General features: G+C 49.4%; 1 protein-coding gene and 1 long non-coding RNA gene across 3 annotated transcripts in view; both read right to left on the bottom strand.

Annotated features, from left to right (window-relative positions):
- Nucleotides 1–27225, bottom strand: part of ACCS (1-aminocyclopropane-1-carboxylate synthase homolog (inactive)) — a 38251-nt gene extending 11026 nt beyond the window's left edge. The window contains exons 1-9 of one of the 2 annotated variants that reach the window (XM_063946315.1): nucleotides 25722–27225; nucleotides 21620–22146; nucleotides 20352–20411; nucleotides 14083–14153; nucleotides 12052–12121; nucleotides 11350–11416; nucleotides 8330–8427; nucleotides 1683–1760; nucleotides 1059–1159 (exon numbers count right to left, since the gene is read on the bottom strand). In XM_063946315.1, the coding sequence (XP_063802385.1) occupies nucleotides 1059–1159; nucleotides 1683–1760; nucleotides 8330–8427; nucleotides 11350–11416; nucleotides 12052–12121; nucleotides 14083–14153; nucleotides 20352–20411; nucleotides 21620–22146; nucleotides 25722–26355 (1706 nt within the window). In that variant the 5' untranslated portion in view covers nucleotides 26356–27225. The remainder of the gene's footprint in view (nucleotides 1–1058; nucleotides 1160–1682; nucleotides 1761–8329; nucleotides 8428–11349; nucleotides 11417–12051; nucleotides 12122–14082; nucleotides 14154–20351; nucleotides 20412–21619; nucleotides 22147–25721) is intronic. The other variant, XM_063946316.1, reaches the window with a different exon arrangement.
- A 17788-nt stretch (nucleotides 27226–45013) lies between these two features.
- On the bottom strand, nucleotides 45014–49922 carry LOC134969861 (uncharacterized). Its single transcript, XR_010189532.1, has 3 exons — nucleotides 49657–49922; nucleotides 49415–49560; nucleotides 45014–45150 (listed from the first exon to the last, which is right to left on the bottom strand). It is a non-coding gene; the product is annotated as an uncharacterized LOC134969861 (long non-coding RNA).
- Between the last annotated feature and the right edge of the window lie 22167 nt (nucleotides 49923–72089).

Raw genomic sequence — 72089 nt, 5'->3', positions numbered from 1 at the left:
GGCACTGACTGATAATGTTTGCAACGGTCACTCACTTTGTTGCCTAAATTTCCCCTTGTATTGTCTGTACCTTCTTATATTGGAATGTCTGTGTGTCACTGTAAGGTCTCCCAGTACACAGCTATGGACAACTAGTGAACCAAATAAATAAGACGGACATGGGATCTTATACGTGTGATGTCGTTTTGAATAAAAGTTGAACAGTTTACATGGCACACATGCATACAACACAAAACATGTTAGTGTGGAACAGGATACAAACGCATCACTAGCACATTTGTAATGGGGCATACATCATTAGAATATGTTAGTGAGGCACACGGTACAAATGCATCACTAGAACATGTTAGTACTAGAACATGTTAGTGGGGCACATGATTGAATCACATCACTAGAACATGTAAGTGTGGTACACGATACAATCACAACACTAGAACATACAAGTGGTGTACACGATACAATCACATCACTAGAACGTGTTAGTGGGGCACACAACACAATCACATCACTAGAACATGTTAGTGTTGTACACAATACAATCACATCGCAAGAACATGTTAATGGGGCACGATCAAGCACATCACTAGAACATGTTAGTGGAGTACATGATACAATCACATCACTAGAACATGTTAGTGGTGTACATGATACAATCACATCACTAGAACATGTTAGTGTTGTACACGATACAGTCACATCACTAGAACATGTTAGTGTTGTACACGATACAAGCACATCACTAGAACATGTTAGTGTTGTACACGATACAATCATATCACTAGAACATGTTAGTGTTGTACACGATACAATCATATCACTAGAACATGTTAGTGTTGTACACGATACAATCATATCACTAGAACATGTTAGTGTTGTACACGATACAGTCACATCACTAGAACATGTTAGTGTTGTACACGATACAAGCACATCACTAGAACATGTTAGTGTTGTACACGATACAATCATATCACTAGAACAGGTTAGTGGGTCACATGATCACTAGAACACACTCCTGACATCTAACTACATATACTGCAAGCAACCTGCACTTATACCGTTTGGCAAACTCCAGGAATTCCACCATTTCAGAAGCGGAGTACACGTCTCCCAGCGGGTTGTGGGGATTAATAAGGATGAGAGCCTTTACATTGGTGCCCTGGAAGAAACAAGACACATGACAGCATGCAGGATGAGTGCAACCAGTAGAGGGCACTGCAGCATGTAATAATGGGAGGTTTATACATACATGAAATACTCTTCTAACTGGGGGACATTGGAATCTTGGTTGTAAGGGCTCAGTAAGGAGTTTGGGCACTTTCATTATTCTACACTAAACCGGACACTTCTCTCCCTCCATATCCCCGGCCTGTCAGTATGCGGGCAGCGGGGCGAGCGCAGAGTCCCCTTGCAGGCTCGCCTCGGTGTGCTCGCCGCAGGTTCTGTTCCCACTCTGACTGGGTGGGTATTAGATTGGCCGATTCACCTGTGTGGTCAGTGCGGTCTCGGTTGCATTGGATCAGCGGGGATAGGAGTGCAGATGGGGAGCAGCCTGAGATTGGGGTATTATAATGTGAAAGTGCCCAAGCTCCTGTACCGCACTCTATAACCCTGTGTTCCCCAACTGGATGGAAGAGAAGTGTAGACTACAGCGGTTACTGGGAACATCCCCCCAGACTCACCTCCTCTCTGGCTGTCTGCAGGGCTGACTCCATCTTGGGTACAGTAAGTTGGAAAGGACGGGTTCCTTGGGGAGATATCTGAGAACCAGAGAGAGGAGACATGTTACGTTTTACCCTCACTATCATCACTGTCCCTCAGAGCAGGGGGAAACCTCTATCTCTTTACCCGGAAATTGATAAAGCCCAAAATTTAACATTTTATCGGGTGTGGTTCGTTTTATCGACAGTATCTAGGTCGACAATGTTTAGGTCGACCACTATAGGTCGACAGTCACTAGGTCGAAATTGATGGAAGGTCGACAGGGTTTCTAGGTCGACATGTGCTAGGTCGACAGGTCTAAAGGTCGACATGAGGATTTTTTTTTTTTTGTGTCTTTTCTTTGTAGAGTGACCGGGATCCCAAATTAGTGCATCGCGTCCCCTCGCATGGCTCGCTTCGCTAGCCATGCTTCGGGCATGGTGCCTTTGCTCCGCTACCGCTTCGCTCGGCACACTTTACCGTTCCAATCGTAGTCCACGTGGATTGTTAAGTATGAAAAAATCCAAAAAAAAAATAAAATAAAAAAATGTGAAAAACTCATGTCGACCTTTAGACCTGTCGACCTAGAAACCCTGTCGACCTTCCATCCATGTCGACCTAGTGACTGTCGACCTATAGTGGTCGACCTAAACATTGTCGACCTAGACACTATCGATCTTCAGACCGGATCCCCATTATATCACCCCAGGGAGGGCCCTGCTCTCCTAGGGAATCCAGCCTTAGGCTTAGCCACCATAAGGCTACATGACATTACTGCAGGACCAAACACCAGTCATTATCATCACGATGATACGGGCTAGATTCTCAGCAGCTGGATTATAACCCTAATAGCATCATCGGCTTTACACAAGTGTTATATACTATGCTGAGTCACACATCTAAAGATGAATGCAACTTAGCACACACATGTAACTGCATTTCTTTGGTGAACTCATAAGTGTGCGTACTTTCTCACAAAGGCATTCAATCGAAACACCAGTGCACAGCAGGTCCCTGCGTCACCTCACCTTACACACCCAGCGTACAGCAGGTCCCTGCGCCACCTCACCTTACACACCCAGCGTACAGCAGGTCCCTGCGCCACCTCACCTTACACACCCAGCGTACAGCAGGTCCCTGCGCCACCTCACCTTACACACCCAGCGTACAGCAGGTCCCTGCGTCACCTCACCTTACACACCCAGCGTACAGCAGGTCCCTGCGTCACCTCACCTTACACAACCAGCGTACAGCAGATCCCTGCGTCACCTCACCTTACACACCCAGCGTACAGCAGGTCCCTGCGTCACCTCACCTTACACACCTAGCGTACAGCAGATCCCTGCATCACCTCACCTTACACACCCAGCGTACAGCAGGTCCCTGCATCACCTCACCTTACACAACCAGCGTACAGCAGATCCCTGCGTCACCTCACCTTACACACCCAGCGTACAGCAGGTCCCTGCGTCACCTCACCTTACACACCCAGCTTACAGCAGGTCCCTGCGCCCTCACCTTACACACCCAGCGTACAGCAGGTCCCTGCGTCACCTCACCTTACACACCCAGCGTACAGCAGGTCCCTGCGTCACCTCACCTTACACAACCAGCGTACAGCAGATCCCTGCGTCACCTCACCTTACACACCCAGCGTACAGCAGGTCCCTGCGTCACCTCACCTTACACACCCAGCGTACAGCAGGTCCCTGCGCCACCTCACCTTACACACCCAGCGTACAGCAGGTCCCTGCGCCACCTCACCTTACACACCCAGCGTACAGCAGGTCCCTGCGTCACCTCACCTTACACACCCAGCGTACAGCAGGTCCCTGCGTCACCTCACCTTACACAACCAGCGTACAGCAGATCCCTGCGTCACCTCACCTTACACACCCAGCGTACAGCAGGTCCCTGCGTCACCTCACCTTACACACCCAGCGTACAGCAGATCCCTGCGTCACCTCACCTTACACATCCAGCGTACAGCAGGTCCCTGCGTCTCCTCACCTTACACAACCAGCGTACAGCAGATCCCTGCGTCACCTCACCTTACACACCCAGCGTACAGCAGGTCCCTGCGTCACCTCACCTTACACACCCAGCGTACAGCAGATCCCTGCGTCACCTCACCTTACAAACCCAGCGTACAGCAGATCCCTGCGTCACCTCACCTTACACACCCAGCGTACAGCAGGTCCCTGCGCCACCTCACCTTACACAACCAGCGTACAGCAGGTCACTGCGCCACCTCACCTTCCACAACCAGCGTACAGCAGGTCCCTGCGTCACCTCACCTTACACACCCAGCGTACAGCAGGTCCCTGCGTCACCTCACCTTACACACCCAGCGTACAGCAGGTCCCTGCATCACCTCACCTTACACACCCAGCGTACAGCAGGTCCCTGCATCACCTCACCTTACACACCCAGCGTACAGCAGGTCCCTGCGTCACCTCACCTTACACAACCAGCGTACAGCAGATCCCTGCGTCACCTCACCTTACACACCCAGCGTACAGCAGGTCCCTGCGTCACCTCACCTTACACACCCAGCGTACAGCAGATCCCTGCATCACCTCACCTTACACACCCAGCGTACAGCAGGTCCCTGCGTCACCTCACCTTACACAACCAGCGTACAGCAGATCCCTGCGTCACCTCACCTTACACACCCAGCGTACAGCAGGTCCCTGCGTCACCTCACCTTACACACCCAGCGTACAGCAGATCCCTGCGTCACCTCACCTTACACACCCAGCGTACAGCAGATCCCTGCGTCACCTCACCTTACACAACCAGCGTACAGCAGGTCACTGCGCCACCTCACCTTCCACAACCAGCGTACAGCAGGTCCCTGCGTCACCTCACCTTACACACCCAGCGTACAGCAGGTCCCTGCATCACCTCACCTTACACACCCAGCGTACACAGCAGGTCATTGCGCCACCTCACCTTACACAACCAGCGAACAGCAGATCCCTGCGCCACCTCACCTTACACACCCAGTGAAGAGCAGGTCACTGCGCCACCTCACCTTACACACCCAGCGTACAGCAGGTCCCTGCGCCACCTCACCTTCCACAACCAGCGTACAGCAGGTCACTGCGCCACCTCACCTTCCACAACCAGCGTACAGCAGGTCACTGCGCCACCTCACCTTACACACCCAGCGTACAGCAGGTCCCTGCGCCACCTCACCTTACACACCCAGCGTACAGCAGGTCCCTGCGCCACCTCACCTTACACACCCAGCGTACAGCAGATCCCTGCGCCACCTCACCTTACACACCCAGCGTACAGCAGGTCCCTGCGCCACCTCACCTTACACACCCAGCGTACAGCAGGTCCCTGCGCCACCTCACCTTACACACCTAGCGTACAGTAGGTCCCTGCGCCACCTCACCTTACACACCCAGCGTACAGCAGGTCCCTGCGCCACCTCACCTTACACACCCAGCGTACAGCAGGTCCCTGCGCCACCTCACCTTACACACCCAGCGTACAGCAGGTCCCTGCGCCACCTCACCTTACACAACCAGCGCACAGCAGGTCCCTGCGCCACCTCACCTTACACAACCAGCGTACAGCAGGTCACTGCGCCACCTCACCTTCCACAACCAGCGTACAGCAGGTCCCTGCGTCACCTCACCTTACACACCCAGCGTACAGCAGGTCCCTGCGTCACCTCACCTTACACACCCAGCGTACAGCAGGTCCCTGCGTCACCTCACCTTACACACCCAGCGTACAGCAGGTCCCTGCATCACCTCACCTTACACACCCAGCGTACAGCAGGTCCCTGCATCACCTCACCTTACACACCCAGCGTACAGCAGGTCCCTGCGTCACCTCACCTTACACACCCAGCGTACAGCAGGTCCCTGCGTCACCTCACCTTACACAACCAGCGTACAGCAGATCCCTGCGTCACCTCACCTAACACACCCAGCGTACAGCAGGTCCCTGCGTCACCTCACCTTACACACCCAGCGTACAGCAGATCCCTGCGTCACCTCACCTTACACACCCAGCGTACAGCAGGTCCCTGCGTCACCTCACCTTACACAACCAGCGTACAGCAGATCCCTGCGTCACCTCACCTTATACACCCAGCGTACAGCAGGTCCCTGCGTCACCTCACCTTACACACCCAGCGTACAGCAGATCCCTGCGTCACCTCACCTTACACACCCAGCGTACAGCAGATCCCTGCGTCACCTCACCTTACACACCCAGCGTACAGCAGGTCCCTGCGCCACCTCACCTTACACACCCAGCGTACAGCAGGTCCCTGCGCCACCTCACCTTACACACCCAGCGTACAGCAGGTCCCTGCGCCACCTCACCTTACACACCCAGCGTACAGCAGATCCCTGCGTCACCTCACCTTACACACCCAGCGTACAGCAGATCCCTGCGTCACCTCACCTTACACACCCAGCGTACAGCAGGTCCCTGCGCCACCTCACCTTACACACCCAGCGTACAGCAGGTCCCTGCGCCACCTCACCTTACACAACCAGCGTACAGCAGGTCACTGCGCCACCTCACCTTCCACATCCAGCGTACAACAGGTCCCTGCGTCACCTCACCTTACACACCCAGCGTACAGCAGGTCCCTGCATCACCTCACCTTACACACCCAGCGTACACAGCAGGTCATTGCGCCACCTCACCTTACACAACCAGCGTACAGCAGATCCCTGCGCCACCTCACCTTACACACCCAGTGAAGAGCAGGTCACTGCGCCACCTCACCTTACACACCCAGCGTACAGCAGGTCCCTGCGCCACCTCACCTTACACACCTAGCGTACAGTAGGTCCCTGCGCCACCTCACCTTACACACCCAGCGTACAGCAGGTCCCTGCGCCACCTCACCTTACACACCCAGCGTACAGCAGGTCCCTGCACCACCTCACCTTACACACCCAGCGTACAGCAGGTCCCTGCGCCACCTCACCTTACACAACCAGCGCACAGCAGGTCCCTGCGCCACCTCACCTTACACACCCAGCGTACAGCAGGTCCCTGCGTCACCTCACCTTACACAACCAGCGTACAGCAGATCCCTGCGTCACCTCACCTAACACACCCAGCGTACAGCAGGTCCCTGCGTCACCTCACCTTACACACCCAGCGTACAGCAGATCCCTGCGTCACCTCACCTTACACACCCAGCGTACAGCAGGTCCCTGCGTCACCTCACCTTACACAACCAGCGTACAGCAGATCCCTGCGTCACCTCACCTTACACACCCAGCGTACAGCAGGTCCCTGCGTCACCTCACCTTACACACCCAGCGTACAGCAGATCCCTGCGTCACCTCACCTTACACACCCAGCGTACAGCAGATCCCTGCGTCACCTCACCTTACACACCCAGCGTACAGCAGGTCCCTGCGCCACCTCACCTTACAGCAGGTCCCTGCGCCACCTCACCTTACACAACCAGCGTACAGCAGGTCACTGCGCCACCTCACCTTCCACAACCAGCGTACAGCAGGTCCCTGCGTCACCTCACCTTACACACCCAGCGTACAGCAGGTCCCTGCATCACCTCACCTTACACACCCAGCGTACACAGCAGGTCATTGCGCCACCTCACCTTACACAACCAGCGTACAGCAGATCCCTGCGCCACCTCACCTTACACACCCAGTGAAGAGCAGGTCACTGCGCCACCTCACCTTACACACCCAGCGTACAGCAGGTCCCTGCGCCACCTCACCTTCCACAACCAGCGTACAGCAGGTCACTGCGCCACCTCACCTTACACACCCAGCGTACAGCAGGTCCCTGCATCACCTCACCTTATACACCCAGCGTACAGCAGGTCCCTGCGTCACCTCACCTTACACACCCAGCGTACAGCAGGTCATTGCGCCACCTCACCTTACACACCCAGCGTACAGCAGGTCCATGCATCACCTCACCTTACACACCCAGCGTACAGCAGGTCCCTGCATCACCTCACCTTACACACCCAGCGTACAGCAGGTCCCTGCGCCACCTCACCTTACACAACCAGTGAAGAGCAGGTCACTGCGCCACCTCACCTTACACAACCAGCGTACAGCAGGTCACTGCGCCACCTCACCTTCCACAACCAGCGTACAGCAGGTCACTGCGCCACCTCACCTTACACACCCAGCGTACAGCAGGTCCCTGCGCCACCTCACCTTACACAACCAGTGAAGAGCAGGTCACTGCGCCACCTCACCTTACACAACCAGCGTACAGCAGGTCACTGCGCCACCTCACCTTCCACAACCAGCGTACAGCAGGTCACTGCGCCACCTCACCTTACACACCCAGCGTACAGCAGGTCCCTGCATCACCTCACCTTACACACCCAGCGTACAGCAGGTCCCTGCATCACCTCACCTTACACACCCAGCGTACAGCAGGTCCCTGCGCCACCTCACCTTACACACCCAGCGTACAGCAGGTCCCTGCATCACCTCACCTTACACACCCAGCGTACAGCAGGTCCCTGCGCCACCTCACCTTACACACTCAGCGTACAGCAGATCACAGCACTGTCCCATCCTTACTCAGCGTACAGCACCCCCCAAGAGTACAGCAGATCACAGCAAAATAATCACACAGCATTACCCCTCACCTTGCTCCCCAAGTGCACATAGACCAACTTTATGCCGCTGTACAGGAATATGCTCTGCGTGATTCCTCCATAGAACGGGGTAGCGATCAGAATGGCATCTGTAATGCAAAAAGTAGCAGCAGGTGGAAGAAATGTAAAACAGCCAGTACACATAACTAGCAAGACCAATTATAATACAGACGACGCTATCATGTCATACAGAGTTCAGAATAGAACCCATGAGATTGGTACATTGCTGGTGTCACCTTTTGGTCAGCTCTGTGCTGATCCTCCCACATAATCAACTACAAACAAATATAAAACCATTATATAATTGTGAAGGCAGTGAGAAATGACATGGTGTAGCCAAGAGGTCATCAAGGAATGGGTAGTCTTGAATGGTCTATGGTATGCCATGTCAGGTCAGCTGCAGGACCCAGTGAAATCAGCTGTCATCACTGCTGCCATCTAAGGTCAGCTGCAGGACCCATTGGGATCAGCTGTCATTGATGCGGTCAACTCAGGTCAGCTGCAGGACCCAGTGGAATCAGCTGTCAGTGAGATTGGCTATCATTGCTGTTGCCTTCTTAGGTCAACTGCTGGACCCAGTGGGATCAGCTGTTATCTCATGTCAGCTGCAGGATCCAGTGGGATCAGCAATAATTGATGCAGCCATCTCAGGTCAGCTGCAGTATCCAGTGAGATCAGCTGTCATTACTGCTGCCATCTCAGGTCAGCTGCAGTATCCAGTGAGATCAGCTGTCATTACTGCTGCCATCTCAGGTCAGCTGCAGGACCCAGTGAGATCAGCTGTCATTACTGCTTCCATCTCAGGTCAGCTGCAGGACCCAGTGAAATCCGCTGTCATCACTGCTGCCATCTCAGATCAGCTGCAGGACCCACTGAGATCAGCAATCATTGATGCGGTCACCTCAGGTCAGCTGCAGGATCCAGTGAAATCAGCTGTCAGTGAGATTGGCTATCATTGCTGTTGCCATCTTAGGTCAACTGCTGGACCCAGTGGGATCAGCTGTTATCTCATGTCAGCTGCAGGATCCAGTGGGATCAGCAATAATTGATGCTGCCATCTCAGGTCAGCTGCAGGATCCAGTGAGATCAGCTGTCATTACTGCTGCCATCTCAGGTCAGCTGCACGATCCAGTGAGATCAGCTGTCATTACTGCTTCCATCTCAGGTCAGCTGCAGGAACCAGTGAGATCAGCTGTCATTACTGCTGCAACCTTAGGTCAACTGATGGACCCAGTGGGATCAGCTGTCATCTCAGGTCAGCTGCAGGACCCAGTGGGATCAGCTGTCACTGATGCTGTCACATCAGATTCAGCTGCAGGACCCAGTGGGATCAGCTGTCACTGATGCTGTCACATCAGGTCAGCTGCAGGACCCAGTGGGATCAGCTGTCACTGATGCTGTCACATCAGGTCAGCTGCAGGACCCAGTGAAATCAGCTGTCATCACTGCTGTCATCTCAGGTCAGCTGCAGGACCCAGTGGGATCAGCAATCATTGATGCGGTCACCTCAGGTCAGCTGCAGGATCCAGTGAAATCAGCTATCAGTAAGATTGGCTATCATTGCTGTTGCCATCTTAGGTCAACTGCTGGACCCAGTGGGATCAACTGTTATCTCATGTCAGCTGCAGGACCCAGTGGGATCAGCAATCATTGATGCAGCCATCTCAGGTCAGCTGCAGGATCCAGTGAGATCAGCTGTCATTACTGCTGCCATCTCAGGTCAGCTGCAGGATCCAGTGAGATCAGCTGTCATTACTGCTGCCATCTCAGGTCAGCTGCAGGATCCAGCGAGATCAGCTGTCATTACTGCTGCCATCTCAGGTCAGCTGCAGGACCCAGTGAGATCAGCTGTCATTACTGCTGCCATCTCAGGTCAGCTGCAGGACCCAGTGAGATCAGCTGTCATTACTGCTGCCATCTCAGGTCAGCTGCAGGACCCAGTGAGATCAGCTGTCATTACTGCTGCCATCTCAGGTCAGCTGCAGGACCCAGTGAGATCAGCTGTCAGTGAGATTGGCTATCATTGCTGTTGCCATCTTAGGTCAACTGCTGGACCCAGTGGGATCAACTGTTATCTCATGTCAGCTGCAGGACCCAGTGGGATCAGCAATCATTGATGCAGCCATCTCAGGTCAGCTGCAGGATCCAGTGAGATCAGCTGTCATTACTGCTCCCATCTCAGGTCAGCTGCAGGATCCAGTGAGATCAGCTGTCATTACTGCTGCCATCTCAGGTCAGCTGCAGGACCCAGTGAGATCAGCTGTCATTACTGCTGCCATCTCAGGTCAGCTGCAGGACCCAGTGAGATCAGCTGTCATTACTGCTGCCATCTCAGGTCAGCTGCAGGACCCAGTGAGATCAGCTGTCATTACTGCTGCCATCTCAGGTCAGCTGCAGGACCCAGTGAGATCAACGCTTATTGCTGCTATCCCTGTTCCGCCTGGTGATTTCTGCGCCCCTTAGGTGACAGCAGCATCCACCGACCGTGGGGAACAAGAACCCTGTCTCTCAGCAGCGAGCATGATAATGAATATAAACGCAGGGCGCTCTGCTGCTCTGAGCGGATAATAACCACAAGAGTTCTCGTGCAGCACAAGAGCGACAAGAGTTCTCTAGAACCAGAACAGGATGGAGGTTTGGGTAACATCCAAGGTGAAGAACAGCTAGACTTCTTTATTGAATAGATCATCATGTGTCTCCATCTCTCCTAATTCTAACTACACCACTGGCAGCTGCACAGAATCGCCAGTTACCAATGGAGGCTGCATTTATTCCGCGACCTAATGTGTAACCTTCAGACCTCTGTAGTGTAGGACCATCCTTCCCTTCTGCTTCACATCTTTGTATGTATGTGTCATGATCCCTCAATGTACAGTGCCGAGTAACATGGCAGCGCTTTATACAAATAATAATAAAGGGTAATGATAATAACATGTACATGGTAACATATGTGTAAAAAACAAAACAAAAATGCTTTCAATGAGAAGCTACGGCGCAAGGAACAGTCTTACCTCCGGGATCACACAGGACCGCAGCCAAACACGAGAACAGGGAACCGCAGCCATTTAATATAACCACCTGGTAGAAAAAAACAAAACACACACAATCAGCTGTTACATTGTAGCAGCGCGAAAAGTGGGACATTATACATGTAAAACATAGACAGACATGGGGGTACCTCTGTGAAAAGAGGGGAGCGGCCCAGCAATGGGATAGTACATTATATGAAAACCCTGGTATAAAGGTAGGGTGGATGAATCCTGCTTTATTATTATTAAATAAGAAGCCAAATGTAAAACATTTCGAACAATTCCCTGTAACACACAGTGGGGCAGATGTATTAAGCCTGGAGAAGTGATAAAGCAGTGATAAATGCAAGGTGATAATGCACCAGCTAATCAGCTACAATATGTAAATTGACAGTTACCTATTTGTGGAAATTGCAGGGACAATACACTGAGACACCTGAAGAGATGTCCCTGATAAGGGGTGGTATTCAGTATAGCGGCTGTTGGGATCCCGGCAGCCGGCATACAGACACCTATTTTGCCTCTTGGGGGTCCACAACCCCCCTGGAGGGAGAATAAATAGCGCGTAGCGCACCACCGTGCCCGCAAGGGGCTCATTTGCGCTCGCCCCGCTGTCAGGAACCCGGCTGCCGGCAAACCATACTACACCCCTGATAAGCTACCAAATATACAAGTACTACTTACATTTTCTGGTTGTAACGGGGCTGGTGCCTTACAGTAATAAGTCAAGAAACGGGCGACTTCTTCTCTTAAACTGAAATAAAAAGAGTGTAAGATTTACTCAATCACTGCGGGTTTGGTCACAAAGTACAAAGCAACGTGCGTTACATAAGTATTTACTAAATGCAAAGAATGGAAAACTGTAGTGGGAGAGGGACATAACCCCACTGTGTAAGCTAATGTGACTTTCAGCGTGGATCCCGCTGGAGACTAACTGGGAGGAGATGCTGAACCATGCAGACATCCAACAAGGAACCTAAGTGCTGGAGCTCGTGAAAGGTGGAACCAGGGTACAGACTCAGTGTATATGGGGTGGGGGCACAAGGATGGCACCAACATTTCTTGGTTGATGTGGAGCCTCTGAAATGCATTTGGTTTTAAGTGTGTATGAAGGACAACTCTAAAGGTGCTTACACACTTGCCGAGAAAATGAGCGACGCCGCTCATTTTCACCATTCCTAAGTGACGTTGCTCATTTTCTCGGCAAATGTGTATGCCGCCGACTAACGATGCTCAGCCCCGCGGGTCGTTAACGACCCTCGCTGTCGGCCGTGCAGGCAGCTCAATCTGGACTGTCGCCCAAGAGCTGCCTGCATGGCCGCCGAGCCCGGGAGTGGAAAACACTAGGCGCCATCGCTCATAGAGCACGTCCCTTAGTGTGTACCCACCTTAAGTACGCTGGAAGATAGCATCGAGCTGGGATAGGCTAGAAGGCATCTAGAAACACAATACAGAACCTTGATAATGAGGTGAAAACCTAGGAGTAACTGGGGCATAACGAGGCCACACTTGGTCTTCCCCTTCCACACTCTATGGCAGATGCAGGAAGGGGAAGGCATCAAGAATTGTCTAAAACTAACTTTGAAGAACCATGGCTTCAAGAGCCACCCAGCTGCAGACAGCTACAGCCGGAGGATCCAAATGGGGCTACTTGCTTAACGCGTCTCGTTGTAGAAAGTGCCCTCAAGAATTTGATCCTTCACCCTCTGGATACACTTTGGACCGCTAACTTCACATCAGGACCAGCACTTTTGAACTGTTACAGCTCACTTCACCTTTGCCGTCCTCAAGACGTACATTTGGAGAACTTTTTCAAGCTGGTAAATTTAGAGTATACAACACAGCTGGGTAATATTTCTGGGACTTTCAAAAACACAAATTATCTTGTGGACTGACAGATTCTGACTATATAGGTCCAAACCCCATGAGGGGTCCCATTTGTATTTGGCATCAGGGGTTGGGATCCTACAAGATACATGCCCACTGCTTGGGGGAGGTAATGGGGAGTGGTGGCAAAAACACAGGAGTGTTGTGACCTTTTGGGGGGGGAGGGTTGTTTGAGGCTGCGACTGCAATCCCGTACTCAACTGCAATGACTCTGGCATCTTTCTTCCTCCTGCGCAACCAAAGGGATTACCAAACCTTGGATAATATCTGCGAGGGATGCTGCATCTTTGTACGCAGCCGCTGGAATTTCCAATGTGGCTGATGGGCGTTTGAATACAAATCCAGGTCGCAGCGATATTTCCATATTTTCGCACAGCTGCTGCGTACAAATTCGCAGCTGCGAAAGCATTTGCATAAATCTATGAATCAAGCCCAGCAAGTCAAAAAAGCTGCCAATCGCTCTCTACAACCTGCTGCAGAGGCGTGAAAGAGTAGGTGGATTTATTTAGCCAAACACTTGTTACTTAGGGGGGGGAATTCATTTGCTGGTAGAGGAAGCGAGTCTCACCCTTTGCCGGCCGATCTGAAAAGTGCTCGCTACCCTGTGTTGTAACAAAAACTTTTGAGCGAGATTCAGCTGGGTTACGGTGGCAGGTGTAGTGGAATCAGCCAGCAAATCCGTTCGGCATCAAAATGAATTCCCCCCCTAATGTATATTTTGCAGCAAAGTAAAACACAGTCTTTTCTACAGAGTAATACCAATTAGCGGCCTTACTTGCTGTTTAATAGGTCAACAACTAATCAATGAAGAAGCGGTGCAATACTCACAAGCTGTGCCCTTTCCAGTCTGGGTACTGAAGCAGCGGCGGCTCAATTACATTCATGTCACTCTGCGTTAGCTGCAGAAATGGAAATGGAAGAGGTGACATTATTACAAGACTGTTCCATACTTAACTTTATAGAAAAGTTGTTTCGACAGCAAAGTTTTTATTATTTTTTTATTTCAAAATGTTACTGGTGAATTTATATAAACTTCTGCCCAGGTGACGGGGTATTGGGGATGAGTGCAGAAAGTTCCTAAAATATTCTGTCTTCCTTCTTAAACTTTTTTGTTAGTCGCAGTAACTACTTTCAAAGTATTATTTTTCTAGTACAGTTAAAATTGGGATTTTTGTTTACTTACCGTAAAATCTCTTTCTCTGAGTCCATCTGGGGGACGCTGCGCCGTTACTTGTGGGTTAGAGGTGTGTGGTAGTGGAGTTTGGCACAGAACTATCAAAAGCTGACTCCTCCCCCCTCTAACCCCTCCCATCTCCTTCCTGCTCAGCCCTGTTCAGTTAACATTTAGCCAAGCCAAAGGAGATAGACCAGAATAAAAAATTAACCAATTAAACCAGACAAACTATGGGAGGGATCGCAGCGTCCCCCAGATGGACTCAGAGAAAGAGATTTTACGGTAAGTAAACAAAAATCCCAATTTCTCTGTCCTCCATCTGGGGGACGCTGCGCCGTTACTTGTGGGACTTCCCAAAGCAAGCTAATGAGAGGAGGGAGACGTTGACGGCATAGCCGTCTGTAAAATACGACGCCCAACAGAGGCAGTCTCCAAACCAACCGTATGAAACCGGTAAAACTTTGTGAACGTATGGACTGACGACCAGGTCGCCGCCCTGCATAGTTGCTCAACAGATGCACCACCGCGAACAGCCCAAGACGCTCCAACTGCTCTAGTCGAATGAGCCCTAATTGAGTCAGGAACCGAAACGTTTGAGGACACGTAAGCCTGCCTGATGGCCGAAGTTACCCAACGGGCCACAGTGTTCTTAGAGGCAGGCCAACCTCGTTTGGGAGCATCAACCAATACCAACAAGGAATCCGTACGACGGAAAGACTCCGTGCGAGACAAATAAATACGTAAGGCCCGAACAACATCCAAGAGAGCCAAATGGGAATCTTCCCCCTGAGAAGATGACGGATTAAAAGCTGGAAGAACGATGTCCTGATTTAAATGGAATGCTGAAACAACCTTTGGAAGAAATGAAGGCTTCGTCCGCAGAACCACCCGATTGTCATGAAACACTAACAAGGGCGGCCTGCAGGAAAGAGCCGCCAACTCAGACACTCGTCTAGCTGAGGCAATAGCCAAAAGAAAAACAACTTTTTGTGTTAGATAACGTAGTTCCACAGATTCTAGAGGTTCAAATGGAGAATTTTGAAGGGCTTTAAGTACCAAGTTTAAATCCCAGGGAGGAATCGGAGGAACAAAAGGTGGTTGAATTCGAAGTACACCCTGTAGGAATGTTTGAACCTCTGGGATGATTGCTAACTTCTTTTGAAAAAGAACAGACAAGGCCGAAACCTGACCCTTCAGGGAAGAAAGTTTTAAACCCTTGTCAAGACCCTCCTGGAGAAAGGAGAGCAGGCGAGGAAGTCTAAACAAATGCGGAGTCAAGTTCCTTTTCTCGCACCAAGCAATGTAAATACGCCATACTCTATGGTAAATGCCAGAAGTCACCGGTTTTCTAGCCCGAATCATTGTCTGAACAACCGCACGAGAAAGACCCTTTGCCTTCAAAATGTTGGATTCAAGAACCAAGCCGTCAAAGCCAGCCGATTTAAATCTGGGTGGCGACAAGGTCCTTGAAGAAGAAGATCTGGTCGCAGAGGGAGGCGAAAGGGATCTCCGACGACCATGCTGTTTAGAAGAGTGTACCACTGTCGGCGCGGCCAATCCGGAGCCACCAGAATTACTGCAAGGCCTTCTCGCCGAATGCGTTGGAGTAGACGTGGAAGCAAGGGAATTGGCGGGAACACGTAAGCCAGCTGAAATTGCCACGGAGCTGTTAGTGCATCGATCAGAAATGCTTGAGGATCCTGAGTTCTTGATCCGTAAAGAGGAAGTTTTTTGTTGAGGCGTGACGCCATCAGGTCTATGTCTGGCATTCCCCAGCGATCCACTAGAGAAAGAAATACTTCCTGGTGAAGTTCCCATTCTCCCGGATGAATCGTGTGACGACTCAAAAAATCTGCCTCCCAGTTTTCGACTCCCGGAATGTGAATTGCTGAAATCACGGGAATCCAACGTTCCGCCCACGTGAGAATCTGAGCAACCTCTCTCATTGCGGACCAGCTGCGAGTTCCTCCCTGTTTGTTGATGTAAGCCACTGCCGTGGCATTGTCGGATTGCACCCGAACTGGATGGCCTTGCACCATGGTCTGAATCCGAATGAGAGCATATCGGATCGCTCTCAATTCCAGAATGTTGATCTGTAGTTTTGACTCTTGAGTGCTCCAGCGCCCCTGTAAATGATGAGTCTGGAACACTGCTCCCCAACCGCTGAGGCTTGCGTCCGTGGTTACCATCATCCAAGACCAGACCGTGAACGGCGCACCCTTCCTCAGATTGTGACTGTGAAGCCACCAGTAGAGCGACTGACGAGTCCTTATCGACAAGCGTATCAACTGCAGTTCGAGACGTGAATCCGTCCGAGTCCAACAGTGGAGAATCTGAGCTTGAAGAGGTCGGGCATGAAATCTGGCGTATGGAACTGCCTCGAATGAGGACACCATCTTGCCCAGTACCTGCATGCATCTGAGGACTGACACTGCCGGCAACTTTAACAGGGTTCTGATTCTGGCTTGTAAGTCCTGAATCTTGTCTGTAGGCAGAAACACCCTCTGGCTGTTGGTGTCGAATAGAAGACCCAGAAAAACCATTTTCTGCGACGGGAGTAAAGACGACTTTGGAAAATTGATTATCCACCCGAACGACTGTAGAGTCTCTGTCGTTAGACGTAGGTTCTGAGTGAGAATCTCCGGTGACGGTGCCTTGATCAACAGGTCGTCCAAGTATGGGGTGATGTTGACCCCTTTGCAACGGAGAACTGCGACGACATGACCCAGGACCTTCGTAAAAACCCGGGGAGCCGTAGAGAGACCAAAGGGAAGGGCCCGAAACTGAAAATGCCACGGCCCTACTACAAATCTCAGAAGGGATTGATGTCCTATCCAAATTGGAACATGTAGGTATGCGTCCTTTATGTCTATTGAAGCCAAATATTCCCCTGGCTCCATGGCTGCGATAATGGAGCGAATGGATTCCATCCTGAATTTTTGGGATGAGAGGTACGGATTGAGAGCTTTTAGATTTAGAATGGGTCGAAACGAACCGTCCTGCTTGTCCACGAGAAAAAGACCCGAGTAAAAACCCCGACCTCTCTGAGGAGCTGGGACCGGAAGGATTACTCCATTTTGTAATAATGTTGCTGTTGCCTGAAGGAGAGCTTGACGTCTGGAGGGGTCGTCTGGGAGAGGTGTGACAAATAGTCGGGTTGGGACTGTCTCTTCGAAATCCAACATATATCCTCTGGAAATGACCCCCATTACCCACCGATCTGGTTTCGATAGGAGCCACACTTCCCTGAAGTGAAGTAAACGAGCCCCAACCTGTATTGATCCCTCCAGAGGGCCCGAAGCGTCATGCCTCAGGCTTGTCGGCAGGCTTACTGGCCGGTCTGCGAGTAGCCTGAGCTCCTCTACCTCTGAATGATCCCCTCCGTGGAAATCTGGAGAAGGGCCGAAAGGACTGGAAGTTACCTCTGCCCTGCGTACGAAAGGACCGAAATCTTGTAGGTTTTGGTTTGTTAGGAGCAGACGGAAGGAAAGGGCTCTTTTCTCCCGTAGTATCTGAAATGATCTTCTTTAACTCGGATCCAAAGAGAAACTCGCCTTCAAAAGGAACTGCCGTCAAGGTCTGCTTTGAGTCCGAATCAGCATTCCAAACCCTAAGCCAAAGAGATCGTCTTGCGGATACTGTTAAGGCAGAAACACGGGACTGTAGCGCCACCGAATCCAATAAGGCCTCACCCACGTAAGTAAGGGCCTCAGAAATCTGTTCTGCTAATTGAATGGCCTCCGACGGATCGTCTGACTGCATCCCAGATACAACCTGTGCAAGCCACTCATCTACGGCTTTAAGCACCCAGGCACTCGCCAGAACTGGACGAAGAGAGACACCTGATAAGGAAAACATAGATTTTAGTAATGCTTCTATCTTCCTATCGGTAGAGTCTTTTAAAGTCACAGACTGTACTGACGGAATAACCGTAGCTTTTGCTAAATGCGAAATAGGAGCGTCTACCTTTGGGGCAGTCTCCCAAAATTTTGTATCCTCCTCTGTAAAAGGATATAGAAATTTTAACTTTTTAGGAGCCTGGAAACGGGAATCCGGTTTTAGCCAGGGTTCTTTTAAAATATCCGCAAAGTGCGAGTAAGAAGGGAAGGCAGTAACCTGTCTCTTCTGTCGTTTGAAGAAAGGGGAAGAAGTCTCGGCTACTGCCTCATCCTGAATATTAAGGGTCTGACGAATGGCTTCGATTAGTAGCCTAACACCTGAACTAGTAGATAATTCCTCATCTTCCCAAGCCGAATTTTCGTCCCATTCAGGATCTACCTCCCCTTCTTCCAATGGAGATGTCAGAGTATCCAACTCCTCTCCCGGAAACGTAATAGCGGGCAACGGCTGCGTTCGCTTAGAAGCCGCCGAACTACTAGCAGAATTTACAAATTTATTTACAGACTGAGTCAAATCAGTGAGACACTTTCCCATATTCTGGGCCCACAGCGGTTCCACCTGAGTCTGGGCCAAAGCTGCTTCCGACCTTGACTGACGCAAATCTGAAATTGCATCCACCATAGCCTTGACCCAAGGGGGCATTGACTGATCTGTGGATCTGGCCTGCTGATCTGCCGCTGGTGCCCCAGAGCATGATGTACAGAGGGTCCCTGCGTCAGCACTCCCCTTAGCCAGCTTTGTGCCACATTGTGAACATGAGAAATAAACCACTGAGGTTGTTTTTCCCTTTGCAGGTTTCTCTGGCTTACTGGTCATTTTGTACTCTGATGTACTATGTCTTGTCCCCCAAGTGTGATCCCCCGCCTCTTATACTTGCGGTTTTTGTGTAAGTGTGATCCCCCTCCTTAGCACAGCGTCCCCCCGTCTGCAGGCAGAGAAGATGGCGCCGTGAAGCCGTGAACAGCAGCGCGCGCGCGGGCAGAGCTGGGCGGGAAGACGGCTCTGCCTCTGCCCGCCTGACGTAACTTCTCTCTCACTCCGGCAAAACCGGAAGTTCGGCTCCCGTGCGCCGCTACACAGAGCGGTTGTCATGGCAGCACAGCAACGGTCCCAGGGAGTGAATAACACCCTCCCGGACCTAAACACAGTCCGCCCCCACCAAATTACATCCCAGTTCAGTCATCCGGCTGTCTGTGGATGTCGCGCGCTCCGGGGGGGCGCGGAGGAGAGGGGAGAGAAGCGACGGCTTGTATATATATCCCCAGTCAGGCAGTAGGAAATAGGGACAGCCCAATACTGTCAGTGACAGATTGTGGCTGTCCAGTTACCTGATTCTGCTTTCTTCTCTGAAGGCCCCAGTGACCAAGGTATAGTGGCCTCCATGCAGCAGTCTGGAATGGGATACTAACCCTCTTCCACTGTTATACCTGTCACCTGTAAACAGGGACTAGGTACTTGTCAAAAGAAATAAAAATAAACAGAAAATCTAAAGAGAAATAAAAACTGTGTCTGTACTCCACAGGCACAAAACTAAAACTGGACAGGGCTGAGCAGGAAGGAGATGGGAGGGGTTAGAGGGGGGAGGAGTCAGCTTTTGATAGTTCTGTGCCAAACTCCACTACCACACACCTCTAACCCACAAGTAACGGCGCAGCGTCCCCCAGATGGAGGACAGAGAAAAATGGAAAGTACAGATCTTATCCGCCGCCAAGGTGTTCTGCAGCGTCTTGTGCGGTCACAAGTGTGTAACCTGTATCAATTTATTAGACGTAGCCCCAAAACTTTTTGGGAACAATTCAGCAATGGCATTTAAACTGGGTGAGAGACTATTTGCGTCAACTTTCTAAGAACTATTTGAGTTTTCCGTCGGTCAGAGGGCTGGGTATGAAATGCCGGCGGCCAGGAGACCGACAGAGGTCGGTAAGTAGAGTAACCCTCCCCTCAGCCAACCCTATATTTATCTTCAGCCCAATGACTGACAAACCCGCTTACTCCCAGAGGGAACTGCTACACCAGAACTCACCCGCTTGGACATCAGGTCAAAGCAAAGTTTATTTTCACTGGTGCCGAAGTTGATGATGCCCTGAAGATTAAAGCATACGGTATAATGAGTAGACAATTAGGTAAAGAATAATAAAAAACAGCTGCAAAGTGTGATAGAGACAAACACTGGCACTACGGTGTCTCTGTGAAAAAAAGGACTTACAAGTACAGCTCTACCCACAATAATATACCTCCAGGATCAGCGTTCTCCACGATTGAGATGTTTGTTCTCCAAACTCTTACCCAGGATTCATAAACATTATACCGACTAGTGTTATAGTGTTCACTCTAGAAATAATAATAGGCAGGGCGCCGGACTGCGGGGGCATATGTGTGCGTGCGCGGCCGAAAAGGGGGCGTGGCCATACAACGTCATTTAAGTGGGCGGTGTGGCCCACAAACGTTACTACAGGGGGCGTGGGCGGACGGTGGCGTCACTGTTGGGGACGTGCCCAGCACCTATGGAGGTGCTGGGCTTCCTCCAAGCTCTCTCCCCTAGCGTGAATGGATGCCGTGCGCATGCGCACGGCATCTTTACACGCTGAGAGGGCAGGAAGCTGACGGCTGTTTTAGCAGGGTGCCGCGGAAAGAGCAGGGCGGATTTTGCCCCTAAAAAGTCGAGCAGGGTGCGGCGCCCTGCTAAAACAGCCTAGCGTGAACACTAGTGTTACAGCCACAAACATTATATGTAAACGTCAGTCGTTGCCTAGCACTGGTGGCAGCTGATTGGACAGCTGCCGGAGAGGGGATCCTGGGAGTAAGTAATTGAGGATAGAGGTCTATAAACTTAGATAACCTAAACTGTGTAAAATTACTTTGCGAAGTTTTTATTAGTAACAGATACAGAACCAGTTCTTACATAGATATTGTATAGTTAGCCTCTATTACAATGATTACATACTGATGATTGAGTAAAGCAGACACCAGGGGCCGGATGTAATGGCTTGCGAGACGGCCGGAGCTCCAAGACTCCAAACTTGTACATTTTGTTTAAAGCAGAAAACGTTTACAAGGAAAAAACAGGTTGGTTTTGCCTTGTAAATGTGTGCTGCTTTAAAAAAAATGTACTAGTTCGACCGGAGTCCCGGAGCTCCGGCCTTCTCGCAACCCATTACATCCGGCCCCAGATGTAACTCAGAGCTCGTTCACACCCATTTGCTGCTAACTTGAAAATCATATTAAAACTAGATTAGGATGAAGGGCGCTGGATAAGCTACACGAGGAAAGGGACTGGGAGATAAAACTCACGTTAGGGTTCTTGTCCTCATCGTACTTATCCTCATGATAAGCCCGATACCCCTCCTCAGAGGAGCCGCGGAACCCGCACAGTATATTACCACGGTTGGAGAGGTACGGACTGTTGTACTGGCTGCAATTATACATGTCTCCCATCTCCGGCTCCAGCACTTTGCCGGCTCGTCCTCTCGCCAGAACGTCCCCTTCTTGCGGAAAACTGCTGTCAGACGAGGGCACAGGCTCTCCTCCCCCTTGGCGTATCATGCCCAGCATCTGGGCAAAAACCGTAAACATGCGTAGCTCATGCTGGCGGTCAAGCTGCAGCCGCCGTTCCTCCAAGCGCAGCCTCCGGTCCTCTGCCTCTTGCTCCTGTTCCAACCTCCGCTCTTCCATCTGAAGGAATCGCTCCTCAGTGGAACGCTGAGCCATCAGTATCTGGGAGACTAGCTCGTCCAGTGGCTCACGCACTTTCCTCTTTCTCCAAAACCTCTGGCGCCCGCCCTGCCCAGAGGAACCGGCCATGTTGGATTCACTAAAGCCTGCGTTGGGGGGTAGACATGGAAACAGCGTCAGACCTCATGCATGATGAAAGTTAATAGGTGAAAAATGAAATTTGTAGAAATGAAACAATTTGTGCTGTGGAACTGCAAATACTAGCATGGTCACAATGGGCTTAACAAGTAACAAAAATCACAATGGACTGAACAAGTAACAGTGCCCCCTTTAGGCTGCATGACAGTACTACACTTCTCTATATTCCCCTATATGAAATATTAGTAAGATTGAGTTCCGAATTATGCATTATTACAATGGGCTGAACAAGTAACACAGTCACAGTGCCCCCTTAGGCTATATGGCAGTACTACACTCCCCTATATGAAATATTAGTAAGACTGTGCCCGAATTCCGATCGATGCATTCAAATATTACAAGATTGCAATGCGGTACCATACAAAGTTATATAGTAGTCATGTAGAAAAATATATCACATAAAACGGAAAAATATCTTTGATGAAAGTTATAACAATCTTCGTAAATTAATTTCACTGGTATAAGGTGCAGGGTGCTAGAATGAACACTATATAATAGATATAAATCACTACAAGGCTCGTATATATGTTAAAGTCACAGATTGAAACTCACTACTGTCACTTTGCATTTGTTACACATAAAAAGGTGAGTAGGCAATTATCTATTTTTTATTCTTTTGCACTTTGCAATTGGGAACAAATAGCAATAAAAAAAAAAGACTGTGCAATAACAGACATAGAGGGCCCTGCGTGCAATGTATAACAGACATAGAGGGCCCTGCCTGCAATGTATATTGTTCCTACCCTACTATAGATATAAGAAACTGACCCTGTTCTGTGCTTCAGCTCTTGTCCGGAATCACCATATACTTGTTACAGACCCGCGATGTGTGAGAGAACGCCTGATAACGCACCGCTGCGCTCTACATTCCCGGCTCAGTGACTGTATGACTTCTCTAACTAGTAACTGGAGGAGGTTATTCATTTACTGTGATACATTGCACCAGGAGGAGCCTGCTGCGGTCAGTCCCTACATGGCTGTCTGTATTATACCAAACTGAATATAAAATACTTCTTGCTGCACATAAGGTTATATAACTACACCAGCGTACTAATCGCTTATCTCTACATGTGTCCCTGATACAACCCAATGCTCTTTGTCCCTCATCCACACTCATTATCTGCTCTCATTCACGGTTACTCTGTGGAGTGCCCTCCCTTGCACAATAACTTCTAGTCCTCAAAGCTTCAAGCATTCACCTCTTTCCCACTTGCCTGGCGTGGAGACTTCAGATGTGACCATACTAGGCTGGGCTTTCCCTGACATGGTTGCATTTGTCAGAAACACCCACTGGGTGGCTGCTGGAAGATAATCTTCCAGCAGCCGCCTATAGCAGAAGAACCCCCCAGTCCCCCCACATCCACGGCTCCAACCCCAGTGTGTCCCGATCACTGCTGGCCACAGCGATCGGGAAGCCCGCTGCACCCTCCATATGGCAACTGATACTGAAACCATAAGCCGCAGCTTCTCTCCCGCTGTGGCCCGATTACTGTGGCCAGCACACTCATTGCAGCCGAGTCCGCTCTAGAAACAGTAGCCGTGGCTCTGCCCCCTTCTGGGCTGTGGCTGCGTTGAGTTGTGCGCACTGTGCATTTGGGCCGGGTCACTGTCTGTGGTGCTGGTGTGCTGACTGCTCAGTCTGATTCTGCCGCGGGCGGACTGACGGGACTCAGAGCAGGCTGGGTGGATCAGGAAAAGGCTTACCGGCTGCAGTGGGGGCATCCGGTGTCAGTGGACGAACTGAGGGCGCTGGGGATGCACTCTTACCTGGTGAGACACTGTAGCAGGCAGTGGTTCCATAATTATCCTCACAGTGTTCTAATTATTATTTTGTTACGTTCTGCATATTAGTATATTGGACCCATCACTCATCCCCGTCCCGCCCTCCACTCTGTCCATTCACCCTTCCCTGGGTCCCTTATTTACCCCATGCCCGGTGAATGGCTCTCCTCTTCTAGATCTGTCCCATGTCCCTCGCAATGGGAGCAGCAGGAGCGCATGCCAGGCTTCATCTGTGCCCACATTGAGGAGACGGGACAGACCTTAAAAAATTATATAGATATATAGTGAGTGTGTGAATGTGATTGTGCAAATACATTATACAGTGAAGTTTTTTTAACTATTTTTTTTTCCACAAATGTGCCCAAAATTGTTTTTTTTAAATTATCACATTATGTAAATAGCTATTTAAACTTGATTTTGCTTTTTTGTAAAAAAAAAAAAAAAAAAAAATGATACTGAATCAGGTTTAAATAGCTAGTATTTACATAATTTAGCTATAAAAAAATAAATAAAAATGACAATTTAAAAAAACAAATATTTGGCAGTTAAGTGGTTTATATTCCAAAACCACCCACATAACCTCCATAAGCGAGTGTAACCAATTAGCTCCCCTTTACACAGTTCACACAAAACTTACATGTGTTCTCTTTCTTCACTCACACATTCCACTGACCCCAATCCAACACTGCTGTGTGACTGGATCATACAACCACAAACAATCTCTGCAATCTGGCTGGACCCAATATACAATATGTAGTCCTAACCCTCATGAATCACATTCCTATTTCCCTATATAGAGTATTCCTATTTCCCTATACAACCACCAATAATCTCTGCAATCTGGCTGGACCCAGTATACAATATGTAGTCCTAACCCTCATGAATCACATTCCTATTTCCCTATATAGAGTAACCCTCTTACCCCTCTGTCTGTTATTACCCAGTCTCCTTTTATTACTGCGTTTGTTATCACTTGTAAAGTGCAGCAGAAATTACTATGTAAGTAAATATTAATACTATTAATAATATTAATCCTATTAAAGGCCAAGATAAAGATGGCTCCATCTGTAAGTCTTTTCCAAGGCGACCCTTACAAATGTTAATTAGTCTTACTTCCCAGAACAAGGCTTTGCATTTGAGTTGCTCTGCGGAATTAGGTGCCAGGCATACCCTCTCAGCCAGGGCAAACGTCTGACTTGAGAATTACCTTAATATCTAATCGTAATTCTCCCCTACATAAATAATTGGGGGCAGGTACAAACCAGAAATGTCCAGTTATTTACCCCCAGAAACCAGTCGGTAATTAGCTCTTATGAATTTAAGGCAACTTTAGCAATGGTTTAGATGCACCTTTATGGGGTAGAGAACTTGGTACATAACAATAATTCAGTTTTTGTTGTGGTTGGAGCAAACGTAACTTGGATACAGCATTTGTGAGATCCACCGTGGTCCCCAAAGGTGTAACAGGCGCACAGTCCGCTAGTCCCTAGTCACATGGCTCAAACTTTTTCAAATAGGTCAATGGGGTGTTGATGCATCTCCACTTTAAAACTGAAAATCTCATGAAGGGGGTGAGAGTGACACCCACTTGGCTTACTTGAATAATGCCAGCGAAATCGGAAGAAGTGGGACCTTTAGAACCAATGGGGAAGCTGGTGGCTGGTACTCTGTTCATTTTGGCACGCCCCCTATTTGGTTGGAGAACCCCGTGAGACGTCAAGTTCTCACAATAGCTTCCTACCTGAGGGAGATCCGCTGACATCACCGGTAACCTCCACCCTGGATATAGGCGAGTCTACAGCTCCTCTGTCCATCATGCTTTGCTCCTCCTCCTCTTCCTCTTGGTCAGCGCTGGAATCGTGTATGTACGTCATAGAGGGCGGCTCTGGGGTCAGACACTGCTCATCGGACTGCACCTCCTCACACTTGATCTCCATCAGCTCTGGGTGCTGAGCGTGACCGTACTGCGGGAAATGAGTATGGAACCCGTCAGATATCGCGTTCTGCAGCACGGGCTGCCCCAGCACCCCGCTCGGACCCATGGCTCCATAGGACAGGGTTGGCCGGTGGGTCAGCACCCTGTCCATCACTTCGTAAAACTTCCAGGCCCTGCCGCCGCGCAGCGTCTTGCTGTTGTCCTTCAGCCTCCGGTACTCCAGCTTCATTTTCTTGATCTTCTCCCGGCACTGGTCCCCCGTCCGGTGGATCCCCTTTTCCCGCAGCACGTCGGCGATCCGGTTGAAGACGTGCTGGTTCCGCAGGCAGCTCTCCAGCTCCATCTGCACGGACTCATTGCCCCACAGCTGGAGCAGCTCCACCACCTCCGGGTCCGACCAGTTGCTGCCGCGCTCGTACTTCTTCCCGCGGAAATCCATCCTCGGCACGCGGACCGGGAAACTAGACGAACCGAATAATGCGCCCAAGGGAGGGATTATGGCACAGAAGGGGTTATCCTAAACACCGTAACCCAGGGGGCGCTGCCACGCTATCGGAAAACATTACTTCCGCACCACCAGGGAGTTTGATCCTGACTTCTTGAAGACTCCTAGACCACAAGGCTAACACTCATTAACGGAAACATATATTATTATGTGGACAAATATTACGCAATGACTTTCTCGTACATCCGCTAACCGGCACGTGAGACGCAAGCGGTGGGCGCGGGCATGGGATTATATGGCGAACGGCTATAATATACAGACTTTCCACCCACGATATATAGCATTAGGGGTGCCAATGACTCAGGACAGCCCGGCTTTGGAGACAGCGGGCTGCAGACCCCCCGCCTCTATATAATGGCCCTGCCTGGTATAATATACAGGGTGCAGGCCCCGGGCATGTGTGAAACTTATTATTATCACTATTATTATTATTAATATTATCAGCACTCTAAATGGAATACATAGAGGGCTATTGGGGGGTGCCTTGGTCCGGGAGGTGGGATCCGGGCGTATTTCCCCGGGTGGCTGGCCCTGGCACGGGCGTGGCCCGCTTGGGGCGTCTCTCCCGCGTCTGCGACCCGATCTGGCCCGCTTGCGCCCGGCACGGTCTGGTCCCGCTTGGCTCGGCACAGCCCGGCACGGCTGCAGTACGAGGCGGCTCCTGGGCGAGCCTTTCACATCCGGGTCCGTGCACATGCGTGCTGTCCTTATTCCGGGATAACTTTGGTCCGTGTCAGTCATGGCTGAGCCTCCCTCACCCCCCTCCTCCTGCCTGCTGCCTGCCTGAGGGACGGGCGCCACCGTGCGGCCAACGCGGACACTGCGGCCGGGAGCCTGGGACTGCTGCTGCTGCTGCTGCTGCTGCTGCTGCTGCTGAGGCACTGCGCTCCCGCGCTTTCTGCAGCGTGAGGGGAGACATGGCAACCCAATGTGTTTTATATATATTATAGATAGACTGACAGGGAAAGAGCGTTATACTGGCTGCTGGTCCATCTGCCCCAGTGCTGTGTTGTCACCCAGGTCTGTCCTGCATATACGCCACTATTAATGGTGTAGAGAAGATCTAAGTATTTAGGTCGAAAGTCGATAGGTCGACGTGCGTTAGGGCGACAGGTACAAATGGATGACAGATATGAGGTCAATAGTTTCAAAACGGCATGACAATGGTCGACACAAGTTTTTTTTTCCGTTTTGTTTGGGTCAAGTCTTGTGTGTCGTGTGGTAATGTGACGACGACCATCAGTAAAAACGTAGACCCTCATGGGCTCGCTTCATTCGCCACACTTCGGTGCATGGTGGCTCGCTGCGCTATCTCCAGGTTACTATTCCTACGTGGACAGTAAATGAAGTAAATTTGGGGAAAACATGTATGAATGCCAAAAAAGACGCGTCAACCATTTGTGTGTCGACTGCTGTCATGTCAACCTGCTGAAACTGTCAACCTTTAAGGTGGGTACACACTGGCCAATATATCAGCCGTTCTCTTGAACGGCCGATATATCGCGGGTCCGTCGGCCAGTGTGTACGGGTGATACGTCTGAACACCGTCGTTCACAGACGTATCGCGTCGGCACTGCAGCACAGCCGACGGCCAATATATCTACACTGTCGAAGTAGAAAAATATTGCAATACACACATCACGTACAAACTACACACAGATGGCCTCCGTGCACGTACTTGTTCTGCCGTGTGTGCGCATATTCGCAATTTGCGAATGGTCGCTCCCGCGGTCCTGCGTATTAGCGCGTGGTATGAGTATTTACGGTAGAGTTTGTGTTCGCATGGGAAAGCATTAAAAACACATTACATATTTAATCCAAATAGTGCACAATGTACACATAGTCTCCCTGAATCACACCAGCAAGCTACAATAGTTTAAATGGTATCAGAACAAAGGGATTCACCTTTACAGGACAGGAGGGGACAGAATAAGGTTATAAGGTGGTGTTTGGTATCCAGCTGTAGCGTATTTTAAGGGAAATATTCCGGTGTTGGTTTGCAGAAGATCGCACGCTCCTGCGAATAGTTATGCGCAGGAGCAGAATATAAACATTAACTGTGTTTACTGTACATTTGGTATGCGGCGGGAACCCAGAGGAGACCACCTGCAAGTGCACCTGGAACAGACATCGCCCACCTATTCAAACCGACCTATGACCTCTCCTGTACTGTAAATGACCATCCCTGTGTCCAATGGACAAAGAGATGACAGTATCCATTGTATTAGGTTTTGGAATATTGTATAAAAGAGCCAGCTGCATGCCCAGCCACACACAGACTCTGAAGGTCATCTACCTTGATGACTGAGGACCAGACTGGGAAGCGCAGGCGAAACCAAACATGTATGTACCATTGATTGTAGCCATTATTCTATTGTATTGTATTGTTATTGTAACCCCCTTTCAGTAATTATATGTTGGTGTGTCGGAACCGGCATTTTAAATACAATCTGGTGTCGTGTCCAATTTCCTTGCTTGCTAAGGTTTACAGTGTAATAACAGCCACTCGGGCTGCTGCATTATGCTAACAGCGTATAGGCCTGTGTACGCAAACTGTGTAGTCACTACGCCCTTTCGGCGTACGTACGCAGAGTGCGTACACTGTACGACCTGGTGTACGTAAGGTTTGTGAATAATATAAAGGTGAAAGGTTAATTACTGCGGCCGCAGCGGCTCAATATTAAAGTGTATCAAGAGTGTTTAAAGTATAAGCTTTTTAGTCCTGTAAGTAAACCGACGTTTACAACCGATATATTGGCGCGTCGCTGTGTGTGTATGGGCGGTCGTCCGACTGCCCATACACGTACTGCGGCAGCCGGCGATGATTGACAGCTGAACTGGGCGGGCGTGTGTACCAAATCCCGGTGTTTTTCTGCCACCTGATACTTATCTCAGTGTCGTCTGCTGGTGTAGTTATGCTTAGTTACCCTGTACTTGTCCTGTATTGTCTTCAACTGTAAGTCACTGTTTTCCTGTTTTGATTATGTGCATATGTACTCTGTAATTGGGCGCTGCGGAACCCTTGTGGCGCCATATAAATAAAGGATAATAATAACCTTTTATACTTGTCGACCTAATGCGTGTCGAACTATTGACTGTCTATTATCCGGATACCGACTATTGCCCAGATTGCATACAAGTGCGGTGTCTGCACATCCAGCTTCTTTTTGCATAGGATACTGTCAAAGTCAGAAAAATATCTCTATACACACTGCCATATTTGCACCTCATTCTGGTCCGCGCTGCGCATGCGTGCGCTCTCCCGTGCGTGCGCATACTCACAGTCGCGGGCACCCGCAGGCGCACGGTATGCGTATTTACGGTAGAGTTTATGTGATCGTAGCGTGCGACTCAATCGTTACATATTTTCAGTAATAATGTATTTTGTAGATCATGGTCCCTTTGATAGATTCTGAAAGTTTAGTTAATATAGCATGTTCCTGAACAGAGAGATCCCTCTTTGTATTGTACGAAGGGTCTAACAGGGGTCATACAGTGGTGTTTAGTACCCATCGGAAGAGTATTTAAATAGCAATATTCCGGTGTTGGTTTGGAGCGGATTAATCGCCCGTGCAAATAGTTATGGACATAAGAAGTTTATGTCCATTTACTATTATTTGTTCTTATTTAGTCATGCGGCGGGAAACTCAGTATCCCACCCACCTGAACAGTTGGAAGCAGTCACAGCCCACCTGTATGAATCAACCTATGACCTTTTGTTATAATGCGAAGCCGAATTCCTGTGTCCAATGAACAATGAGATTGTAGGGACCATTGAATTGTATTGTGTGTGGGGCATAAATAGGCAGGCCGACCATATCCAGTTCACTCTCTTCAACGGTTCTCATTGCTGATAATCGGGAGCTGGATATCGAGGCGCATGCGATCGTTTCCCCTTGTGCGTAAGTGTTTCTCCGCAACTATATTGATCTTCTTGTTATTGTGGGCCAATTTCTCTCTCTCTCTCCCTTCTCCTCTTTTTCTCTTATTTTTCCTTAAATAGTAATTGTATTATATTTCCTGTGTAGTTATCTGGTTAGGTAGTCTATGTTATATTGTAGTGTATGATTTGTATTTGTATTAATTCTTTTGCAAGTATATCATTCAAAATATATACATATTAGGCGTTGGACCCTAAGCCCAGGTATCTGTGTATTTCTTATAAGTGTCTAGTATTCTCAGAGCGTCGGTGACGCTCAAACAGCTTTTAAGGTAATAAGGTTATACTGTGTTGCATTTACACTCTAACATTACACTAAGGTTTTACTGCACAATACACTGTTTATGGTTCAGATACAAAGGTTTAATATAGTGAGCGTCAGCGCCGCTGGTGATCTCCTCGTGGTCCCGAGCGTCCGCTACGCTATAGCGAATCATTACGTTAGTCAACAGCCAATAACGTGCCTGCCTGTGATCTCTTGGCCGTGAGTGAACGTGACGCTTGAGCGTCTCGATCACGGCAAAGCGATTGTTACGCAACTAGCGTACCCTTACGGTACTTCATACGTAGATAGCGTACAGTGTTCTTAGACCTCATAAAGGGTATTATATATGATAAATATTTAGCTTTATCAATTGGCGGCTCGCCCGTCCTTCACATATCTGCACTAGGTAGATACAGCAGACATTATCCATCAGCAAAGGGCGGGAGGTTGTATTCCTCGTGGTGCTGTCGGGATAAGCGTCTGCTTCTCTTAGTAAAGGGTGCTGAAGGAATCCGGGAACCGGAGGTAAGAACAAAACAATAGTGTCTTTTTAAAACTGTTTATTTTTCTGTCTTGCGTACACACGCACGCACACATATATATCTGCATTTCCTTTTCATTAGTGTATTTTCGTATGTCACTCTCCTGTTTGCCAGTTCTATAGTTGATAAACGTGCTGAGAGAGATTTGCCGCTATTTTAATAGTTTAAAAGTAAAGGTAATATAGTTAAAGTATAGACAAACACACAGCTGTGCCTGAGAGACAAGGCGAAGTCAGTGTGGTACGTGGTAGATGATAAAGGATCATCTACATTGATAAACGTATAAATTGTGTTACGGTGGATCTTTGCTTTGCGTACACGTGTCTCTAACAAGGACTGAGACTTGCGTACGCAATCCAAGGGCCGACGCACGCAGCATATATTACGCAACGGAGCGTACGGGTACGCCCACGTAACTCAAATCACAAGTTTTTTTCTCTCCTCTCAACGCGATAAGTAGCGCCACGCGGTAAATAACGCCAGGCGATAAATCGCGCAAATTTTTTTTTTTACATTCCAAATTTAAATTAACAGATCCTTCTCCTAATTGGTAACACATCTGGTCTAAAGAAAAATTTCTGCGCAGAAATAGAAATAGAAACAAAAGTGTATATGCAGTGAATGAGTGTTTGTTTTTACAATTTTAAAGGTTGAACCACAAGAAAAGTCGAGTACTCGTGAGGTACATGCGTGTAAGTGACGTACACGGTGGCTAGGGAGGCATCCCTGGTTAAATATACAATTTGAGCATTAGAGTGTAGCAGACCAGGAGGTCATACTGTAACAGACCAGGAGGTCATAACAGACCAGCAGGTTCAGGTACAGCGACAAGGAAGTCCGCTATACAGTCCACAGGCACAACACCAAGAAAGGGTTGGTGCAACACCCATATAGGCCATATAAGCTCTGGCTGAAGGAATTCGCAGCCGAAATTTTCGATTCCGTTGGTCGCTCAGTACATAAGATTAGATGCTTGTGTACTAAACGATTGTACCGCACGTAATTGTGTGCATTAGTAAACCTGACCGGTACTATTTGCGTACGAAGGTCATAAACGCTATTTGTACATTCTAACGTGATTTGTGTAATTTTTTTTTATTTTAAGGGAAGTTCGCTGCTCACTCAGGAACTATCCAGCAACCAATAGTTACTGGAAAGAGTAAGTGTTCTTCGGATCACCCTCACAGGTTCCAGTAAATAGAGGTTCAGGTCGCAGGGGCCCTAGGTCGAGTACGCCAGCACCATATCGGTGTGATCAGGTCGTATTGGTCGGCGTGGGCGAGTGAGTGGGGTACTCGGTAAACCGCCACCGTCAGCCTATTTTGGACATTTGGTTTGCGTAAGGGTTGGCTGGATAAAGCAACACTTTCGAACTATGGGGGCCACTTGTTCAGGTAGGGGGCGATCAACCTCGGTTCGGGTTGATTCAGTGAACCGACCAATTGGGTCGGCAAGGTATGTAATGTGTGAGAAATACGGAAGTCACACAGAAGCTTTATGTGATGAATGGGAGAGAATGACAGTACATGACGGGGAGAAATTCCCAAGAGTAGGTAGCTTCAGCTCAGAAGTGTTACAAAATTTAAGGAGGAGGATATGTCTCATTAAATCAACAAAGAGACGAATCAAACATTACGATTATTTGCAGTTGTGGCAACAGGAAGGTGACATACAGAGAGGATTGGCTCAGGCGGCGGGATCTGGCCCTATCAGGAAACTGATCGCCACGGCCCCACCACCACCATATATATCAGGAGAAAAATTGGTTGCGGAGAATGACGCATTAAGGTGTAACAAACAACAAACTCTTAGCAACTGTGTAAATGTTAAAGATAATGTTAACCAATTAACCAATGCAAGTATTAACCCGTGCAAGTTGTACCCTGTTTTGAACTTCCCTCAGGAGTGTGATCAAGAGGACGAATCGGCAACAATTTCAGCGCTCTCTCTAGCAGCCACCATAGCAGAGACCACAGTAGGCACAGCTCAACCCCCGAGATTAGTAACGAAAGCCCCTAGCGGAGGGATAGGTGAGGTCGTATCAACGGGTAAGTACGGCACCATACACTATGCTGAAACTATTTCACCACAGCCTGTAGAATCTACACAGGATGAGGTTGTTAGAGTTAATCCTGTTAAGGTAATAGTAGTTCCAAATGGGAAAACAGACACTTCAGGAGTCACTCCTATTAGAAACATTGCCATGTACACCCCATTTTCCCGAATGGAATTAAGGACCATAGTGTCTGAATTCCCTGACCCTAGAAAAGACTTAGTTGCCAGTCAAAAATACATCAGAGACTTAGGTAACACTGTAGAGCCCAACAATAAAGACTGGCAGATATTGCTGAGAGCATGTTTACCCTCCAATGTCGACGCAGCTCAATTTTTAGCTGACTGCGGATTAGATCAGGATGTACCTCTTACAGATGTGTACAACAAAGATAATGTAAAAAGAATAAGCTTACAGTTAAAAGAGTATTTCCCAGCGGTAGTCAGATGGAACAAGATATTCTCCATTAAACAGAAGGAGTCAGAGACAGCTGCAGAGTATTTTCACAGAGCATTATCAGAAATGGCAAAATACACAGGCATAGAGGACATTAAAACAAACACAAACCATCGAGAAGTAGCAGTATCGGTACTGATGGATGGTTTGAAAGAGTCATTGAAGACTAGGATACAGACCACACAACCATGTTGGCGAGGTCTGTCTGTGGCTACTTTGAGAGAGGCTGCTATTGATCACGATAGGAACATCACCAGACACAGGGAACAACAAGGTGATAAATTAATGGCCGTAAGTATACAGGCCCTGACCACAGGGCAGCCTTTGTTTGTATCACCAAACCCTGTGGGTAAGTCAAGTGTGGTTACTTGTTATTCTTGTCATAAACAGGGACACATGGCACGAGATTGTAGAATGAAGAATTCACGAAACTCATACCAACCCCCTAGACAACGACACGACACACGACATTGGGAGCAAGGTCCGCAGAAACGGAGTTATGAGCCACATACAGGGGAAACAAAAAGATACCCCCCGAACAGAGACTGGCAAGCCTCTGGTAGCTCCCAATTAACTCCATCACAAGTAGTTGCTGCCAGCGGGATTCAGGGAGGTCACCATACCCAATAGGGGTGTGGCCATACCTGTAATCTGCAGCCAGTAAAATTGATTGCAAGCCTTGAAAGTGAACCAGAAATTGCAATCAATGTAGCTGGTAAATCATTAAACTTTCTTGTAGACACAGGGGCGGCCAAATCAGTGATAAATTCGACAGTGGGCATGAGAACCACTGGTAAGACAATTCCAGCCATAGGGGTAACGGGAGTAGTCCAGCACTACCCTGTTAGCAAACCAGCCGAGATTACAGTAGGGCCTTTACATACCAAGCATTCCTTTTTGCTGGCTGCATCGGCACCGACCAATCTCCTGGGAAGAGACTTACTGTGTAAAATGGGGTGCGTCATTTATTGTACTCCTGAAGGTGTATTCTTGGACATACCTGAGAATCACGCTCAGGAAGTGCGAGACATGTTAGACTCCCCATCAAAATTAATGTCACATACCATTATGACAAATAGGACTCCATCCCAAGTAGAAGAAATGACATCTCAGATACCAGAGTCACTTTGGACTAAAGATGGACAGGACACTGGATTAATGGCAAACGTAGCTCCGGTAGTTGTACAAGTAAAAGATGGTAGGATAGCTCCAAAAATCCCACAGTACCCTCTGAAGCCTGAGGTGGAGTTAGGAGTGTATCCCGTAATAGAGCGCTTGCTACAACAGGGCATTCTGGTAAGAACGTCCAGCACTGCCAATAGTCCCATCTTCCCTGTTAAAAAGAGTGGGGGGAGGGGTTACCGGCTAGTGCAGGATCTAAGGGGGATTAACAAAATAGTTGAGAGTCAGTTCCCCGTAGTGCCAAATCCAGCTGTCATCCTAATGCAAATCCCTCCCACTGCGAAATTTTTCACTGTTATTGACCTCTGCTCCGCTTTCTTTTCGGTACCTCTGCACCCTGACAGTCAATATTTGTTTGCATTTACATACAGAGGAGTCCAATACACATGGACTCGATTACCACAAGGATTCATAGATAGCCCAAGTATATTTTCTCAGGCTTTGCATGATTGTTTACAGTCTTTCCAACCAGTGAGTGGATCAGTATTAATACAGTACGTGGATGATCTACTACTGTGTTCTGATTCATTGGAAGCATCCCTGAAGGATACGAAACAGCTCCTGTTTCATCTTTCAGACACAGGACACAAGGTTTCCAAAGACAAGTTGCAATTATGCCAAACTAAGGTAAAATATTTGGGACACTGTTTAACACAAGGACTGAGACACCTGACCGCTGATAGAATTCAAGCAATTAGAGACATGACTCTGCCACAAACCCAGCAACAGATCAGAACATTTTTAGGAATGTGTGGGTATTGCCGTAATTGGATCCCAGGGTTTTCCATTTTAGCGTTACCTTTGCAGGAGATGGTCTCCTCAAACAAACCTGATCGGATTTCGCATACAGACGAGTCTGAGACAGCATTTGAGAGACTTAAACAGTGCCTAACGCAGGCACCAGCATTAGGTATGCCTGACTATGGGAAACCCTTTGAACTATACGGAACAGAAAGTGCTGGTTGCGCGGCAGGCGTACTAACCCAAAAGCACGGTGATGCCAGCAGGCCGGTAGCATATTACAGCGCTCAGCTAGATACGGTAGCGCGATCCCTCCCCACATGCTTGCGAAGCGTTGCTGCGATAGCATTGCTAGTAACGAAAAGCGAAGACGTCGTGCTAGGTCACAACCTCACAATTCATACACCACATGCAGTGTCAGCCTTGTTAAATTCTGCCCAAACCAGACACGTCTCATCAGCGCGGTTTACAAGATGGGAATTGGCACTAATGGCCCCCGTAAACATCACCATAAGGAGATGCAGTGCATTAAATCCTGCAACATATCTCCCAGGTGTGTCTGGACAGACCCAAAGGGTGGAGGATGAGAGTACTGGGGAAGGAGGATTTAATACAAAGGAAGACACTCATGATTGTATGGAATATTTGACCCAAAATTTTACCGCAAGGCCTGACATCAGTGACAACCCACTGGAAGATGTAGAACTTACGTTCTACACGGACGGTAGTTGTCATAGACAGTCAGACTCGGGAGACTTGTGTACTGGATACGCAGTCGTAGATGACCAAGGCACCATAGAAGCGGAACCGCTAGGCCCACCTCACTCAGCCCAGGTTGCTGAACTGGTCGCCCTAACCAGAGCATGTGAATTGGCTAAGGGAAAATCAGCCAATATCTACACCGATTCTAGATACGCATTCGGGGTAGTCCATGATTTCGGAGCCCTATGGCGCCTCAGAAATTTCATGACGGCAGCTGGTACACCGGTAGCGCATGCAGCTCACATAAAAAGGCTTCTAACAGCGATACAGGAACCCGACAGAGTGGCTGTTATCAAATGTAAAGCACATACATATAGCCAAGACCCAGTATCACTTGGTAACAGCCGAGCAGACGAAGCTGCTAAATTAGCAGCTGCTACCCCCAGACAGACAGACACCACACAACTGATGGTATTTAATACCATCAACACACAGAAGTTGTGTGAAATGCAAAATTTGTGTTCCACACAGGAAAAGGCAGTCTGGAAGGCAAAGGGATATGGCCAGGAGTCCTCAGGACTCTGGACGGATGGACACGGTAAACCAGTGGCCCCCAAAGCATACCTTCCATGCTTAGCTGAGACAGCTCACGGGCTGACTCATCTGGGCAAGGAAGGGATGTGCAAGTTGGTAAGAGCATATTGGTGTGCCCCAGGATTCTCCTCTCATGCGAGTAAAAGAGCCATGTCATGCCTTACCTGTTTGAGAAAGAATATTGGAAAGGCAATACCTACAGAACCATCCCATATCCCACCTGCCGGCGGCCCTTTCCAGGTAATACAGATTGACTTCATTCAATTACCCCCTTGTCGAAATTTGAAATATGTACTTGTTTGTATAGATGTTTTTTCAAATTGGGTCGAAGCATTTCCGGCGGCCACAAATACCGCTATGTTTACTGCTAAGAAAATTGTGCAGGAATTTGTATGTAGATATGGTATCCCTAGAATTATCGAAAGTGATAGGGGTACCCATTTTACAGGTGATGTCTTTCAAGGAATGTGTAAGTTGATGGGAATTGATAGCAAGCTGCACACTCCGTACCGTCCACAGGCGAGTGCGAAAGTGGAAAGAGTGAACAGCACTATTAAAAATAAACTGAGTAAAGTTATGGCAGAGACAGGATTGACATGGCCAGAAGCTTTACCCATTGTATTGTACAGTATCAGAACCACTCCCAGGTCCCCTCTTAATCTGTCTCCCTTTGAAATCTTGTTTGGTCGACAACCGCATGTCATGATTAACCCTCAGGATGATTTGAAATGTAACAATGAAGTGACTGTAAAATACTTGATTAACATGAGTAAACAGTTAAGGAATCAAAATGATAATCTGAAGTTAGTGATTCCTGATTTACCAGATAGTAATTGTCATGACATTGAACCCGGGGATTATGTAATGATACGGAATTTTCTACGCTCAGGTTGCCTTATTGACAGATGGGAAGGACCATACCAGGTCTTATTGACTAGCACTACAGCATTGAAGGTTGCTGAGAGAGAGACTTGGGTTCATTCGTCCCACTGTAAAAAGGTTGCTGATCCAGAGAGGTCCCGTGATAAGGAACAGACGGTAGAGGTTGTATCACTGGAGTGTCTGTTCCAGGAAGATTGAGGCGGCACCTGAGCATTGAAAATCACAAGACCAAAAGCAGTTGTCGATCCCCTGTTCCCTTTTATTGTTTTTCTCCAACTTCCCATCCCCTCTCCCTCAAATTATTTTTTTTCCCCCTTCTCATTCTTCTCCGTTTCCTCCCACAAGATGGACTTGCCCCAAGAGACTGTGATCCGGATTTTCCTGTTGACCTTGATGTTGACCAGAGCAGTCTGTTCCGGCGAGAGTACCATGGAGGTCGAGAGAGGTTCTGGAATGGGTTCTGATGACAGAGATGGAGGCGTAGTTTTCCAAGAACAACATAATCAACAAGCAAAGGCGAGTATCAGAAAACGATCCGATAGCATTGACCATAGAAGGAATTGTGAAGGATTGTTAGCTGAAGAAAACTGTATCTGTCGGCTCTGTAACAATGTCATCGAGGATGGGTGCATAAAGAAATGCCAATCCAGTTTTAATATCCATATGGACCGGCATCCATTGAGTGACTATCACTCCTTAGTGGGTAGTGTGTTAAATAAAACAGATTGTTGGGTATGCTCTCAAGTACCTCAAGGTCATAGCAAATCAGGGCTAGTACCATTTCCTTTAACGTTAGGGGAGGTACTTGAGTTAAGTGGTGGGAGACCGGTGGACAGGAGGTTTAATATCTCCAGTCCTCCTAGTTTGAAGCTCCACCAATACCATGTGGATAGGTCCCTATTATGTTTCAACATCTCCAATCCCCGAAAGCCGGGAAATTGGGAAGTGTCATGGAGTAACCAAACCATGACCTTTTCGCATAGAGCAGATAGAATGCCTACAGATACAGAGCTTGTACGCCACATAGCCAGTAGAGGAAAATCTTTCCGGTATAGGTATACCTTAGGAAATAGGATTACTAGAGTTGGAGAGGTATCACCAGGATACTGTGCACATATCATACAACCTGATACGTGTACTAAGCAGATGGAAGAATTAGGGTTAGGAGATTTCACATGGAAGGTGTGTAATATGGTTATGTCCTACTCCGTCCCATATGTTCTCCCCGATGATGCATATTTCATATGCGGGAGAAAGGCGTACAAGTGGCTTGCCCCAAACTCTGAAGGATTGTGTTATATTGGAAAAGTACTGCCTGAAGTAATGACTGTATCACATGACAAAATGAAAGACATACACCGTGGTGCCCAAGCTCCTTATACTCACACCCATTACGAGCACGTTGTTAAAAGGCACCTGATAGAGAAGACAGAGCATCCGGCCTCTGATCTGATAAGTGAATCCACCGGGATTCAATTCTTAATCGCGTTAGATTTCACCCGCACCGCTAGAGGAGTGCTGAATTATAAATACATATCGGCGCTCGCAAATTTGTTAGATAATATCACTGAAATGTATGATGACACATTTAGGTATACTGGAAGGGAACTTCAAGCTTACAAAACAGAACTGGTACAGCATAGAATGGTTCTCAATTACCTCACAGCAGTGACAGGCGGATATTGTGTCACACTGGCAACACAATACGGCGTGATATGTTGCACGTATATTACGAATAGCACCGAGGATCCGGTCGAGGTCATAGACCAAAAGATGGACGATATTCTCCAACTGAAGTGGGAATTTCGCAGGAGACACAATCTCACTCTTGCTGCTGTAGGTAATGAGCTGACTGGTTGGGTGTCATGGTTGAACCCGCGAAATTGGTTTTCTGGTTTAGGAGTCTGGGCTCAAGGAGTCATAATGGATGTTGGGAAGTTTCTCCTATGTATCTTAGGTGTTGTCATATCGATTGGATTGATATTTAGATGCGGTCAGGCTTTAATGAAGTGCAAACACCGTACAAGGGTAATGAGTTTGAGGAGTGAGGAAACTGTAATTCCAATGGATTTGATTTATGACCCAAATGTAGAAACAATGATGTGATGAAAATGCGATTTCTACGGTCCGTTTCTTTCACCTGTTTTTCCGTTTCCTCCAAGGTAAAAAGACCCACTTGGACGAGGAATTTGATGAGCCGATATACAGACAACAGAGAGATTAAAGAAGAAGTTTTGACAACCTGATACACAGATTCTTGATGAACTATGCCATGGATCCCCAGTTTCCCTAGAAATTTTAAAATTACGCTAGCCCAACACTTTTGTAAATCTATGGACATTGACAGCTTTTGCTCGCACCTTATGGGCAAAAGCACAAAGAAGACTGCATTCAACAGACACCAAACAAGACCTCAATCGACGAATGTACATTTACCTGACATAGAATACCACCGCATTTACCGTAATTATGTCTTTTCTTCATTTCTACAACCCTCAGGTAATGACACACATAGTCGATAGGGAATACAGGCACAGATATCAGCAATCACATATCTCCCCCATTCATGTATCATCAACTAAAATGTGCTCCCCCATTTTGTTACAACCAAAGCCGAAAAGAGCTCGGTAAAGTTTGACAGCCCATCCACAGACCCGTACCACGGGATAAGAAGGAATTCAAATGTATACTTCGCAATACCTCGAAGCTTGATTTAAAACACGTACGGCACGATGATACATGACCCCCAAGCACGGATTCATACACACATGCTTCTGCTATCTCACTAGGTCATACCCTTTTCCTACCTTCTCCTCTCCTCCCCTACCCAACCATGTAAATGTATTAACCCCTGACATATATTTTTCTCTTTTGAAATGTTTTAAAAGGTGGCAGTTATTATTGACTGCCAAAGGGTGGACTGTCAAAGTCAGAAAAATATCTCTATACACACTGCCATATTTGCACCTCATTCTGGTCCGCGCTGCGCATGCGTGCGCTCTCCCGTGCGTGCGCATACTCACAGTCGCGGGCACCCTCAGGCGCACGGTATGCGTATTTACGGTAGAGTTTATGTGATCGTAGCGTGCGACTCAATCGTTACATATTTTCAGTAATAATGTATTTTGTAGATCATGGTCCCTTTGATAGATTCTGAAAGTTTAGTTAATATAGCATGTTCCTGAACAGAGAGATCCCTCTTTGTATTGTACGAAGGGTCTAACAGGGGTCATACAGTGGTGTTTAGTACCCATCGGAAGAGTATTTAAATAGCAATATTCCGGTGTTGGTTTGGAGCGGATTAATCGCTCGTGCGAATAGTTATGGACATAAGAAGTTTATGTCCATTTACTATTATTTGTTCTTATTTAGTCATGCGGCGGGAAACTCAGTATCCCACCCACCTGAACAGTTGGAAGCAGTCACAGCCCACCTGTATGAATCAACCTATGACCTTTTGTTATAATGCGAAGCCGAATTCCTGTGTCCAATGAACAATGAGATTGTAGGGACCATTGAATTGTATTGTGTGTGGGGCATAAATAGGCAGGCCGACCATATCCAGTTCACTCTCTTCAACGGTTCTCATTGCTGATAATCGGGAGCTGGATATCGAGGCGCATGCGATCGTTTCCCCTTGTGCGTAAGTGTTTCTCCGCAACTATATTGATCTTCTTGTTATTGTGGGCCAATTTCTCTCTCTCTCTCCCTTCTCCTCTTTTTCTCTTATTTTTCCTTAAATAGTAATTGTATTATATTTCCTGTGTAGTTATCTGGTTAGGTAGTCTATGTTATATTGTAGTGTATGATTTGTATTTGTATTAATTCTTTTGCAAGTATATCATTCAAAATATATACATATTAGGCGTTGGACCCTAAGCCCAGGTATCTGTGTATTTCTTATAAGTGTCTAGTATTCTCAGAGCGTCGGTGACGCTCAAACAGCTTTTAAGGTAATAAGGTTATACTGTGTTGCATTTACACTCTAACATTACACTAAGGTTTTACTGCACAATACACTGTTTATGGTTCAGATACAAAGGTTTAATATAATGAGCGTCAGCGCCGCTGGTGATCTCCTCGTGGTCCCGAGCGTCCGCTACGCTATAGCGAATCATTACGTTAGTCAACAGCCAATAACGTGCCTGCCTGTGATCTCTTGGCCGTGAGTGAACGTGACGCTTGAGCGTCTCGATCACGGCAAAGCGATTGTTACGCAACTAGCGTACCCTTACGGTACTTCATACGTAGATAGCGTACAGTGTTCTTAGACCTCATAAAGGGTATTATATATGATAAATATTTAGCTTTATCAATACCTTGTCTAGAATGTTAGCTCTTGAGGCAAAAAAAAAACCCAAAACAACGTTTCTGTCCGTCAGCGATTTCCGAGTACGGTCACACATTTATCCCTGAGATTGTTTATCCTAAAAAGAAAACGGTTAAAATAAAAGTCCCTGGTTTTTGTTTTTTTAATTATTATTATTATCATCATCATCATCATCATCATCATCACTATTTAATACATACTATTATCAAACTCCTGTATAATGTTCATTTATGACTAATAAGAGCACGAAAATGCCACCCAGGGCCGATAACTTTTTTGGGTGGAGTGTGGACAGTTTATAGGAAGCCCAGATGGTTATTTACCCAGAGGCGTAACTAGAGTTTTCGGAGCCCAGGGCAAGATGAAGAGTGGCGCCCCTCTCCCCCCCAAAAAAAAACACACCAAAAGAAGTATGTGCGCGATGAAAAAATGGGCGTGGCCCAATTGCCCCACAGTGCCAGATACATATTGCACCACAGCGCCAGATACAATGCCCCACAGCGCCAGATCCACAGTGCCAGATACAGCGCCCCACAGTGCCAGATACATGCCCCACAGTGCCAGATACATGCCCCACAGTGCCAGTTACATTGCCCCACAGTGCCAGTTACATTGCCCCACAGTGCCAGTTACACTGCCCCGCAGTGCCAGTTACACTGCCTCACAGTGCCAGCTACATTGCCCCACAGTGCCAGATACATTGCCCCACAGTGCCAGATACATTGCCCCACAGTGCCAGATACAATGCCCCACAGTGCCAGTTACATGCCCCACAGTGCCAGTTACATCCCCCCCCCCCCCGGTCACTCACCGCTTCCTTCCCGTTCCCTCTGTGGCTGTGCTATGTGAGGGGAGGAGAGCGCAGCGCCTCTCCTGCCCCTCAACGCTCCAGGTCTCCGGCGGCATCTATGTGGCGCCGGTTCGCTAGCCAATCAGAGCTCGCGGACCGGCAGCCAATCAGAAGCCGGTCCGCAACCTCTGATTGGCTAACGCCGCCGGAGACCGGACACACGCAGCGCTGCCGGCAGCGGCGGTGAGGACATTGAGGGGAGGGAGAGACACTGCGCTCTCCCCCCCTCATATTGCGGCGTGACGGGGGCAAGTGGGCATGATGCCCTGGACGGCGGCGGCGCCCCCCACTGCTGGGCCTGCCAAGGCGCCCAGGGCACGTGCCCCACTCCGCCTACCCTAGTTACGCCTCTGTATTTACCCGCTGCATTTGCTGGCTACCGGCGGGGACTCGGATAGGTGCAGTGTGCCCATGCCAAACGCAATCAACATTTTTCTCATTGGCCTGTATGAAGCAAACAGGAGTCTATGGCCGATTAACCTGTCATTCCGCTGAGGTACAGTAAGACATCTTTCAACTTTTTGTACACCAACAAAAATAGCAATTTTAGGGTTTAGGCAGCCCGAGCCTTCTAGATTAGTAACGCTCCCCCTCGCCTCCTGCTCACTCTCATTTCTCTCATTTCTCTGTAAACATGCTGTAAATGACAGGAAGATGGCACGGCATGCTGGGACTTTTAGTTCTACAGTAACTGCTGGAGAGGTAACCATTTTTTGTTACAAACCCTCCCTGGTTTATAGACTAGGGGGCAGATTCAAAGCCTGCATTTAATTGTCAGCCCTGAGCTATCCAATGAAGAGGGTGCACTTAACGTAGAATTTTCCTTTCAGCCTCACGTAACGCAGAATCTATATACTAACGTGTGTTACCTGCAGATTTTCCAGTCGAGTAATAACTGAGTACAGTAGCTGAGGTGTTACAGGAGCTTTACCCGCGCTGTAAACACAGCGTGTTGAATCTTCCCTTAGGGGCCATATGTAGAAATTATTGGGTTTTAGACCCGAAAATTTAATTTCTCTGTAAATTTGTGTGCTATATAAATAATTTATTATCTCAGCTATTCACAGCAATAAGAAATTAACATTCGGCAGGATGTATCAAACACCACATTTCTTACATCTGTTTGTAAAACACTCAAAACAAATATCCTGGTTGTGTCACATCCGCATGGCATATATCAGATGATTCCGGGAGAGAGAATAAAATCTTCCTGATGAAGCCCTCACAAGGATGTCACCTGAAACAACACTCTTACTGTGCCTCTTGTCAGGAATTCCTCTGGGCTCTTCACGAGGGACAGATCAGTTGTCTCAGTCTAAAGTGTTCTTCTGCTTCAAAATGCACTGTATTATGTTATCACTGCTCAATGGGGGTCATTCCGAGTTGTTCGCTCGTTGCCGATTTTCGCAACGGAGCGATTAAGGCGAAAATGCGCATGCGCATGGTACGCAGTGCGCATGCGCTAAGTAATTTACCACAAAACTTAGTAGATTTACTCACGTCCGAACGAAGAATTTTCATCGTTGAAGTGATCGGAGTGTGATTGGCAGGAAGTGGGTGTTTCCGGGCGGAAACTGGCCATTTTCTGGGAGTGTGCGGAAAAACGCAGGCGTGCCAGGATAAAACGCGGGAGTGTCTGGAGAAACGGGGGAGTGGCTGTCCGAACGCAGGGCGTGTTTGTGACGTCAAACCAGGAACGAAACGGGCTGAGCTGATCGCAGTGTAGGAGTAAGTCTGGAGCTACTCAGAAACTGCTAAGAATTTTATATTCACAATTCTGCTAATCTTTCGTTCGCAATTCTGCTAAGCTAAGATTCACTCCCAGAGGGCGGCGGCCTAGCGTGTGCAATGCTGCTAAAAGCAGCTAGCGAGCGAACAGCTCGGAATGAGGGCCAATGTCAACTTTAACATTCTGCCCAGAGAAATTGATTTTATGGTAAAAAAAGAAAAAAGCAACTCTTTAACATCACATGACTAATATTAAAATCAAGTCCGTTTAGCGCCATCATTTTTGATGTCATAGGACACTGTCAGAATAACAGAGGCAGACTTCCATTTTCTTTTTCATATTATTCTATAATGTATCGGCATTTCTGCCTGTTGTGAGAGATTGGCGATGATGTCTGCGGTGATTTCCATTTACTAACGGAATACATTTCTTCTATACAGATGGGACGTGGTGAAAGATGAGCCTGGAGGGAGCAAAAAACAGTTTTACTCTAAGTGAAAGGAAATTATAACACTTGAGTCGATTCTGGGTAAGAGTAGTGCAACAATGGCCACTCTACTTCATATCGAATTCTGCAAGTAGACTTACTAGCCCTGTCAAATAGCCTAGATAAAATCCCACCTCCTCTGCAACTCATCTGCAGCACATATATCCTGCACTTTACCGACATGTCTGGGTGGAGAATAAGGTGCCTCCTCTTCTTCTCATGAAATCAGACTTTAATAATGTCTCACTTGCAAGACTGCAGTGACAGTCTGGCTGTGAATCAGAGTGCAGCCTATTCATTCTGATGACGAATGACAAGGTCTCACTGTAGCTGCGGAGGGGGGCGCTGGCAGAGTCTATACGCCACAGACACGGGCCAGTATTTACTAAAAATCCGAGTTTGACCGATTTGTGTTTTTTTTTCTAAGTCCCAATCCGGGAATTTACTAAGCACCAATCTCGGCAGTGTCTGGTCTATTCGTAATGGTTTGAATGACAGCCTTCCGAAATACGAATGAATAGACCATCGGTCAAACGCAGCTGTTATTTCATAGAATACGGGCATTCATTATTCATTCGTATTTGGGTGTTAGTTTCTGAGTGCTCAAGTGCGGGTCTGTTTTTTTTCGATTCGTTAAAAAAAGCAGCAATAAAATAGACCTGCTTTTTCCAGTCGAGTTTGGATAACCATGCACGGATCAGTGAGATCTGTGCATGGTTATCTATGGGAAAGGGTCTGTTTAGTGTAAAATCAGAAAAAAAAATTGCGTGGGGTCCCCCCTCCTAAGCATAACCAGCCTCGGGCTCTTTGAGCCGATCCTGGTTGAAAAAATATGGGGGGAAAAATGACAGGGGTCCCCCCATATTTAATCAACCAGCACCGGGCTCTGCGCCTAGTACTGGTTCCAAAATTACGGGGGACAAAAAGCGTAGGGGTCCCCCGTATTTCTGAAACCAGCACCGGGCTCCACTAGCTGGGGAGATAATGCCACAGCCGGGGGACACTTTGATATCGGTCCCTGCGGCCGTGCCATTAAAACCCCAACTAGTCACCCCTGGCCGGGGTACCCTGGAGGAGTGGGGACCCCTTCAATCAAGGGGTCCCCCCCCTCCAGCCACCCAAGGGCCAGGGGTGAAGCCCGAGGCTGTCCCCCCCATCCAAGGGCGGCGGATGGGGGGCTGATAGCCATGTGTAAAAAATATGAATATTGTTTTTAGTAGCAGTACTACAAGTCCCAGCAAGCCTCCCCCGCAAGCTGGTACTTGGAGAACCACAAGTACCAGCATGCGGTGGAAAACCGGGTCCGCTGGTACCTGTAGTACTACTACTAAAAAAATACCCCAATAAAAACAGGACACACACACCGTGACAGTACAACTTTATTACATACATGCACACCAACATACACACATACTTACCTATGTTCCCACGAGGCTCGGTCCTCTTCTCCATGTAGAATCCTAGGGGTACCTGTGAAAAATATTATACTCACATAATCCAGTGAAGAATCCAGCCTTTAAATAATCCACGTACTTGGCAAAAAAATAAAACGGAAACCCGACCACGCACTGAAAGGGGTCCCATGTTTACACATGGGACCCCTTTCCCCGACTGCCAGGACCCCCCCTGACTCATGTGAAAGAGGGTCCCTTCAGCCAATCAGGGAGCGCCACGTCGTGGCACCCTCCTGATTGGCTGTGTGCTCCTGTAGTGTCTGTCAGGCAGCACACGGCAGTGATACAATGTAGCGCCTATGCGCTCCATTGTAGCCAATTGTGGGAACTTTGCGGTCAGCGGTTGACCGAAAGTAACCTCACCGCTGACCGCAAAGTTCCCACCATTGGCTACAATGGAGCGCATAGGCGCTACATTGTATCACTGCCGTGTGCTGCCTGACAGACACTACAGGAGCACACAGCCAATCAGGAGGGTGCCACGACGTGGCGCTCCCTGATTGGCTGAAGGGACCCTCTTTCACATGAGTCAGGGGGGGTCCTGGCAGTCGGGGGAAGGGGTCCCATGTGTAAACATGGGACCCCTTTCAGTGCGTGGTCGGGTTAGCATTTTATTTTTTTGCCAAGTACTAGGATTATTCAAAGGCCGGATTCTTCACTGGATTATGTGAGTATAATTTTTTTCACAGGTACCCCTAGGATTCTACATGGAGAAGAGGACCGAGCCTCGTGGGAACATAGGTAAGTATGTGTGTATGTTGGTGTGCATGTATGTAATAAAGTTGTACTGTCACGGTGTGTGTGTCCTGTTTTTATTGGGGTATTTTTTTAGTAGCAGTACTACAGGTACCAGCGGGCCCGGTTTTCCACCGCATGCTGGTACTTGTGGTTCTCCAAGTACCAGCTTGCGGGGGAGGCTTGCTGGGACTTGTAGTACTGCTACTAAAAACAATATTCACATTTTTTACACATGGCTATCAGCCCCCCATCCGCCGCCCTTGAATGGGAGGGACAGCCTCGGGCTTCACCCCTGGCCCTTGGGTGGCTGGAGGGGGGGACCTCTTGATTGAAGGGGTCCCCACTCCTCCGGGGTACCCCGGCCAGGGGTGACTAGTTGGGGTTTTAATGGCACGGCCGCAGGGACCGATATCAAAGTGTCCCCCGGCTGTGGCATTATCTCCCCAGCTAGTGGAGCCCGGTGCTGGTTTCAGAAATACGGGGGACCCCTACGCTTTTTGTCCCCCGTATTTTTGGAATCAGGACCAGGCGCAGAGCCCGTGCTGGTTGATCAAATATGGGGGGACCCCTGTCATTTTCCCCCCCATATTTTTTCAACCAGGACTGGCTCAAAGAGCCCGAGGCTGGTTATGCTTAAGAGGGGGGACCCCACGCAATTTTTTTCAGAATTTTAAAGACTTTAATGAACTTTTTAAGGTACACAATGAAGCCCTGCACGGATCTCACAGATCCGGCCGGGATTCCTTGTGTTTTTTCAGGCAGTGTTTTACTCATCACTCCCTTAAAACACTGCCTGATATTACGAATCACATCGACATCGGAAAAAACGATTGTGCAAAACTCGGCAGCTTAGTGAATGATCGTATCAGGATTCAAAAAGTTGCAGTAAAATGCACCCGATACCATTCGAGTTCAAACACCCTTCAAAACGGTCAAAACACGAATATTAGTAAATAAACCCCCCGGTGTCCTGCGACCCACATACAGTGGCCTTGCTGGTCAAGATTTACCTACCGATTCTCTAAAACAGGGGTCAGGGAACTTTTTTGCCTTTTACCCCAAAATATATTTAGATACGCCGACGTTAACCCCTTGATTTGAAAGGAAGGAAATCATATATTACTGTGCATATATACTGGTTATCACTGTTTATATGGCATTTCTGAGATACTGTATATATACACATATATACAGTATTATATAGATTGTAAGCTCCACTGGGGCAGGGACTGATGTGAATGGGCAAATATTCTCTGTACAGCGCTGCGGAATATGTGTGCGCTTTATAAATAACTGGTAATAAATAAATAATAAATAATATATAATAATTATTATTTTTTATTATTTTCGCCAATTATTTTTTGGCAATGAATGGGTTACTTTCTCCCCAAACCACCAGAATGAATGTAAGAAAGATGGATGAGGGGGGACGGGGGAAGAGGGGGGGACACGAATTTTAGGAGACAGATGGTCACATCCTCACCTCAGTAATGTCAGTGGGAATTTCCCGCTGTTATGTGGGCCACTGTCTGATCCTGCAGAACTCCGTCAGCGGTCAGCCGCAGAACACTTCAAGTTCTGTGTGTGGGTTGGCGGGCCGCGGGCGGGAGGACAGGATAGCGCAGGACGGGCGAGAGGGAGCGCGGTGTGACATCAGCACGTCACACCGCGGCCAGGATACACAGCACAGGGTGGCCAGGAGCACATCGCAAGCCGGCCGGTGTTGGACGGGGCTGTGTCTCGGCAGCGCGACCGTCCATTACCCCCAGGAATTTAATTTTTACCCCATTTGTGGTAATTTACCCCTGTTCCCTGACCACTGCTCTAAAACATTTAAGGGGTAGATTTAACAATGAGTGATATTCTTATCACTCGTTACCAATAATAAATGGTGCTCCAGCCAATCACATCCTGTCATTTTTCAAACACATGACAGATAGGAGCTGATTGACTGGATCACCATTGATCATTGGTAACAAGTGATAACAAGAACATCACTCGTTGCTAAATGAACTTCTAACAAATGTTATGGTGAAACATTGGCGTACCTGACGGGAACTGTATACCATTCCAGTGTGTTGCCAGTAGAGGGCACAATCCTCCCTAGAATTTCCCTTCTCTCAATGAACTGCTTGCTCCCGGAGTCCCAGTGACGCATTTGTATATGTAAAAGTTTAATCCGTGTGACGTCAGGCTGGAGATTATACAATCAACAAATGGTTTAAGTTATCACCTTGAGAAATGGCTTGTGCTCATTCATTTAATCTTCAGAAAGAAGGATTTTATTTACCGCTCTGCCACAAACGATGCTAAGGCTTTGCCGTAGATACACTTAATGATTTATTCAACGACAGTGCCCTAAGTATAGTGGTATGCCTTGGGATGTGATACAAAATGCCGGCGGTTGGGATACCGGTGGTCACATGACCCACCGCGGCATCCCGACTTTTAGAATACTGACAGGGGTGGGGGTAGCTAGTTTACCCTCCCCTGCCCCCTACCCTAACCCACCTGCGGTAACAGCTAGCGCTAAGATAGTAGAGGTGGCGGCTACGTCACAGGGGGTGGCGGCAACGGCTAACCCCCCTCTAGTGCCTAACCCCCACCCTGGGCCCTAACCCCTTACCCCAATACTTACCTTCGGGATGCTGACGGATGGGGTTCCAGCACCGGGATTCCATGTGCTGTTGAGATTCCGGCGTCGGTCACATGACCGCCAGCATCCAGTGCGCCGGGATGCTGACCGCATCCCGTGTCATGTAGCCAGGGCTCAAAACTTCCATTTCATTGGGAGTCAGCTGTGATAAGGGAATTAAATCAATGGATAAAAGATTGACGTGACTCCGTGATTCCGCTGAAATATTTTAAATATTACCTCCCGTTACCGCCATCTCAGGATGGGATAACAGAAGATGCTTAAGGTGGTTCAAGTGGTGCTGTGATACTTGTTGAATAGTCTCCACCATGCAAAGGCAAGTCTCGCCGCCGGCAATGGTCGCATTTACTCCGGCATTGGCTGTCAGTAGGGCGCTCTTCCCTCTGATGAACCGGCCACAGAGTTATGGGTTATTATGATTGTAGAGGGCATAGATTTGTGTATAGCGGGTGTGAGGATGGCTGGGTGTGATGTTACACCACCACACGGTGAGATGAAAGCGGTGCCGCTGTTGCGCACAGAAGGCTGAGCCGCCGCTCAGTAGCAGCGGAAGAGTGTGAGCCGGCTATCTGTATTTGGTAATTGGATTTGCAGACAGCAGAAGATGGATGTGTGTGTGCGCGTCTGAAGCGCTGCCGGCCTGCCAATTTCAAAACCGACTCTTATCCTGCCAAGAACATGTTTACATGTCCCAGCAAGCACTCATTGTACCTCATCTTCCAGAGGCTCCGCTTAACCCTTCACAGGGCAGCATCCTGGGGATTTGCCCTGCACCCGAACCTGGGGTGAGAATTTCCAGATTAAGTCGGATAATGAGGACGACCTCTAACCTGCACAAGTCAGGTTACGCAGCAGGTGTCTGACTTTTTATAGCCAGAACATCGTGCATGCATCACTACACACAATCGCGGGGTCCAGAATGTCAGATGGTCACCAATAACACATTATTAGTCATTCTTTTTTAGAATTAAAACATTTTTGGAAATAAAAACAAGTTTGGTGCATGAATTTTATTTATACTAGATTAGTGAGTCAGAAGCCGCGAATCGCTACTCTGTGCTGCTGAGGACACTGCGGGTCGTTCAGATCTGATCTCGCTGTACGTTTTCACTCAGCGGGCGATCAGGTACTAACTGCGCAGTTACTTCCTGATCGCCCGCTGCGTTGGACAGCAACAAAGGGTATCGCCGGTCAGCGATGGGATGGTGCGAAAAATCAGATCGCACGGGCGTCCGCAAGGTGATTGACAGGAGGAAGCCATATTACTTATCTCCTGATATACTTTGTGCTGCTGGGGACCCTGCTTCTCCCACTATATAACTCTCAGTCTGTGGCTTCCTAATGCCTCCATTCCCTTCCTCACATCATGTCACTGCCTCTGTCACATGCAGCCCTGTCCTCACTGACACCTCACTTATCTTCTGATATACTCTGTGCCGAAAGGGGGCGTGACCTATGGAAAAGGGGGCGTGGCTTTGTGGGAGGACCCGCGATCGCGAGCCACGCTCCCGTTTTCATCACTGAGGGGGCATGCCCAGCGCTCTGTGAGCCGCTGGCATGCCCCCCCTCCCTCTGTCTGCACTGAATAGACGCTGTGCGCATGTGCACAGCGTCTATTCACCGCTGCTCTGCTAAGCAGGGCAGCGAGAGACGGAGCCTCCCAACTGCCCCCCCCACCGCGGGACACTGCGGCCCGCGGGTGGGACAGCGGGACAGTCCCCAAAAAACGGGACTGTCCCGCGAAAATCGGGACAGTTGGGAGGTATGCATCACTCATCTCCTGATACACTCTGTGCTGTTGGATACCCTGCTCCTCCCACTATATAACTCTCAGTCTTTGGCTTCCTGCTGCCTCCATTCCCCTCCTCACATAATGTCACTGCCCCTGTCACATGCAGCCCTGTCCTCACTGACACATCACTCATCTCCTGATATACTCTGTGCTGCTGGGGATCCTGCTCCTCCCACTATATAACTCTCAGTCTGTGGCTTCCTGCTGCCTCCTTTCCCCTCCTCACATCATGTCACTGCCCCTGTCACATGCAGCCCTGTCCTCACTGACAGATCACTCATCTCCTGATATACTCTGTGCTGCTGGGGACCCGGCTCCTCCCACTATATAACTCTCAGTCTGTGGCTTCCTGCTGCCTCCATTCCCCTCCTCACATCATGTCACTGCCCCTGTCACATGCAGCCCTGTCCTCACTGACACATCACTCATCTCCTGATATACTCTGTGCTGCTGGGAACCCTGCTCCTCCCACTATGTAACGCTCAGTCTTTGTTTTCCTGCAACCTCTATTCCCCTCCTCAAATCATCCTGTGATTTGTGGAGGGGAATGGAGGTGGTTCAGTTACTCTCCGCAGTCCCCCCAGGCGGTGGCTCAGTTACTCTCCGGATTCCCCCCCAGGCGGTGGCTCAGTTACTCTCTTGAGTCCTCACAAGGCGGTGGATCAGTTACTCTCCAGAGTCCTCTCCAGGCGGTGGCTCAGATACTCTCCAGAGTCCTCCCCAGGTGATGGCTCAGTTACTCTCCGGAGTCCTCCCCAGGGGGTGGCTCAGTTTTACTCTCTGGAGACCTCACGAGGCGGTGGCTCAGTTTCTCTCTGGATTCCTCCCCAGGCGGTGGCTCAGTTTCTCTCTGGAGTCCTCCCGAGGTGGTGGCTTAGTTACTCTCTGCAGTCCTCCCGAGGTGGTGGCTCAGTTACTCTCTGGAAACCTCGCGAGGCGGTGGCTCAGTTTCTCTCTGGAGTCCTCCCCAGGCGGTGGCTCAGTTACTCTCTGGAGTCCTCCCGAGGTGGTGGCTCAGTTTCTCTCTGGAGTCCTCCCCAGGCGGTGGCTCAGTTTCTCTCTGGAGTCCTCCCCAGGCGGTGGCTCAGTTACTCTCGGAGTCCTCCCCAGTCGGTGTCTCAGTTACTCTCCACAGTCCTCCCCAGGCGGTGACTGAGTTTCTCTCCGCAGTCCTCCTTAGGCGGTGGCTCAGTTACTCTCTGGAGTCCTCCCGAGGCGGTGGCTTAATTTCTCACCGGAGTCCTCCTTAGGCAGTGTCTCAGTTAATCTCCTCAGTCCTCTTCAGCAGGTGGTTCAGTTACTCTGCGCAGTCCTCCCCAGGCGATGGCTCAGTTACTCTCTGGAGTCCTCCCCAAGCGGTGGCTCAGTTACTCTCTGGAGTCCTCCCCAAGCGGTGGCTCAGTTACTCTCGGAGTCCTCCCCAAGCGGTGGCTCAGTTACTCTCGGAGTCCTCCCCAGTCGGTGTCTCAGTTACTCTCCACAGTCCTCCCCAGGCGGTGGCTCAGTTACTCTCCGCATTACTCCCCAGGTGGTGGCTCAGTTACTCTCCGCAGTCCTCCCCAGGCGGTGACTGAGTTACTCTCAGCAGTCGCTCCCAGGCGGTAGCTCAGTTACTCTCCGCATTACTCCCCAGGTGGTGGCTCAGTTACTCTCCGCAGTCCTCTCCAGGCGGTGGCTCAGTTACTCTCCGCAGTCCTCCCATGGTGGTGGCTCAGTTACTCTCCGGAGTCTTCCCCAAGCGGTGGCTCAGTTTCTCTCCGGAGTCCTCCTTAGGCAGTGGCTCAGTTAGTCTCTGCAGTCCTCCCCAGGCAGTGGCTCAGTTACTCTCCGCAGTCCTCCCCAGGCAGTGGCTCAGTTACTCTCCACAGTCCTCCCCAGGCAGTGGCTCAGTTACTCTCCACAGTCCTCCCCAGGCGGTGACTGAGTTACTCTCAGCAGTCGCTCCCAGGCGGTAGCTCAGTTACTCTCCACATTACTCCCCAGGTGGTGGCTCAGTTACTCTCCGCAGTCCTCCCATGGCGGTGGCTCAGTTACTCTCCGGAGTCCTCCCCAAGCGGTGGCTCAGTTTCTCTCTGCAGTCCTCCTTAGGCAGTGGCTCAGTTTCTCTCTGCAGTCCTCCCCAGGCAGTGGCTCAGTTACTCTCTGCAGTCCTCCCCAGGCAGTGGCTCAGTTACTCTCCACAGTCCTCCCCAGGCAGTGGCTCAGTTACTCTCCACAGTCCTCCCCAGGCAGTGGCTCAGTCACTCTCCACAGTCCTCCCCAGGTGGTGGCTCAGTTACTCTCTGCAGTCCTTCCCAGGCAGTGGCTCAGTTACTCTCCGCAGTCCTCCCCAGGTGGTGGCTCAGTTACTCTCCACAGTCCTCCCCAGGTGGTGGCTCAGTTACTCTCCACAGTCCTCCCCAGGCAGTGGCTCAGTTACTGTCCGCAGTCCTTCCCAGGCAGTGGCTCAGTTACTCTCTGCAGTCCTCCCCAGGCAGTGGCTCAGTTACTCTCCACAGTCCTCCCCAGGTGGTGGCTCAGTTACTCTCTACAGTCCTTCCCAGGCAGCGGCTCAGCTAGTCAGATTAAGCAGACGCTCTTCGTTAGCTATCTGTAGTACCAGGGGACACCACTGGCTGAATGCGTGGAAACTACTCTACAGTATAAGCTGTTTTTCTAGGCGAATAGACAGGTGCCAGTATGTCTACTGCTGGATCTAGTGAGAAAGGAGAGAAATACAAAGTAGGTCTTGTTGCAAAAGCATATTCACAAAATGCATAGAGGCCTACAATGAGCCATTTGTTCCATCAGCGTGCACACAACGATCAGTACACAGCTTAGTGTGGCAGCTGCAGTAAGAATGTTGATAAAATGCATACAAGCTAATTAGGTGGAACAGGACAAGCAGCTCAGCTGTGCTCTGTTATTGCACCCTACTACAGTAAGTCAGTAATATTCCTACAGCAGTAGGTCTCAAACAGGCTGCATCTTGCAATGTGTGGCGCAGTCTCCCTGGAATGATCATGAAGGAACTCTATGGCATTGTATCTTTGCTCATTTCTTTAGGTAATAATAAGCTGTAATGTGTGTTTCCATCATGGAGAATTTAATTCTGACCCCTATGTATGAAACGCCAAAAAAGCAAAGCTTTTCAGATTTGGCCCACAGGTTCATGCCATCCTCTGATGGTGCAAACCACTTTAAGCATATGGAGGTTATCTTGCAAGAGGGATCTTTTGATTTTCAAGAGAGGACAAAAAAGTAACAGCACAAAAAAGTAATTCATTGTCAGGCTACTACCTGATAACAAACAGCTGCAATTATTCATATGCTAGATCGGGAGAACGTACAGTATATTTAATAGGTGTACAGACATCGTAGATGTACAAATTGGCAGTGACAGTTTTCGCTTTCTTTTTCTTTAGGATCTTCTGATCTCTCTCCTGCATACTCCGGCCAGCTCCCGAATCTGACAGTGTGCACATGTGCAGTGAGCTTTGGCCCCCTGGCCAAAGCACACTGGCATCACTAGCTCTCCCACTTGTGCAGCAGCATAACCAGGCAGCCAGAATGCGGACAGGACAGTGGGGGTCATGCCGAGTTGATCGCACCAAGCAACTTTTTGCTGCTGGTGCGATCAACTAATATCCGCCTATGGGGGAGTGTATTTTAGCATAGCAGGGCTGCGTTTGCTTGTGCAGCCCTGCTATGCTAAAAAAGTTTCACTCAAAACAAGATCAGACCTGCAGCTACTTACCCAGTGCGACGGATCCAGCGCTGAAGGTCCCGGCTGTGACGTCAGACATCCGCCCTCCGTTCTCCTGGACACACCTGCGTTTCTCTTACCACTTCCCGAAAACGTCTGGAAAAGGTAAGTATCCACCCCGGAACACCTCCCGCCTGTCCATCTTCTTGCGATCGCCGCTGTGATCACATTTGTCGTTGGCGGCGTTGTTGCCCGGCGCCGATCGTCGCCAGGCAACGACGCGCGCGTGCAAAGTGACCGCCGCGCATGCGCATTTCCGACCCGTTCGCACCGCAGCGAAGAACCACTGCGTGCGAACGGGTTGGAATGACCCCCATTATGCAGTGCAGGCAGAGACACAGGAGTATCAGGTTTCATGAGCTACTGACGGCGCTTCCCTACCAGAGGAGAGACCGGAGGGGGCGAGAGATGTAAGTGACCCAGGGAAGCCAGCTTCTCCTCCCCGCCTGGGTCTGTGTAATCTGTTGTCTAATAAGAGCATTCAGGTCTAGAGAGAGGGACACAGAGGGAGGAATTCAATTGGGAGACAGGTTTAGTGGGTTAAAAAGCCTCGCTTACCTCGCACTCAATTTTCGATTACCGCGGGTATGCGCGCCCCGGATAGCCTCCGTATCCAGTTTTGTAAAAAAAAATGGCTGCATGGTTTTCAGCGCTGAAAACCCTGCGGCGCGTAAAATACTCACCTATCCAGGGGTCTCCAGTGGTCTCTGCGGCTACCGGTGGACTCCCCTCCATCTTCGTCCAGTGTCTGGGTACACGGTGATAGCAGTTCAGGTACGCGGTGATGGCAGGCCAGTGTCCAGGTACTTGCTGATAGTAGTCCAATGTCTGTTAATAGTTCAGTGTCCAGGTACGCAGTGTTAGCAGTCCAGTGTCCGGGTACGCAGTGTAAGCAATCCAGTGTCCGGGTATGTGGAGATAGCAATCCAGTGTCCGGGTATGCGGTGATAGCAGCCCAGTGTATGCTTATGCAGTGTTAGCAGTTCTGGATACGCAGTGTTAGCAGTCCAGTGTCTAGGTATGCAGTGTTAGCAGTTCTGGATACGCAGTGTTAGCAGTCCAGTGTCTAGGTATGCAGTGTTAGCAGTTCAGTGTCCAGGTATGCAGTGATAGCAGTCCTGTGTCCAGGTACTTGCTGATAGTAGTCCAGTGTCTGTTAACAGTCCTGTGTATGCTTATGCGGTGTTAGCAGTTCCGGATACGCAGTGTTAGCAGTCCAGTGTATGGGTATGCTGTGTTAGCAGTTCCGGATACGCAGTGTTAGCAGTCCAGTGTCCGGATACGCGGTGTTTGCAGTTCAGTGTCCAGGTACGCAGTTTAAGTAGTCCAGTGTCTGGGTACGTGCTGATATCAGTCCAGTGTCCAGATATGTGGTTTTAGAGTCCATTGTCCAGGTAAGTGCTGATAACAGTCCAGTGTCCGGGTACGCGGTGTAAGCAGTCCAGTGTCCGGGAATGCGATGATGGCAGTTCAGTGTCCAGGACCGTGGTGATTGCAGTCCAGTGTCCGGGTACACGGTAATAGCAGTCCAGTGTCTGGGTACTCGTTGATAGCAGTCCAGTGTCCGGGTACATGGTAATAGCAGTCCAGTGTCTGGGTACGCGTTGATAGTAGTCCAGTGTCCGGGTACATGGTAATAGCAGTCCAGTGTCTGGGTACGCGTTGATAGCAGTCCAGTGTCCGGGTACATGGTAAAAGCAGTCCAGTGTCCGGGTACGCGGTGATATGTGTCCAGGTATTTCAAGTGTCCGGGTACGTGGTGATAGTAGTCCAGTGTCCGGGTATGATGTGTTAGTAGTCCAGTGTCTGGGTACGTGGTGATAGTAGTCCAGTGTCCGGGTACGTGGTGTTAGTAGTCCAGTGTCCGAGTACGATGTGTTAGTAGTCCAGTGTCCGGGTACGCGGTGATAGCAGTTCAGTGTCCGGGTACTTCCAGTGTCCGGGTATGAAGTGTTAGTGGTCCAGTGTCCTGGTATGCAGTGATAGCAGTCCAGTGTATGCTTATGCGGTGTTAGCAGTTCCGGATACGCAGTGTTAGCAGGTACGCAGTTTAAGTAGTCCAGTGTTTGGATATGTTCTGATATCAGTCCAGTGTCCAGATACGCAGTTTTAGGAGTCCACTGCCCAGGTAAGTGCTGATAACAGTCCAGTGTCCAGGTATGCGGTTTTAGCAGTCCAGTGTCCGGGAATGCGATTATAGCAGTTCAGTGTCCTGGACCGCAGTGATAGTGTCTAGGTACACGGTAGTAGCAGTCCAGTGTCTGGTTACGTGTTGATAGAAGTCCACTGTCCGGGTATGCGGTAAAAGCAGTCCAGTGTTCGGGTACGCGGTGATATGTGTCCAGGTACTTCCAATGTCTGGGTATGAAGTGTTAGTAGTGTAGTGTCTGGGTACGCGGTGATAGTAGTCCAGTGTCCAGGTATATGGTAAAAGCAGTCCAGTGTCAGGGTACGCGTTGATAGCAGTCCAGTGTCCAGGTATATGGTAAAAGCAGTCCAGTGTCTGGGTACGCGGTGATAGTAGTCCAGTGTCCAGGTATATGGTAAAAGCAGTCCAGTGTCCGGGTACGCGGTGATAGCAGTCCAGTGTCCAGGTATATGGTAAAAGCAGTCCAGTGTCAGGGTACGCGTTGATAGCAGTCCAGTGTCCAGATACGCGGTAAAAGCAGTCCACTGTCCGGGTATGCGGTAAAAGCAGTCCAATGTCCGGGTACGCGGTGATATGTGTCCAGGTACTTCCAGTATCTGGCTACGAAGTTTTAGTCGTGCAGTGTCCGGGTACACGGTGATAGTAGTCCAGTGTCCGGGTCCGAAGTTTTAGGAGTCCAGTGTCCGGTAAGTGGTGATAGCAGTCCAGTGTCCGGTTACGAGGTGTTAGTAGTCCAGTGTCCGGTTACGAGGTGTTAGTAGTACAGTGTCCGGGTATGCAATGTTAGTAATCCAGTGTCTGGGTATGAGGTGATAGTAGTCCAAGTGTCCGGGTACATAGTGTTAGTAGTCCAGTGTCCGGGTACACGGTGATAGTAGTCCAGTGTCCGGGTCCGAAGTTTTAGGAGTCCAGTGTCCGGGTAAGTGGCGATAGTAGTCCAGTGTCCGGTTACGAGGTGTTAGTAGTACAGTGTGTGGGTATGCAGTGTTAGTAGTCCAGTGTCTGGGTATGAGGTGATAGTAGTCCAAGTGTCCGGGTACATAGTGTTAGTAGTCCAGTGTCCGGGTAGGGGGTGTTAGTAGTCCAGTGTCCGGCTATGAGGTGTTAGTAGTACAGTGTCCGGGTATGCAGTGTTAGTAGTCCAGTGTCTGGGTATGAGGTGATAGTAGTCCAAGTGTCCGGGTACATAGAGTTATTAGTCCAGTGTCCAGGTGCATAGTGTTAACAGTCCAGTGTCTGGGTACGAGGTGTTAGTAGTCCAGTGTCCGGGTACATAGTGTTAGTAGTCCAGTGTCCGGGTACATAGTGTTAGTAGTCCGCTGTCTGGGTATGAGGTGTTAGTAGTCCAGTGTCCGGGTACATAGTGTTAGTAGTACAGTGTCTAGGTACGCATGATAGCAGTCCACTCTCCAGGTACACAGTGATAGTAATCCAAGTGTCCGGGTACATAGTGTTAGTAGTCCAGTGTCTGGGTACGCAGTGTTAGTAGTCCAAGTGTCCGGGTAAGTAGTGTTAGTAGTTCAGTGTCTGGGTGCACGGTGCTAGTAGTCCAGTGTCTGGGTACGCAGTGATAGTAGTCCAAGTGTCCGAGTAAGTAGTGTTAGTAGTCCAGTGTCTCGATATGCAGTGATAGTAGTCTAAGTGTCTGGGTAAGTAGTGTTAGTAGTCCAGTGTGTGGGTACGCAGTGATAGTAGTCCAGTGTCCGGGTACGCAGTGATAGTAGTCCAGTGTCCGGGTAAATAGTGATAGTAGTCCAGTGTCTGGATACGCAGTGATAGTAGTCCAAGTGTCCGGGTAAGTAGTGTTAGTAGTCCAGTGTCTGGATACGCAGTGATAGTAGTTCAAGTGTCCGGGTAAGTAGTGTTAGTAGTCCAGTGTCTGGATACACAGTGATAGTAGTCCAAGTGTCCAGGTAAATAGTGTTAGTAGTCCAGTGTCTGGATACACAGTGATAGTAGTCCAAGTGTCCAGGTAAGTAGTGTTAGTAGTCCAGTGTCTGGATACACAGTGATAGTAGTCCAAGTGTCCGGGTAAGTAGTGTTAGTAGTCCAGTGTCTGGGTGCACAGTGATAGTAGTCCAAGTATCTGGGTAAGTAGTGTTAGTAGTCCAGTGTCTGGGTGCACGGTGATAGCAGTCCAGTGTTCGGGTACGCAGTGATAGTAGCCCAAGTATCCGGGTACATAGTGTTAGTAGTCCAATGTCCGGGTGCACGGTGATAGCAGTCCAGTGTCCGAGTGCACGGTGATAGCAGTCCAGTGTCTGGGTACGCAGTGTTAGTAGTGCAGTGTCTAGGTACGTAGTGTTCGTAGTCCAGTGTTCGGGTGCACGGTGATAGCAGTCCAGTGTCTGGGTACGTAGTGATAGTAGTCCAGTGTCCGGGTACGTAGTGTTAGTAGTCCAGTGTCCGGGTACGAAGTGATAGCAGTCCAGTGTCCGGGAACGTAGTGTTAGTAGTCCACTGTCCGGGTATGTAGTGTTAGTAGTCCAGTGTTCGGGTGCACGGTGATAGTAGTCCAGTGTCCGGGTGCACGGTGATAGCAGTCCAGTGTCTGGGTACGTAGGGTTAGTAGTCCAGTGTCCGGGTACGTAGTGTTAGTAGTCCAGTGTCCGGGTATGTAGTGTTAGTAGTCCAGTGTCCGGGTGCAAGGTGATAGCAGTCCAGTGTCCGGGTACGTAGTCATAGCAGTCCAGTGTCCGGGTGCACGGTGATAGCAGTCCAGTGTCCGGGTACATAGTATTAGTAGTTCAGTGTCCGGGTGCACGGTGATAGCAGTCCAGTGTCTGGGTACGTAGTGTTAGTAGTCAAGTGTCCGGGTACATAGTGTTAGTAGTCCAGTGTCCGAGTGCACGGTGATAGTAGTCCAGTGTCTGGGTACGCAGTGATAGTAGTCCAGTGTCCGGGTACGTAGTCCAGTGTCCGGGTACGTAGTGTTAGTAGTCCAGTGTCTGGGTGCACGGTGATAGCAGTCCAGTGTCTGGGTACGTAGTGTTAGTAGTCCAGTGTCCGGGTACGTAGTATTAGTAGTCCAGTGTCCGGGTGCACGGTGACAGCAGTCCAGTGTCTGGATACGCAGTGATAGTAGTCCAGTGTCCGGGTATGTAGTGTTAGTAGTCCAGTGTCCGGGTACGAAGTGATAGCAGTCCAGTGTCCGGGTACGTAGTGTTAGTAGTCCAGTGTCCGGGTGCACGGTGATAGCTGTCCAGTGTCTGGGTACGTAGTGTTAGTAGTCCAGTGTCCGGGTACGTAGTGTTAGTAGTCCAGTGTCCGGGTGCATGGTGATAGCAGTCCAGTGTCTGGGTACGTAGTGTTAGTAGTCCAGTGTCCGGGTACGTAGTGTTAGTAGTCCAGTGTCCGGGTGCACGGTGATAGCAGTCCAGTGTCTGGGTACGTAGTCATAGCTGTCCAGTGTCTGGGTGCATGGTGATAGCAGTCCAGTGTCCGGGTACGAAGTGATAGCAGTCCAGTGTCCGGGTACGTAGTGTTAGTGGTCCAGTGTCCGGGTACGTAGTGTTAGTAGTCCAGTGTTCGGGTGCACGGTGATAGTAGTCCAGTGTCCGGGTGCACGGTGATAGCAGTCCAGTGTCTGGGTACGTAGTGTTAGTAGTCCAGTGTCCGGGTACGTAGTATTAGTAGTCCAGTGTCCGGGTGCACGGTGACAGCAGTCCAGTGTCTGGGTACGCAGTGATAGTAGTCCAGTGTCCGGGTACGTAGTGTTAGTAGTCCAGTGTCCGGGTACGAAGTGATAGCAGTCCAGTGTCCGGGTACGTAGTGTTAGTAGTCCAGTGTCCGGGTGCCCGGTGATAGCAGTCCAGTGTCTGGGTACGTAGCGTTAGTAGTCCAGTGTCCGGGTACGTAGCGTTAGTAGTCCAGTGTCCGGGTGCATGGTGATAGCAGTCCAGTGTCTGGGTACGTTGTGTTAGTAGTCCAGTGTCCGGGTACGTAGTGTTAATAGTCCAGTGTCCGGGTGCACGGTGATAGCAGTCCAGTGTCTGGGTACGTAGTCATAGCAGTCCAGTGTCCGGGTGCATGGTGATAGCAGTCCAGTGTCCGGGTACGTAGTGTTAGTATTCCAGTGTCCGGGTGCACGGTGATAGCAGTCCAGTGTCTGGGTACGCAGTGATAGTAGTCCAGTGTCCGGGTACGTAGTGTTAGTAGACCAGTGTCCGGGTACGAAGTGATAGCAGTCCAGTGTCCGGGTACGTAGTGTTAGTAGTCCAGTGTCCGGGTACGAAGTGATAGCAGTCCAGTGTCCGGGTACGTAGTGTTAGTAGTCCAGTGTCCGGGTGCCCGGTGATAGCAGTCCAGTGTCTGGGTACGTAGCGTTAGTAGTCCAGTGTCCGGGTACGTAGCGTTAGTAGTCCAGTGTCCGGGTGCATGGTGATAGCAGTCCAGTGTCTGGGTACGTTGTGTTAGTAGTCCAGTGTCCGGGTACGTAGTGTTAATAGTCCAGTGTCCGGGTGCACGGTGATAGCAGTCCAGTGTCTGGGTACGTAGTCATAGCAGTCCAGTGTCCGGGTGCATGGTGATAGCAGTCCAGTGTCCGGGTACGTAGTGTTAGTATTCCAGTGTCCGGGTGCACGGTGATAGCAGTCCAGTGTCTGGGTACGCAGTGATAGTAGTCCAGTGTCCGGGTACGTAGTGTTAGTAGACCAGTGTCCGGGTACGAAGTGATAGCAGTCCAGTGTCCGGGTACGTAATGTTAGTAGTCCAGTGTCCGGGTACGTAGTGTTAGTAGTCCAGTGTTCGGGTGCACGGTGATAGTAGTCCAGTGTCCGGGTGCACGGTGATAGCAGTCCAGTGTCTGGGTACGTAGTGTTAGTAGTCCAGTGTCCGGGTACGTAGTGTTAGTAGTCCAGTGTCCGGGTGCACGGTGATAGCAGTCCAGTGTCTGGGTACGTAGTGTTAGTAGTCCAGTGTCCGGGTACGTAGTGTTAGTAGTCCAGTGTCCGGGTGCACGGTGATAGCAGTCCAGTGTCCGGTTACGTAGTCATAGCAGTCCAGTGTCCGGGTGCACGGTGATAGCAGTCCAGTGTCCGGGTACGTAGTATTAGTAGTCCAGTGTCCGGGTGCACGGTGATAGCAGTCCAGTGTCTGGGTACGTAGTGTTAGTAGTCCAGTGTCCAGGTACGTAGTGTTAGTAGTCCAGTGTCCGGGTACGTAGTGTTAGTAGTCCAGTGTCTGGGTGCACAGTGATAGCAGTCCAGTGTCTGGGTACGTAGTGTTAGTAGTCCAGTGTCTGGGTACGTAGTATTAGTAGTCCAGTGTCCGGGTGCACGGTGACAGCAGTCCAGTGTCTGGGTACGCAGTGATAGTAGTCCAGTGTCCGGGTACGTAGTGTTAGTAGTCCAGTGTCCGGGTACGTAGTGATAGCAGTCCAGTGTCCGGGTACGTAGTGTTAGTAGTCCAGTGTCCGGGTGCACGGTGATAGCAGTCCAGTGTCTGGGTACGTAGTGTTAGTAGTCAAGTGTCCGGGTACGTAGTGTTAGTAGTCCAGTGTCCAGGTGCACGGTGATAGCAGTCCAGTGTCTGGGTACGTAGTCATAGCAGTCCAGTGTCCGGGTGCACGGTGATAGCAGTCCAGTGTCCGGGTACGTAGTGATAGTAGTCCAGTGTCCGGGTACGTAGTGTTAGTAGTCCAGTGTCCGGGTGCACGATGACAGTAGTCCAGTGTCCGTGTACGTAGTGTTAGTAGTCCAGTGTCCGGGTGCACGGTGATAGCAGTCCAGTGTCCGGGTACGAAGTGATAGCAGTCCAGTGTTCAGGTACGTAGTGTTAGTAGTCCAGTGTCCGGGTGCACAGTGATAGCAGTCCAGTGTCTGGGTACGTAGTGTTAGTAGTCCCGTGTCCGGGTACGTAGTGTTAGTAGTCCAGTGTCCGGGTGCTCGGTGATAGTAGTCCAGTGTCTGGGTACGTAGTGTTAGTAGTCCAGTGTCCGGGTGCACGGTGATAGCAGTCCAGTGTCCGGGTACGTAGTGTTAGTAGTCTAGTGTCCGGGTGCACGGTGATAGCAGTCCAGTGTCTGGGTACGTAGTGTTAGTAGTCCAGTGTCCGGGTACGAAGTGATAGCAGTCCAGTGTCCGGGTACGTAGTGTTAGTAGTCCAGTGTCCGGGTGCACGGTGATAGCTGTCCAGTGTCTGGGTACGTAGTGTTAGTAGTCCAGTGTCCGGGTACGTAGTGTTAGTAGTCCAGTGTCCGGGTGCATGGTGATAGCAGTCCAGTGTCTGGGTACGTAGTGTTAGTAGTCCAGTGTCCGGGTACGTAGTGTTAGTAGTCCAGTGTCCGGGTGCACGGTGATAGCAGTCCAGTGTCTGGGTACGTAGTCATAGCTGTCCAGTGTCTGGGTGCATGGTGATAGCAGTCCAGTGTCCGGGTACGAAGTGATAGCAGTCCAGTGTCCGGGTACGTAGTGTTAGTGGTCCAGTGTCCGGGTACGTAGTGTTAGTAGTCCAGTGTTCGGGTGCACGGTGATAGTAGTCCAGTGTCCGGGTGCACGGTGATAGCAGTCCAGTGTCTGGGTACGTAGTGTTAGTAGTCCAGTGTCCGGGTACGTAGTATTAGTAGTCCAGTGTCCGGGTGCACGGTGACAGCAGTCCAGTGTCTGGGTACGCAGTGATAGTAGTCCAGTGTCCGGGTACGTAGTGTTAGTAGTCCAGTGTCCGGGTACGAAGTGATAGCAGTCCAGTGTCCGGGTACGTAGTGTTAGTAGTCCAGTGTCCGGGTGCCCGGTGATAGCAGTCCAGTGTCTGGGTACGTAGCGTTAGTAGTCCAGTGTCCGGGTACGTAGCGTTAGTAGTCCAGTGTCCGGGTGCATGGTGATAGCAGTCCAGTGTCTGGGTACGTTGTGTTAGTAGTCCAGTGTCCGGGTACGTAGTGTTAATAGTCCAGTGTCCGGGTGCACGGTGATAGCAGTCCAGTGTCTGGGTACGTAGTCATAGCAGTCCAGTGTCCGGGTGCATGGTGATAGCAGTCCAGTGTCCGGGTACGTAGTGTTAGTATTCCAGTGTCCGGGTGCACGGTGATAGCAGTCCAGTGTCTGGGTACGCAGTGATAGTAGTCCAGTGTCCGGGTACGTAGTGTTAGTAGACCAGTGTCCGGGTACGAAGTGATAGCAGTCCAGTGTCCGGGTACGTAATGTTAGTAGTCCAGTGTCCGGGTACGTAGTGTTAGTAGTCCAGTGTTCGGGTGCACGGTGATAGTAGTCCAGTGTCCGGGTGCACGGTGATAGCAGTCCAGTGTCTGGGTACGTAGTGTTAGTAGTCCAGTGTCCGGGTACGTAGTGTTAGTAGTCCAGTGTCCGGGTGCACGGTGATAGCAGTCCAGTGTCTGGGTACGTAGTGTTAGTAGTCCAGTGTCCGGGTACGTAGTGTTAGTAGTCCAGTGTCCGGGTGCACGGTGATAGCAGTCCAGTGTCCGGTTACGTAGTCATAGCAGTCCAGTGTCCGGGTGCACGGTGATAGCAGTCCAGTGTCCGGGTACGTAGTATTAGTAGTCCAGTGTCCGGGTGCACGGTGATAGCAGTCCAGTGTCTGGGTACGTAGTGTTAGTAGTCCAGTGTCCAGGTACGTAGTGTTAGTAGTCCAGTGTCCGGGTACGTAGTGTTAGTAGTCCAGTGTCTGGGTGCACAGTGATAGCAGTCCAGTGTCTGGGTACGTAGTGTTAGTAGTCCAGTGTCTGGGTACGTAGTATTAGTAGTCCAGTGTCCGGGTGCACGGTGACAGCAGTCCAGTGTCTGGGTACGCAGTGATAGTAGTCCAGTGTCCGGGTACGTAGTGTTAGTAGTCCAGTGTCCGGGTACGTAGTGATAGCAGTCCAGTGTCCGGGTACGTAGTGTTAGTAGTCCAGTGTCCGGGTGCACGGTGATAGCAGTCCAGTGTCTGGGTACGTAGTGTTAGTAGTCAAGTGTCCGGGTACGTAGTGTTAGTAGTCCAGTGTCCAGGTGCACGGTGATAGCAGTCCAGTGTCTGGGTACGTAGTCATAGCAGTCCAGTGTCCGGGTGCACGGTGATAGCAGTCCAGTGTCCGGGTACGTAGTGATAGTAGTCCAGTGTCCGGGTACGTAGTGTTAGTAGTCCAGTGTCCGGGTGCACGATGACAGTAGTCCAGTGTCCGTGTACGTAGTGTTAGTAGTCCAGTGTCCGGGTGCACGGTGATAGCAGTCCAGTGTCCGGGTACGAAGTGATAGCAGTCCAGTGTTCAGGTACGTAGTGTTAGTAGTCCAGTGTCCGGGTGCACAGTGATAGCAGTCCAGTGTCTGGGTACGTAGTGTTAGTAGTCCCGTGTCCGGGTACGTAGTGTTAGTAGTCCAGTGTCCGGGTGCTCGGTGATAGTAGTCCAGTGTCTGGGTACGTAGTGTTAGTAGTCCAGTGTCCGGGTGCACGGTGATAGCAGTCCAGTGTCCGGGTACGTAGTGTTAGTAGTCTAGTGTCCGGGTGCACGGTGATAGCAGTCCAGTGTCTGGGTACGTAGTGTTAGTAGTCCAGTGTCCGGGTGCACAGTGATAGCAGTCCAGTGTCCGGGTACGTAGTGTTAGTAGTCCAGTGTCTGGGTGCACGGTGGTAGTAGTCCAGTGTCTGGGTAAGTAGTGTTAGTAGTCCAGTGTCCGGGTACGTAGTGTTAGTAGTCCAGTGTCCGGGTGCACGGTGATAGCAGTCCAGTGTCCGGGTACGTAGTCATAGCAGTCCAGTGTCCGGGTGCACGGTGATAGCAGTCCAGTGTCCGGGTACGTAGTGTTAGTAGTCCAGTGTCCGGGTACGTAGTGTTAGTAGTCCAGTGTCCGGGTACGTAGTGTTAGTAGTCCAGTGTCCGGGTATGCAGTGATATCAGTCCAGAGTCCGGGTACGTAGTGTTAGTAGTCCAGTGTCCGGGTGCACGGTGATAGCAGTCCAGTGTCCGGGTACGTAGTGTTAGTAGTCCAGTGTCCGGGTGCACGGTGATAGCAGTCCAGTGTCCGGGTGCGTAGTGTTAGTAGTCCAGTGTCCGGGTGCACGGTGATAGCAGTCCAGTGTCTGGGTACGTAGTGTTAGTAGTCCAGTGTCCGGGTGCACAGTGATAGCAGTCCAGTGTCCGGGTATGTAGTGTTAGTAGTCCAGTGTCCGGGTACGTAGTGTTAGTAGTCCACTGTCCGGGTGCACGGTGATAGTAGTCCAGTGTCCGGGTACGTAGTGTTAGTAGTACAGTGTCTAGGTACGCATGATAGCAGTCCACTCTCCAGGTACACAGTGATAGTAATCCAAGTGTCCGGGTACATAGTGTTAGTAGTCCAGTGTCTGGGTACGCAGTGTTAGTAGAGATGAGCGCCTGAAATTTTTCGGGTTTTGTGTTTTGGTTTTGGGTTCGGTTCCGCGGCCGTGTTTTGGGTTCGAACGCGTTTTGGCAAAACCTCACCGAATTTTTTTTGTCGGATTCGGGTGTGTTTTGGATTCGGGTGTTTTTTTCAAAAAACACTAAAAAACAGCTTAAATCATAGAATTTGGGGGTCATTTTGATCCCAAAGTATTATTAACCTCAAAAACCATAATTTACACTCATTTTCAGTCTATTCTGAATACCTCACACCTCACAATATTATTTTTAGTCCTAAAATTTGCACCGAGGTCGCTGTGTGAGTAAGATAAGCGACCCTAGTGGCCGACACAAACACCGGGCCCATCTAGGAGTGGCACTGCAGTGTCACGCAGGATGTCCCTTCCAAAAAACCCTCCCCAAACAGCACATGACGCAAAGAAAAAAAGAGGCGCAATGAGGTAGCTGTGTGAGTAAGATTAGCGACCCTAGTGGCCGACACAAACACCGGGCCCATCTAGGAGTGGCACTGCAGTGTCACGCAGGATGGCCCTTCCAAAAAACCCTCCCCAAACAGCACATGACGCAAAGAAAAAAAGAGGCGCAATGAGGTAGCTGTGTGAGTAAGATTAGCGACCCTAGTGGCCGACACAAACACCGGGCCCATCTAGGAGTGGCACTGCAGTGTCACGCAGGATGTCCCTTCCAAAAAACCCTCCCCAAACAGCACATGACGCAAAGAAAAAAAGAGGCGCAATGAGGTAGCTTTGTGAGTAAGATTAGCGACCCTAGTGGCCGACACAAACACCGGGCCCATCTAGGAGTGGCACTGCAGTGTCACGCAGGATGTCCCTTCCAAAAAACCCTCCCCAATCAGCACATGATGCAAAGAAAAAGAAAAGAAAAAAGAGGTGCAAGATGGAATTGTCCTTGGGCCCTCCCACCCACCCTTATGTTGTATAAACAAAACAGGACATGCACACTTTAACCAACCCATCATTTCAGTGACAGGGTCTGCCACACGACTGTGACTGATATGACGGGTTGGTTTGGACCCCCCCCAAAAAAGAAGCAATTAATCTCTCCTTGCACAAACTGGCTCTACAGAGGCAAGATGTCCACCTCATCTTCACCCTCCGATATATCACCGTGTACATCCCCCTCCTCACAGATTATCAATTCGTCCCCACTGGAATCCACCATCTCAGCTCCCTGTGTACTTTGTGGAGGCAATTGCTGCTGGTCAATGTCTCCGCGGAGGAATTGATTATAATTCATTTTAATGAACATCATCTTCTCCACATTTTCTGGATGTAACCTCGTACGCCGATTGCTGACAAGGTGAGCGGCGGCACTAAACACTCTTTCGGAGTACACACTTGTGGGAGGGCAACTTAGGTAGAATAAAGCCAGTTTGTGCAAGGGCCTCCAAATTGCCTCTTTTTCCTGCCAGTATAAGTACGGACTGTGTGACGTGCCTACTTGGATGCGGTCACTCATATAATCCTCCACCATTCTATCAATGTTGAGAGAATCATATGCAGTGACAGTAGACGACATGTCCGTAATCGTTGTCAGGTCCTTCAGTCCGGACCAGATGTCAGCATCAGCAGTCGCTCCAGACTGCCCTGCATCACCGCCAGCGGGTGGGCTCGGAATTCTGAGCCTTTTCCTCGCACCCCCAGTTGCGGGAGAATGTGAAGGAGGAGATGTTGACAGGTCGCGTTCCGCTTGACTTGACAATTTTGTCACCAGCAGGTCTTTCAACCCCAGCAGACCTGTGTCTGCCGGAAAGAGAGATCCAAGGTAGGCTTTAAATCTAGGATCGAGCACGGTGGCCAAAATGTAGTGCTCTGATTTCAACAGATTGACCACCCGTGAATCCTTGTTAAGCGAATTAAGGGCTGCATCCACAAGTCCCACATGCCTAGCGGAATCGCTCCCTTTTAGCTCCTTCTTCAATGCCTCCAGCTTCTTCTGCAAAAGCCTGATGAGGGGAATGACCTGACTCAGGCTGGCAGTGTCTGAACTGACTTCACGTGTGGCAAGTTCAAAGGGCATCAGAACCTTGCACAACGTTGAAATCATTCTCCACTGCACTTGAGACAGGTGCATTCCACCTCCTATATCGTGCTCAATTGTATAGGCTTGAATGGCCTTTTGCTGCTCTTCCAACCTCTGAAGCATATAGAGGGTTGAATTCCACCTCGTTACCACTTCTTGCTTCAGATGATGGCAGGGCAGGTTCAGTAGTTTTTGGTGGTGCTCCAGTCTTCTGTACGTGGTGCCTGTACGCCGAAAGTGTCCCGCAATTTTTCTGGCCACCGACAGCATCTCTTGCACGCCCCTGTCGTTTTTTTAAAAATTCTGCACCACCAAATTCAAGGTATGTGCAAAACATGGGACGTGCTGGAATTTGCCCATATTTAATGCACACACAATATTGCTGGCGTTGTCCGATGCCACAAATCCACAGGAGAGTCCAATTGGGGTAAGCCATTCCGCGATGATCTTCCTCAGTTGCCGTAAGAGGTTTTCAGCTGTGTGCGTATTCTGGAAAGCGGTGATACAAAGCGTAGCCTGCCTAGGAAAGAGTTGGCGTTTGCGAGATGCTGCTACTGGTGCCGCCGCTGCTGTTCTTGCGGCGGGAGTCCATACATCTACCCAGTGGGCTGTCACAGTCATATAGTCCTGACCCTGCCCTGCTCCACTTGTCCACATGTCCGTGGTTAAGTGGACATTGGGTACAACTGCATTTTTTAGGACACTGGTGAGTCTTTTTCTGACGTCCGTGTACATTCTCGGTATCGCCTGCCTAGAGAAGTGGAACCTAGATGGTATTTGGTAACGGGGGCACACTGCCTCAATAAATTGTCTAGTTCCCTGTGAACTAACGGCGGATACCGGACGCACGTCTAACACCAACATAGTTGTCAAGGACTCAGTTATCCGCTTTGCAGTAGGATGACTGCTGTGATATTTCATCTTCCTCGCAAAGGACTGTTGAACAGTCAATTGCTTACTGGAAGTAGTACAAGTGGGCTTACGACTTCCCCTCTGGGATGACCATCGACTCCCAGCGGCAACAACAGCAGCGCCAGCAGCAGTAGGCGTTACACGCAAGGATGCATCGGAGGAATCCCAGGCAGGAGAGGACTCGTCAGAATTGCCAGTGACATGGCCTGCAGGACTATTGGCATTCCTGGGGAAGGAGGAAATTGACACTGAGGGAGTTGGTGGGGTGGTTTGCGTGAGCTTGGTTACAAGAGGAAGGGATTTACTGGTCAGTGGACTGCTTCCGCTGTCACCCAAAGTTTTTGAACTTGTCACTGACTTATTATGAATGCGCTGCAGGTGACGTATAAGGGAGGATGTTCCGAGGTGGTTAACGTCCTTACCCCTACTTATTACAGCTTGACAAAGGGAACACACGGCTTGACACCTGTTGTCCGCATTTCTGGTGAAATACCTCCACACCGAAGAGCTGATTTTTTTGGTATTTTCACCTGGCATGTCAACGGCCATATTCCTCCCACGGACAACAGGTGTCTCCCCGGGTGCCTGACTTAAACAAACCACCTCACCATCAGAATCCTCCTGGTCAATTTCCTCCCCAGCGCCAGCAACACCCATATCCTCCTCATCCTGGTGTACTTCAACACTGACATCTTCAATCTGACTATCAGGAACTGGACTGCGGGTGCTCCTTCCAGCACTTGCAGGGGGCGTGCAAATGGTGGAAGGCGCATGCTCTTCACGTCCAGTGTTGGGAAGGTCAGGCATCGCAACCGACACAATTGGACTCTCCTTGTGGATTTGGGATTTCGAAGAATGCACAGTTCTTTGCTGTGCTGCTTTTGCCAGCTTGAGTCTTTTCATTTTTCTAGCGAGAGGCTGAGTGCTTCCATCCTCATGTGAAGCTGAACCACTAGCCATGAACATAGGCCAGGGCCTCAGCCGTTCCTTGCCACTCCGTGTGGTAAATGGCATATTGGCAAGTTTACGCTTCTCCTCCGACAATTTTATTTTAGGTTTTGGAGTCCTTTTTTTACTGGTATTTGGTGTTTTGGATTTGACATGCTCTGTACTATGACATTGGGCATCGGCCTTGGCAGACGACGTTGCTGGCATTTCATCGTCTCGGCCATGACTAGTGGCAGCAGCTTCAGCACGAGGTGGAAGTGGATCTTGATCTTTCCCTAATTTTGGAACCTCAACATTTTTGTTCTCCATATTTTAATAGGCACAACTAAAAGGCACCTCAGGTAAACAATGGAGATGGATGGATTGGATACTAGTATACAATTATGGACGGGCTGCCGAGTGCCGACACAGAGGTAGCCACAGCCGTGAACTACCGCACTGTACTGTGTCTGCTGCTAATATATAGACTGGTTGATAAAGAGATAGTATACTCGTAACTAGTATGTATGTATAAAGAAAGAAAAAAAAACCACGGTTAGGTGGTATATACAATTATGGACGGGCTGCCGAGTGCCGACACAGAGGTAGCCACAGCCGTGAACTACCGCACTGTACTGTGTCTGCTGCTAATATATAGACTGGTTGATAAAGAGATAGTATACTCGTAACTAGTATGTATGTATAAAGAAAGAAAAAAAAACCACGGTTAGGTGGTATATACAATTATGGACGGGCTGCCGAGTGCCGACACAGAGGTAGCCACAGCCGTGAACTACCGCACTGTACTGTGTCTGCTGCTAATATATAGACTGGTTGATAAAGAGATAGTATACTCGTAACTAGTATGTATGTATAAAGAAAGAAAAAAAAACCACGGTTAGGTGGTATATACAATTATGGACGGGCTGCCGAGTGCCGACACAGAGGTAGCCACAGCCGTGAACTACCGCACTGTACTGTGTCTGCTGCTAATATATAGACTGGTTGATAAAGAGATAGTATACTCGTAACTAGTATGTATGTATAAAGAAAGAAAAAAAAACCACGGTTAGGTGGTATATACAATTATGGACGGGCTGCCGAGTGCCGACACAGAGGTAGCCACAGCCGTGAACTACCGCACTGTACTGTGTCTGCTGCTAATATATAGACTGGTTGATAAAGAGATAGT

Source organism: Pseudophryne corroboree, chromosome 11 (assembly GCF_028390025.1).
Source record: "Pseudophryne corroboree isolate aPseCor3 chromosome 11, aPseCor3.hap2, whole genome shotgun sequence".
In the NCBI taxonomy this organism is placed as follows: domain Eukaryota; kingdom Metazoa; phylum Chordata; class Amphibia; order Anura; family Myobatrachidae; genus Pseudophryne; species Pseudophryne corroboree.
The sequence above is the reverse complement of the archived record's forward strand: the minus strand, read 5'-3'. Positions and strand labels throughout refer to the sequence as shown.